The sequence below is a fragment of the Juglans regia genome, chromosome 1 (genome assembly GCF_001411555.2).
Source record: "Juglans regia cultivar Chandler chromosome 1, Walnut 2.0, whole genome shotgun sequence".
NCBI classification, from domain to species: Eukaryota; Viridiplantae; Streptophyta; class Magnoliopsida; order Fagales; family Juglandaceae; genus Juglans; species Juglans regia.
The window spans coordinates 6,151,944-6,203,654 of NC_049901.1; the positions used below are offsets into that span (position 1 = coordinate 6,151,944).

Sequence of the window (51,711 nt, forward strand, 5' to 3'; positions counted from 1 at the left end):
TAATAATGATTTTATCACTATTTTTTAACTGAATTTTATCACTACTCATTATTTTAATTTTTATCATCATTTTATTATTTTATAATATGATATTAGATGATTGAAAACTATATATTATATTTTATTTATAAATTAATCATCTAATGACATATCAATAAATGATAAAAATATGTTAAAAAAAAGAAAATGAATAGATTTGTTTTCTTTTTATTTTGAGGATATTTGCGTAAAGTTTAAGTTTTAAAGCAATAAATGGTTTTCTATTTTTATGAAGTGACATTGTCATGTTATTTGCTTATAAAGTAAATGATAAATTATCGCCATTGTGAATATATCGCCATTGTGATATAAATTAATTAAAGATTGTTAAAGATGGTTTGAATATTAATTTTAAATTTTTTTTTTTTTTTTTAAGTTTGTGTAAATTGTATTGATTTTTTTCTTTTATATTTTGATAATGATCAGATTAAAAAATGTATGCATTTGAAATTGAAAAATATTTTATGTTCAAATGATATTTGTAAATGAAATTATGATGAGTTTTAAGAATTCTAATAATTTAATGTCTCATCTTTATGTCCAAACGTGGTCTTAATATTTGCAATTGCAATAAATGGAAATGATGAACAAATTTGATTTGGATAAATCTTCCATGCCACTTTTTAAAGTAAAAATGTTGAGTATTTAATGAAAGCAAATGTAAACAATTCATACGTATGATAATCTAAACTCTATGGTGAGATCCAACATCAACATTGTGTCATATAACTTATCTTTTGAATATGTTAATGTCTATAATTTTTTTTTGTTTATGTCTATAATTGAATAATAGTATCAATGATGATGCAAGGAGGACGTAATGTAAATTGACATTATTTCCAATATATTTTTGGAGTAATTCGAGTATTTATAAGGGTGTAAACTCGGCGGTAAATTTGGGTACCCGTCTTTACCTAAATCTATATTAGATTTCATAATGTGCTACGGGTTTTTATCCGAATTAACCCGATTAAGATATCAAATTATCCGAATTGTAATCATATACATGAAAAACCCTTTTATAAAGGAGGACTATAAATATAAAACAATATTGTTTCGTTTATAAGATTAATTATTTTTAAAATGTGAAATTTAATTACGGATATTAATTAAATTATTAACCTGATAATCATATCTTCTTATATATCAAAGTGGCAATGCAGAAAGTAATAGTATTTTTCGTCTCGCATTTTTTTTCAATCTTGCCCTTCTTTTTTTAGTGTTTTTCTATTATATCCCCTTTTTTTGATATTTTGTTCGTGCTTTTACGGTTTTATCCTTTTTTTTGTTTGTATACCCATATTGTCCCTCAGTTTGTTTCTTTTTATTCGTGATTTTACGTTTTACCCCTCAGTTCCATTAACATTGGCTTCTCAACCATTTTTCCTTCTCGTTCAGACATAAAGGAAAAAAAAAATTCCTTTTAGAGGGTTGTAGATACAGAAAGAGTGGATCTCAGATCATACACAAACATTAAATTAAATCAAACTCAAAAAAATCTTCATTTTTCCTTCACGTTCAGACATAAAGAAAAAAAAAATCCTTTTAGAGAATTGTAGATCTCAGATCATACATATATATTAAATTAAATCAAACTCAAAAATATCTTCAAAAAAATATGTTCAGATCTAAAAAATAATAATAATTCGTTCCGAAAATCCAAACAAAATGCCTTCAAATCTCTATAAATTCAGTAAATAAATCATACCATCCAGATTTGTACAAAAAATTTATTACAAAAAATATGTTACGTGCCGTAGTTTGAGATCTTGTTGTAGGTTTATGAACGAGTAGATAACAAGGATCGTCCTTGCGGTTTCTACCTATGATGATAAATTTGTAGGATATTTCGAGAGATCCTAGGCCTCCTTAGATTGGTTTACTTCGAGGAAAACCACAACTCCAATTCAACTCTAGGTTGAGAGTTAGGGGTGGGCAGCGGGGCCGCTTCGCCTCCCCATGGCGGGTCGGGCAACCCCACTCTGCCTATGCGGGAGCGGGTGGCGGGAAGGACCCAACCCCGCCCCCGCCCCCATTTATATATATATTATATACATATATATAAACATAAATATATATTTATATTTTACAAATTGTGTATATATAAATATATATTACAATTTGTTAGATTTGTTCACAAAATATGAATTAGCAAATTTAAAAATTACATAATTTAAAAACTAATACACTACAATTTTATACAAAATATGCACTAGCAAATTTAAAAATTACGTAGTTTTTAAATTATAGTTATATTTACAAAATTTAAATTTATAATTTTGATCTAAAAATGTATTTTTAATTATTTTTACACTTATAAATAATTTTTAAATAAAATAAATATAATATTTTTTTTAAGTGAAAAGAAGCGGGGCAAATTGGGAATCCGCCCCGCACCCCGCCCCGTAGGGGGTGGGTAGCACCCCTATTGAGAGTAATAATCAAGTCATAATTTTATTCATAGTCTCAAGCTACTAAATAGTCAAACGACTCTTGATATGAAAGAAAATTTACACTTGTATAATTCTAGCACAAATTTATTGAAAGGAAATAACATTAGTTTTAATTGATCGATAGTAAGCATCAATCACTCACATCTCATGATGCTTGGTCCCCGACAACTCTTCTCTCCTTAAAAATCTCCTTGTCCTTAAGGAAAAAGCTCTTCAATTCTACCAGATTCTCCCATGTGGCCTCAGCAGGAGAGAGATTTTGTCAATGCACAAAAACCTCTATTTCTCCCATTTTTTGTGAGTTTCCAAAATGGCTTGAGGAAGTGGGTGGGGTGCATATTCCACTAGTAATTCGGGTAGAGTGAAAGATATTTTCTCTTGATTTCCAATCCTCATTTTTATGAGAGAAACATGGAAAACTAGATGTAATTTAGATTCTAGGGGTGACTCCAATTTTATATGCCACGGTGCTAATCTTGGATAGGATTTTAAATGGATTGAAAAATTTTAGACTAAGCTTGAGATTTTTCCGTTGAGCCAAGGAAAGCTGGCAATATGGGCACAATTTTAAGTAGCTCTCTCCATGACTTAAACTCGTGATGTAGTCACTGTTTTGATACAAATTGTTAAAAACTCAACCATTGATCAAAATGCCCTATAACTATTTGATATTAATTTGATTAAGCTCGTAGCTCTCAGGATCATAACAAAATACCACTCAAATTTTTCTCACACCATTACAAAAAATATCACTCGGATTTGTATAGAAATAAACATAATAAAAAAGGAAATCATACCCATTTTGTCCCTTCTCCAATATTCCTTCGATGAGCTGCCATGAAAATGCCCATTTACAACATTAACAATAAATAAATAAAACTCTGTTATGAAAAGATTAAAATAAAAAATAAGAAGAATTAGGAGAAGGAGGAAGAAAAGAGTCTCTGATTATTCAAATTTCAAGTCCTCAAACCAATGGTAGACCATGTGATAGACAAAATCAAAAGTGTCATGTTCTCCAAGACAACAAATTAATTTCTAACCACCCAACAGAGCCTTGCATAGGAAAAAATAAATAAAAACCCCAAAAACCACTCCACAAAACCACCATAGTCTCCCTTCCCACTAACCCGCCTTGTCGAAATCAATCACCGAAGACACTAAGGAGAAGTCAGAACACCACTCAGAAACTCATAAATAGTCGACTTTGACTTCGGCCAACCAACTCCACCACGCACGACGTCCCTTTCTTCTTCGTAAGACCTTGCCGATTCCACTCTTTCTTTTTTTCACTGTGTTTCCTTAATCAAATAATAAAAAAATGATATTTTTCCCACTAGAAAACTGTTGTCGCCATCAATCTCGACTCAGCCACTAGGAATTTGTCGTCCTCTACCCATTCTCGGCCAACCACCTACATCTGTCGTCACACCTTCATTTTCCTTTGGTGAGCTTTAAATCTCGCTGTTACACGATTTTCCATTCTCTAGTGAAGGTGTTTTGGTTATTTTAGTTTTAACTTTTTTATGCTTTATGTTTTGGATTTTCCCTTTTGATTTTTAGCTTTCCTAAAAGGTGCATGCATGATTTTTGTTATTACAAAAACACCCTTCGACCTATGGTCCTTAGAATTTCCTAGAAGCCTCTTGAAGAACCATCTTGAGTAATTATGTTTGTGCCCTTAGGCATACATGGCAGGTTGTATGTTTTAACCCTGGGTCATTTACATTGGTTGTGTTTAGATTTTAAATGGGACTTGTGTTTTTAAATTAGGTTGGGCCTGGATGTGTGTTCATAAAACCGCTATAAGATAGTTTACTGGGGCTTTGTTAATTGAATAAATATTTAGCCTATAGATATATTTTTTACAAAAAATATGCAATGGATTTAAAGTATATTTCAAAGCATAGTACTAAGCATTAAATTTATGATTAGCCTATAGCATTTGGAGTCTATTTGATTCCATTGTTTATCTTTTCAGATTTTTGATAAAATGATTGCGTTATACCTTAAATAGAAAATCAATGAATATGTTATGAACTTTAAATAATATTAGTATCTATTAATCTTAGTATAATCAAATATTTATTAGATTATTTCTATGAAATGATTTTAATTAATTAGAATACCACGAAACGCTTTCTTAGAAAGTAACAAACTGTGTTTAGTGTTTCATATAAATTTAGAAACACTTTATTATTTCCATGGTATGAATTTAGTGTTTCATATAAATCACAAACTGTGAAATGAAATTTGAGATGCAGAGCTACGAGGTAAATAATTTGCTTATCCACCAAACTTGTATGGACCTGCCACTTCTTTTAATCTTGTATTAGATTTATTTTAATTTGTATAAATCTATGACGTGTTTCATCTTTGTATGGATTTTAATTCTCATTTTGTTGTTCATTGTGGAGTGACCACTTTATCTATCTTGATTAAAGATAATTCAACTCATCTCAAATCAATCATTGATGAAACTTAGGTCGGGTAGCTCCTCACTATTATATAGTCGTACATCTAAAGGGACACGAATAAAAAATTCGAATAATGAATTCAATTTTCCAAATTCCGAATTGGACCGGAAAAAAACAGACGAACCCTATGCATTTGAGATTGAGAGCATGTACTTCCAATAAAATAATTTTATACAGCTTGATTTTATTTCAAATGATGCTATTATGTCTCATTTTGACCTCTCATGCATTTAATTTTTTTTCTTAATGGTTAAGGAATTGACTATTAGTGTATTAATATATTTTTTATTTTTAAAAAATGTTTGAAATAATAAAAAAAAATGAAAAATGCCAATATAGCTCTTTATTTAGCTAAGGAGACTATTATTGGATTAGCCAAATGCCAGTATAGCTCTTTATTTAGTTAAGGAGTCAATAAATTGGACTACATAGCTAAAAGAGCACTCTCAATGGATTAACCAAAACTAAATGACACTTTTAGCTAATGTGAGATGAAATTGACTTTGGTTATTCCAATCTCCACCTTAGAATAGCTATTTTTTCATTATATAAAAATAAAATAACATGAGATGAATTTGATTTTAACTATTCCATTCACATCAAATTCCTACCAGGGGTGTAAATTTAAACCAAAAAATCTGTCCAGACTGGTTGGACCGGTTTTGAACCGGTCCGGTCCGAGACCGGTTGATAAAAAAATATATACAAATTAATATTTTATATATAAGTTTTATACAAAATTAATATTATACAAAATATTTTATATATATATATAAGTTTTATATATAATGTATAATTATATGTGAAATTTCTATATATAATATATATAATTATATATCATATATGAAATAATTTCATATTATAATTTATAAATTATAATATAAAATGTTAATCTTAAATGTGCACATTTGTAATTTTTTTAATCATATGCTATTAATATAATTATATATAAGATAATACTATTATAAAATAAAAGTTTATTCTTAAAAATGAAAATTTAATTGATCATATATTATATAGTTATACTAATATATAGTTTATAACTAATACTATAACTATACTGATAGTCTAATATTAATACTATTATATAATCTAATAATTTATATAGCTGTGCTAATAAATAAGTTTATAACTAATACTAATAATCTAATATAGACTATAGTTATACTAATTTACTATAAGTTTATAATTAATACTAATAATCTATTATTAATATTATTATATAGTCTAATATAGACTATAGTTATAGTTATAATTAATATAGTTATACTAAATCATTAAAAGTTTATAACTGATACTAATATGTAATTTATAATTAATACTATATCGTTTATAACTAATACTAATAGTCTAATATTAATACTATTATAAAGTCTAATATATTAGACTGACTATAGTATATTAAATCATTTAAATATATTACAAATATATATAAAAAATTTAATTACCAATTTCTCAAACCATAAAAAAAAATTAATTATCATTTAAAAAAAACACATTGAAAATATTAACTCAATAGGAAACAGCGCCGTTTCCCCTATAACTAAACCCTAAAGTCTGCCTCGCTCATTATGTTTCTCTCATCCACTCACTCTCTCGTGACCTCATCTGCATCTCTGCCTTGCCCTTTTCACTCGCTCGTCTCTCGTCTCTCAACTCTCTCTTCTCTCAAGTCTCAACTCTCTTGATCTCACTCTGTCTCTCTGTCGAGTCTGCCCAGTGCCCCTTCAATGGTATTTTTTTTTTTTTGAAATTACATACTAGGTTTTTTGTGATTGGGTCTTGTGATATTAAGGTTTTTGTGATTGAGTTTTGTGATATTCGGATTTTTGTGATTGGATTTTGTGATATTAATGTTTTTGAATTTGAAATTTAAGATTTTTTGTGATTGTGTTTATCATTGTGCTTGTAATTTTAGGGTTTTGTGATTGAGTTTGTGAAATTACTTTGAAATTATGATAGATGATATTTGTGATATTATGATTTTTAGAATCCAAAATTTATTTTGATTGGGTTTTGTGAAATTATGTTTTGTGATTGAGTTTGTAAAATTACATTGATATTTCTACTTGAATAACATCTGTGTCTTGTTTAATGTTTATCAATTGGGGTTGAGGATTAGAATAAACTGTAAAGACTCAACAAAAATAAATAAAGATACAAATAAGGCTTACATTATTGCAATGCAGTTAGAATTTAGTGAGTTATTAAATAAAAATAAGGGTCAAGTCAAGTTAATATTCTATGATTTCAGTGTAGCAAAGTTTACTTATATTAATTATAGCAACTTTTAATTATTTATATTTCAGTGTAACAGATTTTTAATGATAAATTGTCAAACTTTCATTTAAAAAAAATCGAAAAATCGGACCGGAAACCGTTAAAATCGGAAGTACCAGTTTAGAAAGATAATCGATGCGTAATCGGTTTTGGAAAATGTAAAACCGGTACATAACAGTTTGGTCATAGATTTTGTCTAAAACTAGACCGAATTTTATTTTTTAATTATTAATTTATTTAATTTTATCATTCTACCTATATTATATGTGACTTAGTAATCATATTCTAATTAAATTAATGTTGTTTCATATGAAGTAGATAAGAAAGAAGAAAGATAAAAAATTGATGAGATATGTATTTGGTTTATCTACAATAATCTTCAAATTTGAAAAATATTTTGAAAGTTACTGTAGCTAAAGTCCAATTACTTGGAATTTAACTAATCTATTGTGATCATATTTTGTTCTCTAATAGCTAAATATTCAATGGATTTAGTTTCAAAATATTTTCTAAATTTTAATGTTATTGTAGATTGACCAAATACATATTTTGTCAATTATTTATTGTTCCTCTTTCTTATTTACTTCATATGAAATAACATTACTTTAATTAAAATATGATTACTAATTCACATATAATAGGTAGAATGATAAAATTAAATAAATGAATAATTAAAAAAATTAAATATTTTTTAAAGTAATATTATTTTATTACTATATAATGAATAAATGAACAATCTAATGTGAGAATTTGATGTGAATGAAATAGCTAAAATCGAATTCATCTCATATTATTTTATTGTTGTATAATGAAAAAATATATATTCCAATGTGGAGATTGGAATACCCAAAACTAAATTCATTTCATATTAGCTAAAAGTATCATTTAACTTTGGCCAATCCATTGATAGTGCTTTAATAAGCTAGATGATCTTAAGTTGGCTAAGTAGTCCAATTTATGGACTTTTTAGCTAAATAAAGAGCTATACTGGCATTTGGCTAATCTAATACCAGTGCCTTCTTAGCTAAATAAAGAGCTATACTTTATATTGAATCAGCCATCACACTTTCCAAATCTAATACTTTGCTATAGTAGCCAGTCATATATAAAATATGATTACCGAAGGTTATTGGAGATTATGAAAATAAAAATAAAAAAATATTTAAAAAATAAATAATAATTTATTATTATAGAGAGTGATGTTTAATCTAATATAGAGTTCGAGTTTTGAATGAATAGTTAAAAGTTAAAAAGTGATATATTAGCTAAGGAGTCATGCTACACAAGCCCCATACTTTGCACACTACTTAAAAGTATGTGATTTTTATTTTTTTATCTTTATATTTCATATTTTATAAAATACGAATATATAATAGTAAAATCATATATTTTTAAATAATATGTTAGAGTGTAGAGCTTATATTTAAAATTTTTCTTAGCTAAATTTCAACTTTTGGGATAACTAATCTAATGCCAAGGCATAGTGGCACTACTCATTTTTTATAAAAGAATTTTATAAACAACAGACTTAAGAGTGTAAATTTAAACTGGAAAATCAGTCCAGACTGGTTGGATTGGTTTTGAACCGGTCTGGTTCGAAACCGGTTATTGAATTATGCAAACCGGCCGGAACCGGTCCGATTATGGTTCTACAATTTTTGGGACCAGACCGGTTGGAGGAAAAAAATATAAAAATTAATATTTTATATATAAGTTTTATATATAATATATAATTATATGTGAAATTTTTATATATAATATATATAATTATATATCATATATGAAATAATTTCATATTATAATTTATAAATTATAACATAAAATGTTAAATTTAAATATGAATATTTATAATTTATTTGATCATATGTTATTAATATAATTATATATAAGATAATGTTATTATAATTTATAAAATAAAAATTTAATAAAATGAAAATTTAATTGATCATATGCTTTAAACATAAAATATATAGATTAAATTATATTATATATAGTTTAATATATTATATAGCTATACTAATATATAAGTTTATGACTAATACTAATATATAACTATACTAATAGTATAATATTAATACTATTATATAGTCTAATATATTATATAGCTATACTAATATATAAGTTTATAACTAATACTAATTTTTTACTAAAACAGATTTTTTTAATAATGTAGATTTTGTAATAGGAACAGATTTTTAGAACAGATTTTTTGAAGTAATTTTTTTATTAATATATTTTTATTTTTTAATGACAAATTTATATTTTAAAAAATCAGAAAATCGGATAAAAAATCGGTAAAATCAAAAATACCGATTTAAAAGAATAACCGGTATGTAATCAGTTTTAAAAATATAAAATCGATACATATCAATTCCATCCTAAATTTTATCCAAAATCCGACCAATGAAACCGGTTACACCCTAAACGGACTCCCCGTCGTTGCAGTCCATCCGAAACTGACCTGTAAAAAGAAAAGCAGTGCTTCTGTGGGGGAGAGGGAGAGGGAAAACAGATATTTACCGAGAGACGAAACCCTAGCTTCGGGCTCCTAAAATTCCAGTCAGAAGTAAAGAGTGTTTAGGTGATTGCCGTTGTGGACGATGGATGCGCAAGCGAGGAAAAAGGCCTTGTTTCGTGCTAAATTGAACGCACAGAAGAAAGACAAACGCATAGATTCACCTCTCGTAAGGTAAGTTGCCTCCCTTCTTTGTTTTCTTTACATCTTGTTGACATTAAATAAATTCCGCGAGCATATTATATCAGTTAAACCGTTTGAAAATTTCGAATTAGTGTGCTTACAGATATAGAACTGAAAAGGGTAGTGGTACAGTATTTTTTGTGTTATTCTTAGTTATTATCTCAGGCCGAGAGAAAATCCGGATGCTCTTTATGATGCTATTACAGAATAGGAGGCTTGTGAAACTGTTTATGAGATTGCCAAATTCTCATGCTGATTGCGTGGGCATGTTAATTACGATGTTAATGTAATTTTTTGGAATGCATTTCTTTCTGTTCAATTTTCCATTAAGATTATGTATAATGGATTTTGGAATCTAAATTTGGGATTGAATATGATTTGAGTAAAAACTCCGCTCCATTCATGAAGAAGTTTTTGACTGCATTGGTTTTTGTCTTTTTGTTTAATGTATACAGGTACAATGAACTCGAGCAGCCTGTCTGTAGGGTTTGTGACATTGTTTTGAAATCTGAATCCCTTTGGGATGCACACCAAGCTTCTCGTAAACATCATGAGGTGATGTTTTTACTAAACCCCGATATAATGTGCGAAACCAGGACACACACCCACACATCACTGGCCTTCAATGATTTCCAAGCATTCAGTTGCAAGGACTTCTCCATTTTGGGGGTAGAACTTGCAGTAATAATGTTTGTGCTAGTTCCTCTACGCTTTTTGGCTTCAATTTCTGAAAAGAGATTCCAGGGAATTCAATTTACTAGAAATGGAAGGCACTAGCTGATTTTGGTTTCCTCTTCTTTCCATTAACTAGGGATGAAGAGGAAGGACACTGTATTTATGGTTGTTGGAGGGTTCAATGCCTCATAATATACTTGTAAAGGTATTCCAGAGTGATTTAAGCCCTCCTCTTATGGCCAATGTTTGTCACTAAAGATATCTTTTCGCGAGTTTCCAGTAGTTAACGCTTTACCAAAAATTTATCCATAAAAAAACTGTGGGAACATTGGTCCAGCAGGTAAAGGGTGGCCTTAAATACACTTGTAACGGTTTCGCTTGTTATAATGATTATATGTGGTGGGTTTTTTTGTTCCCTATGTTTTTACTGACCTGAATGAGTTTTTACTAATGGGATGCTTATTCTGGGACAGGCAATAAATAGTATCAAAGCCAGTGCAGCCGGACTAACCCGGGTTAGCAATGCGAAATCTGAGCCCCATAAGGAGTTGTCTAAAGTTAAACCTCCTGAACAGTCTACAGAGTTGCATATTGTTAAACCTGAACGCTCAATGGAAGTGCCCAAACGTCAGTCATCAGCTGTGCTTCCTCCAGATTTTTTTGATAACAGTGAGGCAAAAAGGCTAAAAACTGGTGAGAACTTGGATGTGGAAGAGGTGCATAGTATTTAACCTTAGATATGTATGAAGTTAGTATTTTATCATTGACATTTAGAAAGTTTGAATCAAGTCCCTGAGATATATGAAAGGTTATAATTAAGTCCTTTTATAATCATTTAGAAACTGAAACAGAAATTGTTGATACAGCTGCGTTTTTTCACTGATGTGTTGTATACTTGTTTCTAATTGCACGTGTTTTGGTTGTAAAATAATGAAAAGAATCTCTCTCTCTCTCTCTGTGAAATTCAACTCCAATTTGGTGGTGACTCTTACTACACCATCTTATCTATAAAAAAAAAAAAAACTCTTGCTGCACCAGATTTCTATACCTGCATACTTTGTTATTCATTACTTTGTTATTCATTTCTTCCACAAACAGTCTGGTACAGAGTGCTTGAATGGTGATAATGTCAAGCTTTTGAGGGTGGTGATAAATTTAAGCTTTTGATGATGATTAGATAGTGGTTGAATGGTGATAAATCAAGTTTTTGAGAATAATCAATTCAATGGCATCTTCTGGTTTGCTGCCATGATGTAAATGTAGACCAGGTGCTCACCTTCAGAAGGCATGTCAACAGTAGACCAACACTAGTGTGCCCAATGAAAAGCTCTCTGCCTTTATCAAAATCTCCAGTGATTTCATTTTTCGTGAGCTCTCTTGTACAGCCCTCTCATTTGAAACCTTTGTTCTTCAAGTTAAAAATTAGTTTGAATTGACGAGGAGTTGATGCTTGAGGTATGAGAAACATTGGGATGGGTAGGGTTTAGTTTCCCTTTATTATTTTCAACTAAAAGAAAAAAAAGCAAAGAAAAGAAAAGGTAGAAATTTTGGACTGTGGAGATGACAAATGTCATGTAGATATGTATATACATGTCGATGTAATGAAATGTTTCATGTCAGTGAAAAATAGCCCAGGTCTGTGATTTGCTTCATGGTTTTTAAACATTGCAACGTTTTTAATATCTCAGAGACTTGGCGGAAACTTTTAATTTTGGGTACCAAGTAGGAAATTTACTAATACTTAAGACCAAAATAGGTATTTGCTTCATTGTCTATACTTCACGACCAAAATAGGTATTTGCCCCATTATTTACTATCATAGCTGATCTTTATACGTGACATAAAACCAGTCCTACATGTATATGTTACTAGTAACAAAATCTGTTTGTTTGGACTTATTGATGCACTTTAGGAAAGGATTCTGTCAAGTCACTGGAGCCTGATTTATCCAAAAAGATGGTGACTTCTGCTCAACCAGAGGAGATAAATTTGGCTATTGAAATAGATAAATTGCCTAGTGCTAATGTTGCACAGGATATAAGTGTACAGTCTGCTGGGGAGCATACAACATCAGTAGAGATTGCTGGTTTGGAAATCAAGCAAGTAAAAGGAGCTTTACCTGAAGGCTTCTTTGATAACAAGGAAGCTGACTTACGTGCACGTGGCATAAAGTTAGTTAAGCCAGATATCAAGTAAGTTCCTAGATCTACGTTATCTCTGCATCTTCACGCTCCTATATCTCCAACTCAAATGTGAAGACAATTGTGCTTTTTCTCCCTTTGTTGGAAAACTTTCCTTTTTGCTCTGTTCTACATTAGGAATGCATTATTCTCTTCACAGTTTGTACTTAGTTTTGTTTGATGTATTTTAAATTTTGGTTCTCTATCAAATTGCAACAAAATTAAGTCGTTGTTTCAGTGACAAGTTCCGTAATACAATGACTTCCTAGTGATTGCCCCATGATATTATCGGAAGGAAATAATTACTTGAGCGCATATGACTTCATCATCATTTTCATGTTTTCCCCTTCCCCTTAGTGAAAAGTTCCATAGGACAATGACTTCCTGTAAACATCATCATTGTCTTCATGGATTCTGCTGCTTGCATGGCATAAATTTGTGTTTACTACTATGAGGTTCTCTTTCTGTTGATCGCTGTGATTGGTGAAGGTTTTGATCTAAATAACTGTGATAGCTGTGTATGATTAGAAATGAACTTCCTAAAAGATGTCATAATGAATTATGAAATTCATAGAGATGGCATGAATGAAAACGAGCATGAGAGGGAGAGAAATGTATCTATTGTATATGGTTATTTAGGTAGTTTACATTTTTTTCATGAGATTATATATGATTAGATCATATCCAACGCTGCCACTGACTGCAAAAGAGAAAGTGGACTTAAATTGTGTGGTTCTACAATATCTACGGTAGGATTGATATAATAAAAACTATTATAGTTTGATGACAGTCCTACCAGTCCTACAAGGAATTTAAGAAGTGCAAGGAATAATCTTATTTGAAAGTTCTTATATTTTTTGTAAATGGAACGGATTATAACATTGAAATATATTATTTGATTGTTTCTAGAGATGAGTACAAGGAATTTGAAAAGTTGATCCAAGAAGACTTGCAGGAGGTGGATGACCGTTTTGAAGAAGAGGAGGTGAGGGTTATAAATTATAATTGCTAGCCTTCTAATTTGCGTGAGATCTCTTCACGCTACAAACATTAAATCATTGTCTTGGTTCCAATTGTTACTGCAGATTGATGCTGCTGAAATGATAGAAGAGGCTGAATCTGTTGAGCAGAAGTAAGTTCGGCTGTGTAAATACTCAGTTAGATTTTCACATGCTGTTTATCCAGCCTTTTTATGCTTAATGATCTCATTCCATTTCCTGCAGGGCCTATCGAGAGAAAGTTGAAATGCTGAGGAAGAAGAAATTGGAACTGCAGGTTGCTAGGTCTTCCAAACATGGTAAAGCTTCTGAGGTTGTTGGCAAGGAATCCAACCATGATGAATCATCCAGTGATGATGACAGTGATGAGAATTTTGCAGTTGATTGGAGAGCTCAACACTTGTGAACAACATTTTTTCCGTGTCACCGAACATAAAACTTTATTTTTTAATACATTTTAGCGCCTTTCGTAGAGGAGTCAAACTATAAACTATTGTAAATATTCCTTTGAAAAGGTGTAATTTATTGTTTGAAAATTTCCGCTGAATTTAGCTAGATGACTCATGCATAGTCAGAGGTCTGTTTTACCACTCGATTTTTTTTTTTTGTTTGTTTGTTTAAAGTGGGTGGCTCCTCTAGGTTTCAGCTAGAGCATTCTCATTGAAATAGTTAAATTAAAGTACATTTTTTTATGAATGTAAGATAAATTTAACTTTTAGCTATTCCATTTATATAAATCTCTACATTGGAATAGTCATTTTTTTATTATATGACAATAAAATAATATAAGATGAATTTAATTTTGACTATTCACATCAAATCTCCAAATTAGATTATCCATTTATTCATTATATAGTAATGAGTAATTAATAATTTTAAAAATTTTTTAATTATGAATTTATTTTATTTTATTATATTTTACTATTCATAATATTATATATTAATTTGTAATTGTATTTTAATTATATTTTTTCAATTGTCATTTAAAATGGAGAGAAATAATTAATATTAAAAGGAGAGAGAAAGAAATAATATAAAAAGGATTTGATGAATGAATAGTGTGTTTCAAATTTAGAAATTAATTTGGATATTACTGTAGCTATATTCTAAATATTTAGAATATAGCTAATTCAATGTGAACAATTTATTGATCTAAGGCCTCGTTTGTTTTCAAAAAACATCTCATATAATCATTATAATTTTTTTAACTTTTAATACAAAATAAAATAAAAAATTTAACTTTTTTAAATTTTAAAATAAAATTAATATTAAAAAAATATATTTTAACAATACTTTATTCAATTTCAATTTCAATTTCAATTTCATCTCTATCTCTAAAAATAAACTAGTCCTAAATTTCAACTTTTGAATAGCCTTTGGCAGCAAAAAACCTTGAGACGCATGACAAGTCAAAAAAAGATTTTTTTAATAAAATGAAAAAAAATGATGGTCCAGCTGGGGTCAATCCAACGGGTCGTGGTGGATCCAGAATGGCACCGGTCCGTTATCCTTCCACTGCCAGGAGCGGGAGGTAGTCGCTGCTCTGTGGAACCAGCCTCACGCTGTGCCCTCCACTCTAGGAACCACGTCACCCAGGCTTCCGCCCAAATCACATGGCCCAGCTCTCGGCTTGGAACGGGCGGGCCAGTAGTTAGCCATTAGGATCCGACCGGTTGGATTAGGCCAGCGTCCCATCACTTTGATGCCCCTACTCAGGTTACAGGCTCGCGTTACCGAGCCCAGCGAGCTTTCCTTTCCTGTTATGAGATTATAAAGTATTGAATGTCTTTGCTTCTTATCAATGTGGGATTGCGCTCTTCATTTGTTCTCACTTCTCATGTTGGGGAACGCGTAAAACCCCTAATAAAAGAGCGCCCTTGACGAAGCCAGGTATCGAAACCAACTCCTCCAAGGTAGTTTTTTATTCCTGAAACAGGCAGCGTTCCCTTTCCAACTCCCAACTCGGGTAATTCTACATACAATCGTGAAGTGCGTAACCGTTGCGTAATCACTTTGAAAAAGAGTGGGGTCTACTATTAAAAAATTAATTTTTTTCATGTAGGTCCCATGTTTTATTCATTTTTTTTAAAGCGATTACGCGACGGTTACGCAATTCACGGTTGTATGTATCTTTTCTCTATTTTTTATCGCTATATAATATATATATTATATATATATATGCATATGTACTGAATCGTCATTAGAAACACTTAGCTTCGGACTCCAGATAATTTTCTTAATGGGGAACTGTACATAAATAAGCATTAGGGGCGAGGAATCCCCCCCAGTCCCTACCCCAAAAGATTGAATAAAGAATTTATTACTCTTTCGGTAAGTAAATTGGGTTTATTGAGAATCAACTGGGGGGCTCCAACGATCACTCGATAATAATCGTAGCGGTATAGGGCTATGAGAGTATTGGCATTAGTTTATGTATATATAAAATTATATTTGTATAATATGACCTTAAAATCTTCTACATTGACTTATGCATATATAAATATTTAGCTACCTATGAACAGTTCTTATCCAAATTTAGATAATCACTATTCATCTTACAAATCATATTTTAATCATTATTTATCTCTCCTCTCACTCTCACAATTATTTTTTTTTCTCCCTCATTCAACAACACAACAAATCTTCACTTATACATTCATTTTATTATTATAATATATTATATATATATTTTCATTTTATTATATTTTTAATATAATATATAATATATAAAAATTTTATATTTTTTATTATTATATTTGTATTATTAATGTCAAATGTATGTAGTGGATGCTAATTGTAAAATATATATAAAAAAATTGATTTTAACAAAAAATTAATAATAATAAAATAATATTTTACTATTATTTTATCTCAAATATATATAAGTCAATATAAAAATTTTATTTAAATGATAAAATAAATATATAAAAGAGATAATTTTACATATATACATAGATAAATACTAATTGTCTGACAAAAGGAAAGTAAACCCCATCTTTGTAGGAGCTCACAGATCTAAACTCCAAGTTTTATTTTATTTAAGGGTAATTCTATGTATCAGCCTACACACTTCACACACCATGCATTTAATTTTTTTTTTTTAAACCTCAAACACTAAATGTGTTGAGTGTGTGATAAATAGTAGGCTGATGCAAATATTTTTCCTTTATTTAATGGCATTATTAGTAGGGAGGGTGACTTGGATTCCTCAATATCTGAGTTTGCAGAGATTGGATTTGGATCTGCATAAGTTTGGATATGCAGTTTCCCATCTTGAATATATTAGAGCATTAGAATTGGTTTTATTAAAATTATTTTCAAAATTTAATAAAAAATATATATTTTTTATAAATTTAAAATCTTTCTATCCATAATTTCATATTGGATTAATTATTAGATTCATCAAAATATAATATTATATTATTTTTTTAATAATAATATTTTTATTTATTTTTCATATTTTACAATTATACTAACCATATGTACATTAATGGTTTAGGTTGATACTTAAATTATTATTTTCCAACTAATTTTTTTTCTCATCCTAATTACTCAACAAATATATTTCACAAACTAATTTTCAAATGCAAACTAATAGTTGCTGTATTTTGTAATAAAATAATAAGATAGACTTATGAATAGTGAGTCTTTAAATATAAAGATAAAAATGAATTTATTGTAGCTCAAAGTTTGAGTTTTGAGCTTTACATAATCCAATACCAGCGTTTTAACTTCCAACCCATTCAAATTTTAGACATTTCTTCATTTTACTGGCAATGCTCTTAAAGAGTCTCATGTAAATAATATATATGGAAAGTTGATATATGGTAGCGGCTATAGTAGTAGGTGTTCTAAACTTCAGGGTGGAAGGGGTGGGGGGAAATGGCATAACTGAGGAAAGATCAGAAAAATGGAGGAAAGGATAGGGAAATGAAGGAGAGAAGGGAGAGCTTGTTTATGCAAACGACAACAACCTATGGGTGATAACAACATGGTGGGTCCCGTCCCGCACCATGCAGGGGTTGGAGTTTTTCCCCCGAGAGGTAGGGGCGGGAGAAAAAATCTCATCCGCCCCGTCCCCCGCCTAAGCCAACACATTATGTTTTAAAAAAAAATTTTTGGTCCAAAAATATTTTTTTAAACCAAAATTATAATATAATTTAAATAATAAATTAAAATTTATAAATATAGAAAAGAACTTAAACTCATTAGAGTTAGATTTTGGATTGTGCCAAAATCTCTCATTACTTAAGGATGACTATTATATTGCCTTGATCTTTTATATAAAGGTTGACCTAGAAGGTCAAGGCAATTCAATTATTTGAATATAATTTTAAATTTTTAATAAGTTGTATATATTTATATACAATATATTTATTTATATATATATATATATATATAAATAATATATGTGGAGTAGAGCAGAGTGGGAGGTGGGCGGAGCGGGGCCCCGCTGCCCACCCCTACAACAACCCGCATGGTGTTAATCACTTGGCCAAATCACACAGTACTGCTGCTATCTCTATCTGAGTTTGCTTGCACATGTTATATGCAACTTACAGGGTTTATTTAAACCATCCATAACAAATCCCACGAGCAACATTAAGCATGACAATACTTCTTAGTGGACAGGAATACCAGCAACCTATAGATCATTTTGTGTCCAAAGTAAAATGGCTTAAAATATGGAACACTCCGATCTGTTCTGTGACACGGCAGATTTCCATTTCATATGAAGTGTATGTGGTGCATATTTCCCGCCGTATTTTAGTAATAGAAGTAGTGCAGCCTCCACCATGACCAAATAATAGTACTGGTGCCTCTCATGTCAACTACACGGTTCCTATATAATAAATAGTTTCTATAAATAAGTGCATTGTCTTATTGCAATAAGCAGTCAGAATAAAGTTGTCTTATGTGGCCCAGTTTTTATATGCAGGAGCCTTTGACAGTACTGATTCTAGTGGAAGAGGCACTAATCCATTAATTTAGAGAAAACTCTCGCGAGGCTGACGAATCAAAGGAGTAATAGCCTCTGTTCAATCAAGCACCCTGAAAATGAACATGCCACACTGGCATTGATGTACCTAACTCTCCACCTCCTCTTCACTTTCCACTTCGATTAATTCAATAATTGGATCTCATTTTGTTTTGGCAACTACATTAATGCATATGGTTTAATTAATTAATGTACGTGTTCCCATGTCTAGCTTTTAAATTTGCATTGCAAACATTTGGTTTGAGTTTTTCTTAAGAGAGAAAATAGCTTTTAAACTGTATTCAATAAATATACATAATATTTGCAGTTATAAAGTGCATAAGTACTGCCGTACACTCATTTTCAAAAGTGAATAAATATATGACTAATATGAAAAAATTAATTTTTTAATAGTGGACCACATTCTTTTTCAAAAGAAAAATGTTACTTTCATCTCCACATCACATACCAACATGTGATTTGTTATTTTTGTCATTTTATATAAACATACATATTTACACTTCAATATGTGTGTATTTAAATGAGTTGTGCTATACAGAAGTTTCACACCCCTACACATCACTTAAAAATATGTGATTTTACTTTTTTATCCTCATATTTCATATTGAATTGAAATATGAATTACGAGGATAAAAAAGTAAAATCATATATTTTTTAAGTGGTGTGCAATGTGTGAGGTTTGTATCTATAATTTTTCGTATTTAAATAGAAGGAAAAAATTGACAAATTATATGTTGGTGTGTGGCGTAAGGGATGATAAGTATAATTTTACTTTTCAAAAAGAGTATGCGGTGCTTGGACAACCCAAGACTATATCTAGCATTATTGTTGAAGAAACACTAATCATATCTCCCCTGCTTAAACTAATTACAGCTAAACATTAAAATTCCTCATATATATGAACACGTTGGATTCTTTGATCTTAAAAAAAGAAGAAAAAAAAGGAAACCGTAAGCAGCCCCCAAAATGAATGATTCGAGACCGAAGCAACCTCCATAAATTACAATCCATATATATCTACTTAACCGAATCAGGTACATGATTTCCTAGCCTCTTGCGGGTTCCAAGCCATCAAGACCACCATAAATATAACAACCGGACTCAATGATAAAAACAAGTTTCTGTCACCCGTTTATAATGTTTTAATAAATTAAACCACACACCACCCTAGACAATATATTATATATTCCTCACATTCATTGCATTGATGAGTATTTTATAACTTTCAATTTTGGGTACGAGAGAGATATTCGGAAATGGAAAATATTATCAATTCCTTATAAATTTACACAGTCACACGTGCTTATATATCAGTTGGTCAACGTGACGAAAATTTTAAAATTTAAATTAAAAAATAAATTATAAATAAAATAATACCGTTACTTAATATTACACGTAAAATTATACGTACTTATAACACGACTCTTCGAAAAATGATTTTTCTTGTTTTTAATTTTCTGTCTGAAATTCTATCGTCTTCGATTACGATAATTGATGTATCATATTTTAATATTTATTTTCATCAAAGAAGACTAATATAGTAATATTAAAAAAAAAAATCAATTTAGAAACTAATAATGTGGATAGATCATGTTGACGGAGGCCACTGGTGAGCCCACCATCTGCCTTCTGATCTTCTCATTCTTTCTGTCGCTTTATTTTCCTACTAAATTTCAAACCAGTTATTGTGGACCTCAGGATCTCCGGGAAAAGCCGAGCAGCAATATTTGTTCCAAACGGGAAGCCGCTTTAGACGTCGCTGGACGCTCCCAAGTCCCATTTCCCTCGTGATCCCTATTTCTTTTTTTGCTTTGTCATTTCTCCAAAAGGTATACATACGCACGGTTAAGACTGCTCCATCCCTCCAATTTCATTTTCTTTTTTTCGTTTGGATAATGTGAGAGATTTATATATAGTTCCTTGGTCCTAATCTAACTAGTATTTAATATTCGAAGATGTAGTAGTAGGTCATCAATGCGCTGATTTCTTGCTTGTGCAGGGATTTTCGACCGCATGCTGTTCATGAGAGAACCGTTCGTACAGGGTCCTGGTTAAAATCGGATTCGGGCTTTACCGGATATGCCGGGGAGAGCGGCGAAGAAGGAGGAAGCGGAGGAGGAGGAGGTGCAGGTGGAGGAACGGGTGGAGGAGAATGGGGAGAAGTACGAATTGGAGGAGCTGAGGGACCGGATCAACTCGTCGCGTGCAAGTCGGTTCAAACTGATCACGAACGAGTTGGGGCTCGAGTCAACTCGCCGCATATTCAGTCGCGACAGCCTTTTCCACGGCATCCGAGACCTCTCTCGAGGTTTTTTCATCCGCCCCGATAACCGGTACAGCCTCCACTTCCCTCTCTATTTCTCTCTCGCTTTCATTTTTATTTTCTACAAAGAAGAAGGTACCGGATGAGCCCTACCCGAAGATTTGGCCGGGGAATGAGCGTTGAGCAGGTCGTTGTCATTTGGTTTTGACTTCAAAATCTGAAGAATCGAACGGCGGTAGGTTCGACGGGTGGATGAGGTGGATTTGTCTTTGAAACTGAATAATATTTGGGTCGTGGTCATGGTGTAACTTGTAAGCCTATAAGGCTTAGTTGTCGCTGGTGGACCCCTTCTTTTGATGAGGACCCGTTGACAGGGACTGGTGCCTTCAAGGATCGCAGTCTGTCATGCAATTAGCATCGGCCGTCTTCCCCGTGTGTCCAAACTTCAAACTGTTTAGTATGGGCTGCCCGTCGAAAACATGGGCCTAAGGCCCTTAAATAATTTGTTTATTTGCTCCTCGTACAGTTTTGTTAGTTCATGGGCGATGAACTAACAAAAACGGAGAGCTAAAAGTTGAAAGTCTAGATTGAAATCCATAATAAAATATAAATAAAGTTTGAAATCAATCCCTCTGGTGATATTCAACGTGGTAAATAATGAAATAGTGAACACCTAAGCAAAAAATTGAAAAAAAAAAAGAGAATACAAGAGAACACTTTAAGGCATTTGCAAGACTTTCTTAAGAGAGACTTTCTATTATGTTGTTTTATATAACGATTTTTTTTTTCTTTTTCTGATAATTGTATGGTTTTTGAGTTGGCCTTGTTATAAATTGGGCTAAGCTAATCATGGCGAAATCCAGTTTGTAACCGGGTTGGTCGTGTGAAGGTCGGAAAGGCGTATCGAATGAAGACAATTGAGTAGCTGTTGGCCACCTCTTTTCTGTTCATCCAACTCTATAAGTTCTCAAATATTTCATTTTCATTCTACAAAATCATTATCTTTTTCTTAGCTAACAAAACGTAGTTGTAAGAGACTGGAAGATGACCCGATATCATCTATAGCCCATATACTTTATAATGTATTTCGGTTCTGTATCACCCATACCACTCCGGTCCAAATAAGTCATCATTGCTTCACTGTTTGGCGAATAAAGCAAAGTTCCTTTTGTTTTTTGCATTTAATAAAGCGAAGTTCTATTACGTCTGTCATGCTACGTTTGTGTGTTTCATAATGTGGGCATTAACGCATTTGTATAGTTAATGAAAAGAAAAGAAAACTGAGCATATATCGAAGTTAAATGCAGGTGGTATCGGGCATGGACAAAGTTCATACTGGTATGGGCACTGTATTCATCATTTTTCACACCCATGGAGTTTGGGTTCTTTCGGGGGTTGCACGATGATCTTTTTATACTGGACATTGTTGGGCAGATGGCTTTCCTTGTCGATATTGTTTTACAGTTCTTTGTGGCCTACAGAGACATCCAGACGTACCGAATGGTCTATAAGCGCACCCCAATAGCGATCAGGTCAGTTCTCTTCCCTCCACGATTCCCTCGGTTCTCAGACAATAGGGACCGACTTTAAAACTTTATGATCCGTTTTTTTTTAATAACATTATGATCCGTTTTTAATCTATTTAAAAGTTGCACAACTCTTCACCATTTATAGCGGTGGAAGAGTTTTAATGAAATTAAATGCTCTCTCTCTCTTTCGGGAGGACCGTAAAAATGCTGAGCTAATGAACTCTGAAGTTGTTCATTCACATTGGAAAGTTTGAAAAGTGAGTCCTCATCCTTGCACTCTGGCTAACATGGCCTGACTGTAGTGGGAATACAACGATATGATAGATGGGATTATATGATCATAATTATGTTTTAGATTTACTAATGAATACATTTGGCTTCTGTTAAGAGCTGTGATATTGTTTTCGTTGTTTAAATTCTTGGTTGCAGGTACTTGAAATCTAGTTTTAGCATTGATCTCCTTGGTTGTATGCCTTGGGACATTATCTACAAGGTATCCCTCTCTCTATCTGTACTCTTATCACTTCTTTTTTCTTGCTTTTAGTACTTGTTATAAATTCTACATATTCAAGACATTATTATGTTTTCTTTGTCCTCTGGTTTATATCTGCCATGTTTCAACCATCATCTTATTAAAGTTTATATTTTGTTTTGTTTTTCTATTTACTTTTGAAAGCACATGCGCGTGGAAGAGTATCTGACACTACCGCAATGAACTTCCACAGTTATTCTTTCTTTTTTCCTTGGTTTCTTTCGAAGCCCTTAATTTTTATTTTTTTAACCTTTCAACGTTCCTACTTTAATTTGTATTGTGGAGTTCGGAAAGATCAATTGACTATTCTCATAACATTCTAAGCATGAAAATATTGATAGTTGCGGGCATTATAATGTGACCTGTCCACTCCGTTAATGGTGATGGAAATGAGATGATTACTGGTTTTTTTCCCTAATTTTACATAGGTTGGATTTCAACAAACGACTTCATCTGTGCTAATTAACTGCAATGTAAATCTTAATGGATTAATAACTTGGACTGAAAAAATATTCATAAATCTTATTCTCGCTAGTGTTTACTTATAAGTAAGAACCATATTTGCTCTATAGTAAAATAAAACATAAATTTAGTCAAATGCAATGTGGAGGGGATAAAATATCTCAGACCCATATTGGGTTTCCAAGCCCAGTCCAATGTGAGGGGAATCATTAGAAAGGAAGAAAGAGAGAAGGAAGGAGGAGACAACGAGCTGAGGAAGGAAAATGGTGTCAGGAGGAAAAGTAGAGATGTGACGTAAATGAGAGAAGATGTGACATAAAGCAAGGGAGGAGCAGAGGATAAAAGGGGCTTCCAGATAACTTTTAGGGGGACTCTTGCTTCGACTTCTTTTTGTTCAATTTCTTTAACCTCACGACGAGAGCTCTAGTGACGGGATCTCCACTAGAAGATAGAGTTTAGATCTCTATTGTACACCGAGGACAAACCATGAGAGATTGTAAAATACGCATATTATAATGGATTTGTCCTCCAAACGACCCGTGGACATAGGCCTAGTGCCGAACCACGTAAATTTGTGTCCCATTCTCTTATTTCCTTGCATTTATTTTCTGCTCACTGCCATATATGTATGCACCGACGCCGTACAAATGCACCGGACCACCGTTGAGGGCTACGTATAGCACCGATCGATGGCCTAATAGTCTCAGCGGGCCGAGAAGGAATATTTCTCCCCTTCGGCCTATTGCGCTATTTTTAGGCATTAACATTATGTTTTCTTGCACAAAGGGGTATTGGCTTTTGGTCTGGTAACCATGTTTGCTATGCATTGGGGTTTTGTGACTTCCCCTGTCAACACTTCCAGTGGGATATGTCGTTATATTCCTGTTGGCAGAGCCTCCTAAATAAGGCAGAGCACTAAGGTGTTCCAATAAGTTTGAAATAAGAAACTGAGAGTAGGATCTGTGATTCGAGCAAGTTTGCAGCATATTTGAAGAAAATTCAAAGTTCTAAAGCTTCCCCATATATACTTCTAAAGAAATCTTTATGTTCGGATGGCTGCGTACAACAATTTATCCAGTTTTCTAGATTTCATGGATTATGTTTTACAAAATATTTTTTTAAGTTGCTCTTTCTGTAATCATTTTGAGAAATCTGTTCTGAACAGGCTTGTGGAAGAAGGGAGGAAGTGAGGTACCTTCTATGGATCAGGTTAAGTCGGGTCCGTAAAGTCACTGTATTTTTTCAAAACATGGAGAAAGATATACGTATCAATTACATGTTTACCAGGATTATAAAACTTCTTGCCGTTGAACTCTATTGCACACATACAGCAGCCTGCATCTTTTATTATCTGGCCACCACTCTGCCTCCTTCTGAAGAGGGCTACACATGGATTGGAAGTTTAAAGTTGGGTGACTATAGTTATTCACAATTCAGAGAGATTGACCTTTGGAAGCGCTACACAACGTCATTATATTTTGCAATTGTTACCATGGCCACGGTTGGTAAGTTACTTTTTTTCACTTCTATGTCAATGAATAAAACCAAAAAAGTGATAGTGTTTTGTGACATTTGCCATATCATGAGTTGCATAGTTCTACTATAGAAAACTGATAAAATGCTGTGGGGTTCGCAAATTTGCATATTTAATGAACTTCCTGCAAAATTATTGCGGACTAACCTAAAGATCATTTTTTTATAAGTAAAAGATTAACCAAAATATTACAAGTATTAATTTTCTGTCTTTTTTTTTTGTGTTCATCAAATGATGTTACATTGGCTACTACTGTAGAAGGAGGCATGAAAGTTTTGACTGTGCACTAAATATATATATATATATATGTATATTTTGTGTGTTACTCGAATACGTATGAACTTCTACTTTACAATGAAGCATCATGCTCCATTTTTTTTTGTAGCCTTAGTTTAAAGGCAATTTACGGAGGGAATGGTCAGTACAAAAACGAAATTTTTTGATGCCTATGATTCGAGTCAAAAGATTCATATGTAAAAGTAATAAAGAATGCCATGACAGTAACAATAAAGCAGTTCATTATATTACAGCCATTTACTCATTTGGATATTAAATATAGGAGTAAAACGGATAAAACTTGCACGTCATATATGATAAATGCACCTATAATTTTTTATTTTTTATTTTTTACATTTTAATTAAGAGTTTTACCAGTTTGATTTCCAATCAAGGAACAAATTCATTTTGGCCACTTAGTTATTTTCAGCTTGATAAGAAGCAGTTTTCCTTTGGTGCTTTAAGGGCAGTTAATTGAAGTTTATTGGAAATTTTATACAAATTGAAACTTCGCAAACTTTCCCATTGTGCTTATAGTAATGCCTCTTTCTATTGCAGGTTATGGAGATATTCATGCAGTCAATATGAGGGAAATGATATTCATCATGATATATGTTTCTTTTGACATGGTTCTTGGCGCTTATTTGATTGGTAACATGACAGCATTGATTGTAAAAGGATCAAAGACAGAAAAGTTCAGGGACAAAATGACAGATATCATCAAATATATGAACAGAAATGGACTTGGTAGGGACATCCGTAGTCAAATCAAGGGCCACTTGCGCCTACAGTATGAGAGTAGCTACACTGAAGCTGCTGTTCTTCAGGACATCCCCATGTCTATCCGAGCAAAGGTAAAGTAGAACGAAAGATGACTTTTTGAACCTCAAAATTTTCACCCATTTTGATGAATATAAACACTAGAATAGCTATCAACTCTTTTTATCTGCTGATTATTGGCAATGCTTTCCTGTCAGACTTTTTCACTGTTCCTATTGTGTAGTATTCATTTTTTTGGGTTATGTTTTCAGTCTTCTATATTTACCCAAGACCGATACTATTTTGATGGCATTTGTTTATGTGATGTACCAGTTAACTGATTAGTAGTTTGACTCAGTCAGCAACTGCATCTTTTACGTACCCATTGTCTTAAAACTTGCAGACTGTGCAGCACTGGTACTTTTAAGGGAGCCGTAATTTTATACTCTTCGATATGCACCTGATACTCCTCAAACGTGTCTATCAGGAAAATGTTAATTTTATAATTCTGAAAAATATCAGATATTTCTTGGACTACTTACATTTACACATAGTAAACACATTCAGCTGAATTAGAAAAAAACTAATATACTTAAAATGTATTGATGAAAGTTCCTTCTCTAATTGTAAGGGTAACATCAAATTGCGTTGAATTAGATATCACGCTCCACCACTTTTGTGGGGCAATATGTGTGTGTATTGAAGATTAACATATGTAGGGGTGTGTGTGTGTGTGTGTGTCTATGCATGTATGTATGTGCACCTGGATTCTAGATCTATGGAAAACTAAAATTAAAGGAACTGCTAGCTTCCTATTGCAAAGAAACATTAAGTGAAATTTGATAGTACCTAGAATATCCTACATGTCTCAAACTGGTCTTGATGTTGATGTTGAACCTCTTATATCCCACATCGGTTGGTTGATTGAATTAATTGCTCTGTCAAACAGTTTTGATTTACTCAAAATGGATCAACTCTTCCTTGCAGATTTCCCAAACTTTATACTTGCCATACATTGAAAAGGTTCCTCTCTTTAAGGGGTGCTCTTCAGAATTTATCAACCAGATTGTAAGTCATTTTCTTGCCATTGTACAAATCTTTATATATTATACTGACTCATTTTCACTATTTGCCCTAGACGATGGACTTTGTTTGCCATTAATAATATAAATCAGATTTAGATACTAGGATATCATTGAAAAGTTCATTTTTCTTCGGGGTCATTTGTAATTCTTTTGGGCACCAACTTCTATTGCTATTTAGCACAGACTGACATCAAACCTGGGTGGGACAGGAAATAGCAACTTCTTTGAAGCATGAGATGAACACAGCACGGGCTTGAAGTTTGTGTGTGTCTGTGTTTGAGAACATGTTTCATTTCTTGATGTCAGAAGTCACATATTTCAACATAGGTACCGAAATGTGGATAGAGGGATGTCAATGTAGCGCTCTAGCATAGATATGGTGTTATAAAGGCTACCTCAAATTTAGTTAGCTTGACATTAATGGCGGTGAAAATTGGGAGCGTGAGTGAAGATCACAAGTATTGGTGTTTAATGCTGCATAATCTTGGGAGTATTTCCTTTACTACATTGAAATCCTTGGCTTCATGTGATTCAGAATTTTTTTCATTTGATGTTGCAGGTTATTAGACTCCATGAGGAGTTTTTTCTCCCAGGAGAAGTGATAATGGAACAAGGAAATGTGGTAGATCAACTGTATTTTGTCTGTCATGGTGTGCTGGTATGATTCTGTATTCTGTAGTCATTACTTTCAGTCATTTCGTTTGATGAACATTATGGTTTTCTTTCTTTTTTCCCTCGTAATATTTCTTAGATATATCTATTATACTAAAGTCTGCATATATATATTTTTTTGATAAGTTACTAAAGTCTGCATATATGCTTAAGCATTTTAATAGATTGTCATCTCTAGTCTGTTTTACAAATAAAAAAAGTGGTCATCTCTAGTCTCTAGATCATTGTAGATTATTTGCCTATATAGTTTCAATATGATGCACAAAGCTTTTAGTTTGCACTAGGTCTTGGAATGTTACAAGCATTCATTATACATACATCCACTGAATTGTTCACTGGGTCAGCTTCTTTCATTTGTTTTTTTTTTAAAATCAATTCATTATGCTCACATATATTGTTATGTTCCACTAAGTTGTTTCTGAGAAGGTCGGGATATAAATTCTGACGTTTTCAACCTGCATAGATTTAAAATACCAACATAACTATTCCTGTACAGGAGGAGGCAGGCAGAGGTGAAGATGGATTAGAAGAGACTATTTCATTACTAGAACCTAACAGCTCGTTTGGAGTAATTTCTATTCTTTGCAACATTCCTCAACCCTATACAGTTCGGGTTTGTGAACTTTGCAGGCTTCTACGGCTTGATAAACAGTCTTTTACAAATGTACTAGATATATACTTTTATGATGGTCGGAAAATCTTGAACAACCTTCTGGAGGTAATTAACTCTTGCATTCCACACTCTATCTTAATTCCTGAAATTTCTGCCAGCGGCAGCAGAGTTTAGAATTGAATATAGAAAGATTTTAATACCAGTCTTCCCAATTCATGAAGAGGTTTTTTTATTTTTTATTTATTTTTATTCTTTGTATAAACTTAATCTTGATTTTCTAGCGTTTCAATAAGATGCTTAGTAGACGATAATTTACAGGGAAGCGATAGTAATCGAATTAAGCAATTGGAGTCGGATATCACATTTCATATTGGAAAACAAGAAGCCGAGCTTGCTTTGAAGGTGAATAGTGCTGCTTATCATGGAGATCTGTATCAGCTAAAAGGTTTTATACGAACTGGAGGTGATCCCAACAAGACAGATTATGATGGAAGGTCACCCTTGGTATGGAACTACTTAATAATGCTTCAGACTTGTCTTATACTTCAGTTTACTCTTTTGTTTCACCTTGTTCTCTAAGATTTATCGTATATCAAACTATCCTGGAATGGGAAACTGTTTCTTAGTTTAAATTGAATGATTTATATACTGGATATGGAATGCCGTTTGCCCAATTGTTTTTATCAATCTTGCTAACTTCTTGGTTTCAAAGCAATCTCTTAGCTGTGCATCAATTAGCCGGTTAGTTCTCTAGGTCAGATCCATGGCTGAAATTGCATTTGGAATGCATGGATCTGCATCTGTTTAGAATTCTTTATCCAAAAGCAAATCCCAAATCCAAGGCTTTTCTCTTGAGTTTGCCATTATGTTTTGTTAAACCTTCAAAGTTGATATTCCCTTTTCTCCTTATGAGTTCTGACTAGCCGCATTTCAGAGAAGGACCCCTTTTGTTCTAAGACGTTGCAGCAATTTCCCACTGATAGCAGATGCCTCAACATATATAAGTCTTTGACCCTAGGTTATCTATTGAATTCAGTCCATAAGTCAAAAAGCAAAGATTTTTTCTGCATTTCCCTAGAGGAATGTGTGCATTTGAGATGGAATTAGCTAAAAGACAAGTACCGTGAATTTTTAGTTTCCAAATGAAGAGCAGTGTTTTCCTTCTGCAATTCTTAATTGCAGCAGCTCTGATTTTGTAGATTGGAGCCTCCTCGTAAGTAATCTCATCTAGCTCGAATTGGGGACACTGATCTTTGCTTTGCACAAAATCATGCGGTTGAAATTATTAAATCCAAAGTTTGGGCACCCACCTTATAGTTTACGTTGTTATCTTGCAACATTAGTTTAAAGAAAGGGTGAGTGTCCCATCTCTTTCACTATTAAGGAACATTCTGATAAGTTTATAAATTATGCATTTTGTATGTAAGCACACTCTTGCACGTATTGAAAGATGCTTGTATATATGTTGTGGGGTGATGGTAAATTGGTGCGTATACAAGTATGCAATTAGAGAAGTGCGCTGCAATTGTATAGCTGTACTGAAGTTTATATCTGGGATAGATACATGGAATCACGGTGATAGGAGCAACTTAAGTTGGAAAAGTTTTTGGATCATCAAAGAAACTTATATCATAAAAAATTGAGGAGAAAGAAAGCAGTGCTCAAGTCTGACGGGCCTTCAATTTTTTTTTTTTATAATTTTTTTTTTGTTAAGTCTTTTTTTTTTGACGGGCCTTTGATTTGAACAGCATCTTGCAGCATCAAGAGGACATGAAGATGTCACACTTTTCCTTATTCAGGAAGGAGTGGATATCAATATTAGAGGTAGTTTTCTAGTATGGTAAACTATAATATATCTATGCAGCTATGCTTTGTATAAGTTTTACTCTGTTAACGGTGTCATAGTATCACATGGCTTATATTTGTTTTGTGTAGATTATTTTGGGAATACGCCTTTACTTGAGGCCATCAAGAATGGGCATGATCGAATTGCTTCTTTACTATCTAAAGAAGGGGCCACCTTGGAGATTGACAATCCTGGTAGTTTTCTTTGTACGGCTGTTGCAAAGGGGGATTCAGATTTTCTTAAAAGGGTTCTGTCCTATGGAATAGATCCAAATTCCAGAGACTATGATCATCGAACCGCACTTCATGTAGCTGCCTCTGAAGGATTATATTTGATGGCACAGTTGCTTTTGGAAGCCGGAGCCAGTGTCTTCCCAAAGGACAGGTGCAATTCAAATATTCATCTTTCTTTTTGGTTTTATCCTCGAGGACACTTGCAAGTTCAAGAGTTCAGCTAATGAGCCTACTTGCAGTTCTTACAAAAACCGGTGCCACACTAGATATGGATGAATCCTTCCAGTAGATCACTTTATACCTTGTAATTCTTGCTTGCCATCCAAAAACCTATTAGAGTAGTTTATTTGACTTTGAGGGTTTTAATGATGTCTAGGAAGAAGTTCCATTCATTCTTTTCCCCAAGCATAGCCAGATTTTCACATTGCCTAAACTCTTTGTAGCTGTACCATTTGCACCCTTTTACCCTTAGCCGTCATTGCAAAAAAATGTACTTCACCTAAGGAAAGTGGAGCGACGAAAAAAATTGGAATTAATTAAAACAAAGGTAGGGTTTTTTCTCAAAGAAGTAGAGCTGCTTGATCCTTCAATGCATGGCTGTCGTTGTAGTTTTCATCCTTTCGCAGCGTTTGTGGTGCCATATTTTCTTTCCTTTTAAAAAAAGAGGAATAAGAAATATTTTCATCCACAGTTGATTAGCTTATGTTAGGCTATAAATTAAATTAGTTTATGTTAGAATATAAATTAAATGATCAAATCATATCAGTTTAAATTATTAGGTTAATTGGTAATTAAACATGGTATCAAGCATAGGTCTTGAGTTCAAACACTAACTTTGCATTTCATCTCCCATTTCAATTAAATAGTCAACTTGTTTGGCCAACTTAAGTTAGGGAGAGTCTGAACCACACACGAGGGAAAGTGTTAGCATATAACTAATTGTTTAAATTCACTATTTCTTACCAGCTTAAGCTTTTAAAATTATAGGTAATTTAACCGTCTATTTTACTATTTTAAACGTTTTATCATATTTTTGGCCATTTGTCCTCTGTAGGTGGGGAAACACCCCAATTAGTGAAGGCCGAATGTGTGGAAACAAGAAATTGATTCGTCTACTGGAAGATGCAAGGTCGGCTCAGTTGTCAGAATTTCCCTATTGCTCTCAAGAAATCCCAGGTATTGGAAATCTCTTTGATTAGCTTTTACTAAGCTAACAGGTGGGCTTATTAAAGAAAGGAAAAAAAAAATACGCTAACAGGTTAGATCAACTAGAATATTTAACAAGAACGAAGGTCAGCTGCTTGTTTTATTCGGGTAAGTAAAAAGAAGATAAAAGCTTGAAAGAAACTCCAAATGCAGGAATGTACAAACTGGAATCTGCTCTCAATTTACTAATTCCAGGTTGCCAAGAGTGTGTTGGGTTGGGTTAGATAAAAGGAGGTGTTATGCCTATCAGAAATACCTGGCATGGGACCTAGACTTGGACTCTGAGCAGAAACTGTCTCTCAGATTCTGTGTTGAATGTCATTGATTGCCTTGTTTCGCCCATCCCAGATCTGAACTTATGAGGGAGAAAGTCGTTATTACACTGAGACACCAGAATATGTTCAAACCTTGTTTATACATGTCTGATACTGCAGAGGGCTATCAAATGAAGAAAATAGATACGTGTTTTCATCAAATTAGGGTTTGATCTTAGCCTTATGCTCCCTTTAGATCTCAGATTTAAATCTGAGAGATTTTCCCTTTTATTATTCGAGGTGGACCCATTCCCGAATAAGTCGGGATTTCTGTTTCGAACATCGGTGCCAACAAAAAAAAGTTTGATTTTATGCCCCCCCCTTTTTTCTGTCCTTTCCTTTTAAAGCTTGGGATTCGCTCTCACCCATGCCTCAGTGCTTAAAGTGGAGTTAAAATGGATAATTCTGTTTTCCAATAAGAGGAAGGACATCATTGTGGTTCATCTTTGTTTCAATTATTTGGGTAAATGAAAGGTAATTGATTGTTAAATAGGTATCTAAAAAGAGAGCTTTGGGAGGTGAGAGCTGTCACGCGAGAATCTCTCTTTGATTTATATTTTCTGTGATCCATAGAAGTTTACCTTTGATACATTTGTTTTACCTTTTAAACTAAACCATAATTTAATAGTGACATGCTGAATTTCACTGTCATTGCCACCCACACCATCGATCTTTTTTATTTTCCTTTTCCATGCTATATTAGATTGTCGTCAAACAACCTGTGTAATCATAGTTTGAATACTAAGTTGATATCATCTTATCTTTTTTTTATTTTTTATTTTACTTACTTTTCCTAGTTAAGAGCTTTTTTAAGTAGTCTTTTCTTTGTGCTACTTCGGCAGAGAAACTAGGAGTAAATAACTGAATTTCTGTTGCCATTTACAGATAAAGTGCACCCCAAAAAATGCACGGTATTCCCCTTCCACCCGTGGGATCCCAAAGAACATAGACAACATGGCATCATGTTGTGGGTCCCGCATACAATTGAAGAGCTTATCAAAGCAGCATCAGAGCAGCTAGACATTTCAAGTTGTTCTTGTATATTATCAGAAGACGGAGGTAAAATTATTGATGTAGATATGATTAATGATGACCAGAAGCTGTATATCGTCAGTGGAACACATTAATATTTGAAAAACGCTTGTTGCAAGCACCTGGTACAAACGGCGTGTAAATGTGACTGACATGGAGACACTTGTTGAGAGAGACCGAACTGATGAGAGAGAGAGATGAGAAGAGCTGAGAAGAGACAGAGAGACAGAGTTGATGGAGCTGATGAGAGAGAAAGACCGAGCTTATGAGAGAGAGACCGAGCTGATGAGAGATGAAGAATTCATTTTAAATCTGATGTGGCATGGATGACTGCACGCCGGTTGTATAGTCCAACTGTATATAGAAGAACTGTTAATATTTTGCTAGTTTTAAATGAGAAAAGTGTTACAACCACAAGAGATATCTCAAAATTAATTATACAAAATGGCATAGCTTCATATGATACAAAATGACATACATTGTACATATGTTCAACCAAATTTTATGTGATAATAAACTTTAGTGAGGTTATTTTGCCGAAGGAAAAATTACATTTTTTGTCCTGAATGTGTATAGCACATTTACATTAAGGGTCAAGGCCCCCCCACATTAGGTTTTATTGGGTGGAACTAGAATTTATAATCTCTCAAATGAGTTTCACTTGTAACAATGAATGGTCTTTTTAGATGATAAGATCATATATTTTGGGCTTTCTTTGAATGATTACATGTTGTATTCTCCAATTGCATGTTAGGGTTTCGAATAAAAAATTTTCAGAGATCGATTTTGTCCTATGTAGGGCTCTGAATAAAAAAAATATTACCCAACAAGCTATACGATATCAATTTGGTTAAAGTCGACTTCGACTTGGTCTGTTAATTGAATAAATCATTTGTGAACGTAAATTGTAATTGAAACGGCACAACTTGTATAGGCTGATATATACAAGTAAGAATAAATCATGCTCATAATAGATAATACGACATGTTATTTAAATCAAACATAATTATTTAAAGATGCACAATAAATTATATAAAGATATTTATATAAATTCTAATTTGTTAGTCAAGATTTGTAGATAAAGTTATAAGATATAGGGCCTCTTTGGGATTGCATTAAAAGTTTTAAAAAGTACTTAAATATCCTTAAAAGTTTTTTAATGGAAAAATTAGGTTATTTAAGATATTGATGTACATTTTAGTCTCAAATAAGTTAAAAAATATGTTTGAAGAAAATGATGTTTTTCCTCAAAAGTATTTTTTTGAATAATGCGGAATGTAGTTCCAATTTTAAAAAGAGTGTCAAAAGGCGAAAATACTCGTACAAGTTTAAAATAGTTATCACTTTCAAGGAGATGGTAATAATTTTTAAAAAAATAAGTGATCTTTATGTCATTTCTATCTCATAAAATACTTTTTTTAATTTATTTCCAAACAAATGTAACATGTTTGAAATTGCTTTAAATATATAGTAATCAAACATTAAATAACTTTTTAATAGTAGAACTTATATTACTTAACTATAAACTATAAGCCTTAAGGAAAAACTTTTTTTTTTTTTTTGAAATCGAAACATTTCTTCTTCTATTCATCAAAAGTTGACAATACAATCTTGTCCTGGAGTATAAGACTGAAAAGGCCCTCTGGACCATCTTCTATCCATACTACCTCCTCATTTACATTGTATGCATAATTTGCTAAAAAATGTGCTATCTTGTTTGCTTCTCTATACGTGTGTGTAATTGACCACATAGGTCTATGTACTAACAGTTCTCTGCAGTCTGCTATCACTTGACCATTCCACTCCCAGTTTTCATCTGCACAATTTACAGCCTTAACAACCTCCAGAGCATCCCCTTCAAACATAGCCTCCCCAATGTTGAGTTTTGAGCACAGCTTCAAAGCTCTCCACAAAGCTTCTGTTTCAGCAACCACAGAAGAATTAACATGTATTTTTTTCAGACAAAGAGACACTAGAACATCCCCTGCTGCATCTCTTATAATCACACCAGCACCCATCATCTTGTTTTTCTTGTCATAAGCTGTATCCCAATTCACTTTTATTACTCTTTCCCTTGGTGCCTTCCATTTAGCAAGCTCTCTGTCTCCTCTACTGTTATTAGCAATTCTGCTGCTACTCGTTTCTCTACTGATTCCTTGAGCACTTAGATACTCTCCTCCATGCTATGTTTGGCTTGGATAAAAATAGCTTTTGGGCTAGAAAAGCCATTTTCAAAAACAAACTTATTTCTCCTCAACCACATGTTTCGGAACACAATAGATATAAGGCCCAACTCTTCTTCATTCAATCTCTCTGCCATCTTCCTCCATACTACCCCAAAATCCTCTTCTCCATAAACCCATTTCTGCAAAGAGGAGGTGAGTAAGTCTAACACCACCTCTAGCCACTCCTACTCCCCTTAACTCACCCCTTTCTTCAGCCCCATTAATGAGATTACGCAGCCCTTCAGCACATAAAAAGAAGAGGGAGAGGGAGAGGGGATCCCCCTGCCTCAAACCTCTTGTTGATTTAATCACTTTCCCTGCCTCCCCATTAACCAATACAACATATGAAACCGTGGTAACACACTCCATTACCCTTTTCAGAAAGGGCCACTCCACCCTGTCATAAGCTTTGGAAATATCTAATTTCAGTGCCATGTTGCCTTCCTTACCCTTATGCCTAGTTTTCATAGTGTGCAAGGTCTCATAGGCCGCAATTATGTTATCTACAATCAGTCTTCCCGGTACAAAAGCACTTTGATGCTTTGAGATTACTGCATTCAACACCTTCTTCAATCTGTTTGCAATAGTTTTAGCAATCAATTTATATAACACATTGCATAGGCTTATAGGCCTGTAATCCCCCACCTTCATTGGCTGTTCAACCTTTGGAATCAATGCCACATACGTGAAATTTACAGATTCTACCATCTTACCACCATTTAAGACACTCAAAGATGCCTCACAAACCTTCTCCCCCACTGTGCTCCAAAAAGATTGGTAAAAACGTGCACTAAACCTATCGGGTCCAGGAGACTTGTAGGGCCCCATCTGTTTTAAAGCAGCTTCCACCTCTTCTCTAGTGAAACTCTTCTCTAGATCTTCCACCATGCTACTTGTAACCCTTGATCCCATTGAGTGCAAACATTCCTCAATCACTTTTCTAGAAGGTTGGCCTGACATATATACTTCAGCAAAATGCCCTCTAAAAGCCTCAGAAATCCCCTCTTGATCTTCTTTTACTTCAGATTGGGCATCCACAACAGACAAAATCTGATTTTTCTTCTTCCTTTGACTAGCACACGCGTGGAAAAACTTTGTATTTTTATCACCTAAACAATACCAGTTTCTTTTTGCCCTTTGCTTCCACCTTATATCCTCCTGCTCCAACAACTTTCCTACTTCCAATTGTATCTCGTGTAACTCAACAGTATTTTGTGGCCTTTCCCTTTCATGTAACTTTTTAATCTTTTCAGTTAGCCACTCTATATTTGCATTTCTTTCCTTATCAATCTTCCTGAAACCATTTGCCAACCTGCCGCTGCACCTCCTTAGAAGCTTCTGCACCTCCTTCATAGGTTCAAGAGTCACCTGTTTTTCAGACCAAACCTGTGCCACTACCCTTTCACATTCATCCTCCTTCAGCCAACTTGCCTCAAATCTGAACATATACTTCATTTTCTTCCTCAACTTCTTTGGCCTTGTTACAGATAGAACCACTGGTTTATGATCCGAACATCTAGCAACCATACTCTCCACCCAAACATCTTGGAACATGGTCCTCCAATCACCATTTACTACAAATCTATCAAGTCTTTCTTTAGTGAAAGTATGATCAGAGTGACCATTACTCCACGTGAAAGGATTCCCCACACACCCGACATCAAACAGTCCATTCCTCTCTAAAGCTTCTCTGAATTGCACCATCTGACTTTCAGCTCTCAGACATCCTCCAACCTTCTCATTTTGAGTCAGAATTTCATTAAAATCCCCTGCTACACACCATGAAAACCCCTCTGATGGCTTTAGTCTAGATAAAAGTTCCCACGAAAATCTCCTTTTTCCCACCTCTGGATGCCCATAAAACCCAGTAAACCCCCAGACTTTACCATCCTCTTCATGAATTATTGCACTCACATGCCATTGAGAATAGCTAATTATTTCCACCTCATTCTTAATTTTCCAAAACAGCACTAAACCCCCTAATTTTCCAAAACAACACTAAACCCCCTTTCCTTCCTACAGGATCCACCACGAAGCATCCCTCCATTCTCATTCTATTTTTTAACACTTCTACTCTGCTAGCCTTTATCATAGTTTCTATAAGGAAAACAACTTTGGGAGACTTATCCTTAACCAAACTGTTAAGGTCCTGAACTGTCCGAGGGTTCCAGCCCTCGGTAGTTCCAACATAATAGATTCATAGCTGTTGGCGGGGTTGCACCATAGCCTCCGCCAAAACATCATCCATCAAGTGCTCCTCCATTCCCAAATCTGACTTCAACTTCTTTTCTCTTCCACTAGCAACACTCACCCCCTCCTTCCCACCATCAAAACTTCTTTTCAAACAATTAACAGAATAAGAGATCTCACTTGAAATACCTTTACCACGAGTCATCCTCTTCCATCCCCTCCCCTTTTGTGTGATGACCTGCTTTGAAGAGTCAAAATTATCCTCATCATTCTCAACCAAATGACTTTCTTGAGACACCACGGCTCCCTTACCCTCACATAGGGTGATTGGCCTAGTTTCTTCTTTTCCCTCTCCAGGATTCTCCGGACCAACATTCCTATTCCATTAAGTAATTATATCTCCTCCTATTTCTTCCACTCTACCCCCCTCCCCCCTCAGTTCACTCCCCTCATCCCTCACATTAAAACCCCCCTCCTCAGCACATTGGCTCTATTTTTTAAGATCCATTTCCCTCATCTCCTTATTTTTTATTATTGCAGGAGCTCTCAGCCAGGATCCAAACTGAAAAGACCCTCCCGAATCTTTCTCCCCTTTACATCCTGTTTACATCCAAACTGAAAAGGAAAAGCTAGATGACCTCATGAGTTTGCCCCCTCAATCTTACTGCTCATGCATTTTATTTTATTAATTTTTAATTTTTACTTATTGATCGAGAAAATAACTATTAGTAAAATTATATATATATTTTTTAATGATTAAAAATGTCAAAAAAATACTTAAAAGAGCAAAAATAGAACACAAAATTTATAACCAGCGGTAAACGCTGGACGACCCTCTAGCATGATCCAAACCTTAAAGCTATAAGCTATATTTCTCACCACAATCACAACATATCATCCCAAACATGCACATAATACAACTAAACAATCACAGCTTAATACTTATTATTCATTCGAACTGAACTTGTCGACACCCTTATTTGTATACAATCATGTCATCAATCATCCCTTCAAACACATTTTTTTTTTTTTTTTGATATGCTATGTAAGTAGGTTTCCATCGATTTCCTCACTCAAGTAGAAAAAATTATGATATATGAAGATCAAATCAAATTGCTCGGCCAAGCTAGATTAAAATGTCAACATGGACCATCTTCATGTAAACTCTTAAGGTTCTATTTATTCACAAGTTTATGACATCCCTTTAGAGAATATAAATGACTGTCAAACGTTGACTGACCCGAAACTGAAACATGGTAGCACAACTATAATACGAGTATCTATTAATACAAATACATCACAGTAAATATATAGTACTCTACCAACAACGAGGAAGAATTAAGTGGTAACTGTCCATAACTGGGTTTGACCTCATGGATCAAAGTCATATGCCATAACTTAAGGCAGACGATCGAACCTCAAAATTAACCCTATCATGTATTAACACTGCTTGAATCGAAGTTGTAGTTATTGGAACAGAACAGATATTGGGTTTAACCTGCTCAAGTAACACTCGGACAACGAAAAGTAGCATATTTAGATGATCCTGATTGTCAACTCATCTAATTAGCTCCGCGTATGTGCTGAAGTTGACGAAAATGCTTCTGGGCAGCTGCATTACTTGCAGTGCCGACATCTATTGACGCGTTTTCCCCAGGATCTGCAGCAGAGTCCGACGGAGAAGACGAAAGAAGTTGAAAGAGAGTACCCAGAACACAACCCAAAACGGGAAGAGAGGAGCATATGATTGCGGCCTGGCTGATTATTTTCATGGATTCTGCAGTTTTGGTGATCAATTAGCAATAATTAATAATTGCTGGTTATGCTCACGAACTTGATTATATAGCACAGAAGTGGTGGAGAATATTTAGTTCAGGACTATTAGCGTGGTGATCAAGTCAAGCTGTGAAATGTCAAGCCTGCTCAATTTGACTCCTGGTCCCCTGGTCCCACACATATGATGCCCCAAGAGAAAACCTCCACTGATTCACTGAACCCTAAATACTATGAAGTTTCCCCTGGACGATGACGTGGGGATTATCCACGCGTTACTTGTCCCGTTGTTAATCTTATGTAAGTTAATTCAATTTAATTTTAAGTTAAATTTAATATTTAAATATTTAATTATTAAATTATTAAATTCATATTAATTTAAAATTTTTTTACACATAAAATTTATAATTTTTTTAATTTTTTATAAATATATTTAAACTCATCTTATCATCTAAATATATTTAAACTCAGTTTAAGTAGATTTCACAAAACTCATTCTACTATCTTAACTTACTACTATTCATAAAGAGTTTAACTCAACTCAACTCAACATACAAATACAACTTAAGTTTTATGTGATAAAATTTTGATGATCCTATAAATAGTAAAATAAAAAAAAAAATATTTTTAAATAGTAATAAAATATTTTAAAAAGAGTTGTATTTTCAAACATATTCTTAATGGGAGCAAATGTTGACAGGAGAAAGATTGTGTAACAAATATTGATTAAGGGATTGTAATTCCTCATCTCTCCTGTCCAAGCCTAGATCTCTTAAGATGGTGATTTAATAGATGTATCGCATTTTAAGCCGCGTTTGATTTGCGTAATTAGTTTACATCTAAATTAGTCAAGGCCAACCGCAGACAAAATTATAACTGATTTTAACTGTGAGGAATGATTTGTATAAATTTTAAATAGATAAATCTCATATAAATTTTTATAAAAAGTAAATTTCACTTTAAAAAGATATAAAAAAAATTATTTTTTATTAACGAGACTTATTTTTTTATAAAAAAATTTATATAAAATTTATCTATTTAAAATTTATATTTAACATTACTCACCTAGGAAGGTGAGCTCACACTTGTTAGTTTCTCAACTTTCGCATCCACGTGCGAGAGAAATATCTATATCAATTTTGGCGCTTCTCTTAACTACCTCCTGCTGTTGGAGCTCAACTGAAGAGAGTCGTTAGATGGCTCAGAAATCAGAATTGAAAAGGAAAACACCAAATGACTACGATGCCCGCTTCCCGCCTCGAACACCCATTGTGGCATCGCAAATATAAATCTCCAAAGGGAGGGTATTTCAGGGCGAATGTGCAGGAACTGGATCACAGAAGAGAAAAGAAAGAGAGCCTCTGTAACAAACATACGTATATAAGCAGAGCCTTCAAACCTTCCAAACCGATTTTACTTAGTTAACACTTAGAACAGTGAACAGAGACTCTCTCTCTCTCTCTCTCTGTGTGAGATCGGTTTTTCTTGTATCCTTCACAAGAGCGCTTCAAGAAACGAAGTCTTGCTTGAGAAAGGATCGACACCGATTAGCTTTCGAAGCCATGTCGATCTCGATTCTCGAGGCCTGCAAGAAGAGGAAGCGTAGGCCAAAGCTTTACGGGTTTCAGAACTTCGGAGATCCTGGTTGCCCCATCGACCCCAAGGGCGCGTTCCGCGACAATATCCGGCTCTTTCTTCAAGAATGCGCCGATCTTCATGAAAACGACATCCACGCCATGCCCACCTGGTGTACCCTCCTCGTGCACGAGACCAGGAAATTCGTTGTCCCTCTCTACACCTTTGAAGAGGACGTCAAGTGCTCTCCGAGGCCGCCCTACTGTGATCACTGTCGATGCGCAGGTTAGGCTTGATCATTTTCCGCAACAATTATGAATTTTTCTCTTTATTTTCTCAGATGACTTTCTGTAATATGCTTTGGGGTTTTGGTCTTGGGAATTGGGGTTTTCCTTTTAGCTGTTCCTTTGCCACTTTCTTGGGGTTTTCTTATAGTAATTCGGTTGAACGAATCGGATTGTGTCCCATACCAAATAATTCGGTGTTTTGGTTTTGGACATATATAGAAATTTTCGGCTAATGAGTCACCGTTCTGTATCTTTTTGTTCCTTAGTTTGGAAGTCTTTTTTATTGCCTGAAAAAAGAACCCGAAAATACTGATTAGGTTGTTTTCATGCTGATGTAAGAATTAGAGCTTCTGAGTCTCTCTTGGATTTGTTCTTCAGGTTGGAGTAATCATTTTGTATCGAAACGAAAGTATCATTTGATAATTCCAGCGGATGAAGATTGGAATAAGCCTCTGGATGATGACCTCATTGATCTCCAGAACCATCTGTTGCATGGTCTGATACACTGCAATGGGTTTGGTCATTTGATCTGCATTAATGGAATTGAAGGAGGTTCTAAGTATCTGTGTGGCAGAGAAATCATGGATTTGTGGGACCGAATTTGCACAAATCTTGGAACCCGGTAACCAAAAGCACCATGATCATCGCTTTGTTTTGCATTTATAATTGTTAAAGACTCTGAATTTGAGGTTGTTTATTTATTCTCTTGCAGGAAAATAACAGTTGAGGATGTATCAAAGAAGAGGTCGATGGATCTTAGGTTACTCTATGGTGTTGCTTATGGACACTCTTGGTTCGGTAGATGGGGGTACAGATTCTGCCGAGGAAGCTTTGGAGTGGCAGAGCACAATTATGATAGAGCCATTGAAGTTCTTAGCTCATTGGAACTTGACAAGACCATCCAAGATTTTAGTACCATGGAAAAACGCAGAGAAATCAAGCAACTAATTCTTCACTACAGATATATGAGCGAAACCCAGCTGGTAACAATCAAAGATCTTCTGAGGTTTATGCTGACAATCAAGTCTCGTGCCCCTCTACAAATAAACAAACCTGCTGCTGCTCCTCCAACTTCCAATTCAAAACCTTCAATCCGGAACAAGCCTTTGGTGAAGGAAAAATCATTGAAGTATAGAAGTTTCACTGCACTTGCCAATATGGATAGCAGATGGCCTGCAAGGAGACTAGAATATGCTGCAGAAGTGATTGTAAATGCATTAAAAGTGAAGAAAGAAGGCAAATTCTGCCATGGTGGGATGACTAGGCAAGATCTGAGAGATGCAGCCCGGCTTCACATTGGTGACACTGGTCTGCTGGATTATGTGCTAAAATCAATGAACAATGTTGTTGTGGGAAATCACATTGTGTGTCGTACTGTTAACCCAACAACTCGGATTTTGGAATACTCAATCAATGAGCTTGGAAATGAGGCCATCTCTGAACCAGAGATAGAATTACTTCCAAAGCCCCTTCCAGCATCGACTCTAGTTCCAGGCTTTGATGTACACAGTGATTTGGTTGCTGTATATAAGAACCTACTACTGGATTACAAAAAGTTAAATTTGGTCGAATTAGCAACTCAGGTAGTTCTGGACAGCAAGCATTTTGTGAAGGAGTGGCCATTTACTGATGAAGCAGATCAGTATCTGAGATTTATTTGCCGACTGTTGCCAAGTTTTTACGATATAGAAACTGAATTAAATGGGAAGTTTCCACCTGGGGAAATCGTTGTAGTTCCACTGCATGCAACAGTTGGAGAGTTGAAGCAAGCGGTGGAGAATGCACTGAGGGACACGTACTGTATAACTGAAGGATTTTTGGTGATAGAGATAAAAGAGCTGGAGGAATTGGAGGACGGGGAAGTGCTGTTTGGAGCGGTAGAGTCGGGTGTGGAACTGTGTGTGAGAGGGAGAGGGATAGATTTGGAGAATCGTTTGAGATACCAAAGTGGGGCTGACACTTGGATGGTGAGATGCGAATGTGGGGCTCGAGATGATGATGGGGAGAGGATGGTGGCATGCGACCTTTGTGAGGTGTGGCAGCACACTCGCTGCTGTGGCATTGAGGACACTGAGGCTGTTCCACCGCTGTTCGTGTGCTCAGGGTGCTGTGTCTCACTTGGGACACTAAAAACTGAAGCTTCCTGTGCTTTTGAGTGTTCTGATACTTTGCTCATGTCTACAGACACTTTTGGACTCGAGCTTGGGTATTAAGCTTGGTGCTGTGAAATGCCGTGATCATGACTCATGATGATTGGTTGCTATATCTTTCTAATTGTCACATGATTAGAGCTAGTAAAAACAGCACCAAGAAGGCGAGAATTGCCCTTTCTCGCTGTTTCCGATCTCGAAGGTTTTTAACACCTTTTTTTTCCCATCTCAAAGGTCTTTTAACACCTTTTCTTTCCCATCCAAGGCAAGAATAGCTTGTTCTTTCCTTTGTTCATATAGGAATATGACATCAATAAAATTACATGATACCAAGTGCAGGATAGTAAAATTTTGTTTACGCCTCCAATTAACTTGCATAAATGTATGTAATCTTTCAAGTGTCCATGAAGTTCTTTTTGTTTTGTTTTGCTTTATTTACTGTGCTAGTGACCGAGTTTGAGTATACACAAGTCTTTTCCCTGGCATTGAATATAGATGACTTGTAAGATGGCTTTTATTATTATTATTATTTTGGCCAGCAAACAGTTTTTGAAGATTCACCGATACAATCAGCATCATCATGATCAGTAGCATGGCAAAAGATTGAAAGAGTCTTGTTTGCTTTTGAAGATGAGTTGACTTAGCCCAGGTGTAACGCCCCAATGGAAAGTCCAAATCACATGGCCTATACTCTAAAAAGACTAGTTAAGGATACAATTGGAGCTCCATTGAAACCTTATAAAGAACAAGAATCTCTCATTTCCAAGTAATGTGAGATCCCATACACCACCTACACTTATCCATATCATATGGGGTATCACAATCTACCCCTCTTAAATTCCCAACGTCCTCGTCGGGCCTGTTCATTGTAGGTGGCACGGCTCAAGTCCCACATTTCTGGTTGAGATAATCTTTGATACCATTTGTAACGCCCCAATGGAAAGCTCAAACTACATGGCCTATACTCCAAAAGGACTAGTCAATGATACAATTGAAACCTTATAAAGAGCAAGAATCTCTCATTCTCAAGTAATGTGGGATCCCATACACCACCTACATTTATCCATATCATATGGGGCATCACACCAGGCTATAACAAATATGGCCTGTAGCGGCCAACTTATTTTCGGCAAGATAAAGTTTGTGGTAAAAAGTGACATTTTTCTGCAAAAATCGAAAATTTTCTGCAAAAATATCGATCATTCCGCAGAAAAAAAACTAATTTAACATGACAAGCTAGCTGCTAGCCCCACCCTAACAAAACTAATTCCTTTTGTAAGTATTTTTAGGCCTAAATTGCTCTGTCTACTTCTATAGTGAACCAGTATTGCTAGAGGCAGTCCTTATATTACGTGGATCTAATCTAATCTAAGAGCTCATTTCATGGATCTCTAGCATTAATTCGAGATCGACTTACTCCATGGAAATAATCAGAGGAGAAAGAAACTCATGTGAGATGGAAAAAGATCAATCGGAAATTTGTGGAGTGAGAGAAAGGCAAAAAAAGATCATTCAGAGTAAAGTAGCGACTTCAAGTTCCTAAAAGTAAAGTGACATCTTGCGATGCACAATTTGTCGTCGCGATAATGATATTCATAGTGGCTTTTAGTTGTAGCAATTGTCTTGTCTTTTCTACGGCAGTATAACTTCGCTACAATAGATAAAATGGCGACGCAGGCAATTTTAGATAACTGTTTAAATTGCGGCTCTCCATTTTGTGACAAAAACATGCGGCTATCCGATTTTGGGTGGAAATACAGTACATCTTTTGCATCTATTTTGGGTGGAAAGAGTAATGCTACAGTTACCACTCATTTTTATCCTTTTCTCTTTCCGCTCTACGTGGCATGCCACGTGTTTCATAATTTTTTTATAAAAAAAAGGGCAAAGCTTGTCTTTCCCGCCCAACATCCCCCCTCCTCTGCTCCTCATTTCCTCTTCAGAAGTCGAAAATTTCCAACTCCCAACAAAAGCCTGCCTTCATTTCCTCTGACTCCTCTGTCAGACGTCCACTAGCATCTAGTCTGCACGGCAAGAGATACATTTTCGGTGCCATCTTCCGACTCTCCTTCGTCTGACCTCCAATCCGAGAGATACATTTCCCTAATTTTCTTCATCTTTTGGGATTTGTGATTGACTGAGCGGGCATTCAGCCATGGCCATAACCTTTAGTACTCTTAGCTAATTAGTGTTAGTGTTATGTGATATTGAGACAAACTCTAGTTTATTTTGAATGAAAAACCTATGATGCATGTGATATAGAACATGGTGGAGTTCGTTTATTCATGCTTAATCCCTCAAGCAGCAAAAGTCCAAGGAATTTGTTCTTACTTTAACATGTAAAAAGACACTGATCTTTTTTAATGCATTTTAACCAAGTGATCAAGAACTCTTTGGTCCCTATTTACTTCCACTGAATAAGTAAGACCTTTTAAATGCAATGTTCTGTCACAGTCCCATAGATCATGGAGAAATCATTTAAGAAAAAGAGAAAGTGCAAAAGCTAGGTTGAATGTTTGGATCATTTAAGTTCTGAAACCAACTTTATTAAAAATACAAGTGTAAGGGTCAAATTTTGGTCTTTTAAGCAATGTTCTTTCCAATAGGAGTAAAGAAATGGCAACGAATCATTAAGAGGAAAAAGACAATAAATTTCTCAGGTTGTAGTCGCAACAACAATAATTTGTAGGGATATTATGATCCCCTTGCTCTATCTCTCTCTTTAGTAAAACAAAGGGAATTTTTTTGTTGATCCCACACTGGGTTTCTCTAGCTTGAAGGCTTGACTTGAAGATGAAATGTGAAGACGAAGATGAAATGAAATGGGTTTCTGTGGCTTGAAGACAACGAAGCTTGAAGATGAAATGCGAAGACGAAAACGAAATGAAATGAGTTAGTCAATTGTTTTGCTGAAATCAAGTTAAAATTGAAAGATGGAACACATAGCACATTGTGCAATACCAAGGTGTTGGTGAGTTTGACAGTGCTTATGTGAGAAACATGTGTTGTGGTACCATTGGGAAGTCTTACCACAAAGGAAACATTGGAAGTAATGGCTAAGAGAAATGATGTGCTACAGACCATGTGGTTTGTAGCACCAATGTCAATTATCCATGGTGTTTGATGTGCTTTGTTGTGTGCTTGAGTAGATGAAGTGAGGCAAAAATGAATACCATTCATGAGAGAAGGAGAAGAACAATCTGTTTGGACAGTGTTAACTGAGTGGCTGGCAATGGAGGCCTCCTTTGACTGCAATAGAGACAATAGTTGCTGATATTGGTCCTTTGTAAATGTCAGTTTCTCATCTGCAGATGCTGCTGGTTCAATTGAGGTGAAATGAGTAGATGAAAAATTTGGAGAGTTATTCTTAGCTTGCAATTTATGCCCAAGTGGATACCCATGAAGTTTATAGCATTTATCTACCATGTGACCCGTTAAGTGACAATAAGTGCAAAGAGGAGGTTGTGCATTGCCTGCTTTGAAACAGTTTTCAAGAATATGGCCTTGTATTTTGCAATGTGTGCAAAATGGTCTATCATGTTTGTATGAGTTGGGTGGTTTGAAAGGTGTTTTGGATGGGATGTATGGCTGCCTAACAGCAAGTGCCATAGAGTCAGGGAAAGGCAAAACAGAAAACATGTGATTCTGCATTTCTTGTTGCTAAATCACGGAGAAAATTTTGTTGATGGGAGGCAATGGTTCTAACAACATGATTTGGTCACGAGTGACATGATAAGACTCATTAAGACCCATGAGGAATTGTATGACACAATCCCTTTTATATCTATCAAGGAGAACAATGAGCTTTCCACAAGTGTAATCAGGCAAATGATCATATATGTGGAGTTCATCCCATAATGTCTTAAGTTTGCCAAAATAAATACTCACATAATCAATTTCTTGGTTCAAACTTGTCAAGGCCTTTTTCAATTGAAAAATACGATGGCCATTTTGTTGAGTAAATCTATCCTTTAGCTCAATCCAAGTCTATCTAGCATCATCAACAAGTGCAATGCTAGATTTCAGAGAGGAGCTAATTGAATTTTGAAGCCAAGAAACAACAAGGTCATTACAATGTTCCCATGCATCATGTAGAGGGTAAGCGGGATCTTGTGGTTTTAACAAAGTGCCATTGATAAAACCAAGTTTATTTTTGGCTCGAAGAGCTCTGCACATAGCTCTGGACCAAGTGGTATAGTTTTTTGTGGTGAGGTGGTCAGGAACCAAAGGAATAGAAGGGTTGTCCCCATGGTTAAGTCTATAAGGGTTGATGATGTTGGTGAAGTCTGTAAATAAGGTGTTTGAGTCGTCAGCCATGGAGAAAAAAAATTCACTCTTATGGCTCTGGTACCATGTAAGAATAAAAAGAAAAGCAAAAGGAAGAAGAAAAAGAAGAAGACAAGGAAGGATTGCCAAGAGTGAAAAGTTGATGAAAAATGCTACAATCTTTCATTCATGCCATGTGCTCTTTACAAGGTATTGCTATCTATATATAGCAAGTAATCTAGCAGACTAGGAATAATAATATTTGTACAATTTATTGACTAATCTTGTAAATACAGAAAAATACATGACACCTCATCCATTTGAGGGACTTTCTAGTAATTTACTTACAAAGGAATCTTCACTTGTTGGTGTTGAATGTAATATTGGTTGCTGCAGCAAATCTGGTGCAGTGTTGTTACCACGAGTGAGGGGATTATTCTGATCCTGCAGCTCCAAGGTAGTGGAAGGTGGTGATGCATGCTGCTCCAATAAAGAATGGGAGCCTCTGAGAAATGCTGATGTACAGAGGCACAACCCCTCTCGAGGCAATGAAATTGTTGAATGGACCTTTAAAGTTTATGGAGGTCATAACAATGGTTATATTCATCACCATCATTCTCACTGCAAATGTAGCCATTCCACCTCCAATGTCGAGCTCGATACGTATCGTGCCGAGCTTCTTCATTGCCAATACTTCGTCGATACTAAAGTCAAGTCTGCCATTACCTTTAGACGAGATCCAATGGTTTTTCTCAAGTCCTTGAAGATCGAAACAGTCTTTGCAATCGTTGAAGCCCTTCTCCCTATGTTTCCGGTTAACGAGGCAGTTGTAGTTCTTGCAATTATAAGCCGTCCATACAACGGAGCTGTCGGGCAGTGTGGTCCACAAACTGGTCGAAAAAAGGTAGGGTTCAACGTATTTCAGAGAGGCGGCAGGGCGACAACGATGTCGAGGGAGTGGCTCACAGCCTTTGAGAAGGAGCTTTTGGGCATGGAGCTCGTCGTCAGGACATGAGCCATTCACTTCGTAAGCCATGAAGCGAAGTCCAGGGTGCAAGCTTGGCTAGCTGGGGGGTAAATGGTGTCGGAATCAAAGTTGAGATTGTAGCCAAGTGGAAGCATCTATCCGGATGTGAAAGCAAGGAATTCCGGCGGGAGCTCCATAGCAGAAACTTCAAAGGCATCGGCTGTTTTAGAAGAGTACTGATCAATATCCGTGGTGGCTGAGTTGGAGGAGGTGGGGTTGAAAGGGTAAGAGGCCGAGGAGTAGAAGATAGAGGAAATGAGCAAGCTGAGAACATTTGTCGACAATAGGACAAAAAGGAAGAATAGATTGGTGTGGAGAGATTTGGGTTTATGAGAAGAATCCATGGATTTTTGTTTCTGTGTGATTAGGGTTGCTTAGAATTGAAGCTAGACATGATTGAGTAGGAAGTGGGTGTGTCTACGCCTTAAAAAAAACTATGAAATAAATGGAATCATAGTACTTGATCTTCTTTTTTATTTTAGGGTCTTTTAATACAACAATCTACATATATATATATATATACATACACACACACACACACACACACACTTAATATATAAATCCAAGTCCGTCGTGCACACAACATATATATTACTTATATATTGGATCCAAACAAAAAAATTAGAAATGCAGGCATGCAGAGACCAATTAACCATCCCATCCCATTGTGGATCTAACCTAATGATCTTTCTTATCTATCGTTTGTGTAAGGTATTCATCCGTCATAAATGAGGGTTAATCAATAAAATTAGAGTATTGTCCTATTCTTTAAAAAAACCTATGTTATCCAACTATTTTTTAAATATTTTTTTGAAATATAAACGATGTAATACTCTTATCCTATCACAAAATATCTTGCGATCTAAATACGTAATATTTGTCTAAAAAATTGAAAGAAAAAACCAGGATGCTCATGATTGCATGCATGTTTATGATGGCTTGTGCAATTTGCTTCTTACCTAGATTCGCAAGTTAAGCTTGTAAAATCGAGTAATGTTATATACAGTTGTAGAGTGAGTAAGCGCCGCACAATTGTTTTGAAAAAGAGTGGAGTCAATTATTAAAAAATTAGTTTTTTTTTTCATGTGGGTCTTGTATATTTTACTCATTTTTTTTCAAAGGGATTGTGCGACGCTTGTGCACTCTATGAATGCAAATATTATTTCTCTTGCTGAGGTTGTTGGAATCGGGATGGAAATATATTAAAGGGAATGGGTTTATTGGATGTACGCACAATATTTGAGTAAAAGGTGGCTCTACAGCCACCGCTCCCAGTCCCGCTAGGAGCCACACATAGTGTAAAATGTAGTGTTTTTTTATTTTATTTTTTTATATATGTATTTTTTTAACACTATAAAATATTTTTTTTAAAAAAATAAAAAAATTATAATATCATTAAAAAACACTTACTTAATCACTAAGTAAAAAAAATATAGCGAGATTGGGAGCAGTGAGAGTAGCATTATTCTTTGAGTAAAATCACATGCTCACACATCCGTGATTTATGCTAATTTAAATATTCTATGCTTATTCAATGAGGTTTGAAAGTTTTAACGCGTCTTCTACAACTTTGAGATCTCAAAGTTTCCATTTCTCCAATTTCCAACAACACGCAGGTTTGATCGAGCCTCATGTTGATCATCAGCTTCGTCTTAATTTGGAAATTTCCAGGGGCTGTTCTTGCTGTTTCTCATTAATTTTTTTTTAATTTCAGATTTCAAAGTTCGTTGACATGACCCAAGCACAATTTCAACATGAACAACAATACTGAATCGAACTGTCAAATACTGCAAGTAGATATATCATGCCTAGCTACCTAGCGATCAATATCAAATATATACGTTACGAAAAAGATTTCTCTAAGTTAATTAATGTCTAAATTTAAAAGTTTTAAAAAGAAAAGAAATAAACACACATTACAAGAAAAATCGGTTGTTGCTACTAGTTTTTGTTGCTGCAAACGAATTTTTGACGTAACAGACTCTGTATTACTATAGCAGTATTTTTGTTGTGGTGGGTCATATATTCATGGTTAAAGATACTAATTACGGCGATTTCGACTCGTCGCAACTTATGTTTTCGGAAACAAGAATTGAAATACACTTATGGACCTGTTGCAGCGACATTTTCCTCACTGCATTAAACAATAAAATCTAAAATCTACTGAAATGCCCTCTACGTCTCGACTCTCTCAGCAAAAATGGGTTTTTTTCTATGAGAAAAAACTCTCTTAGCAAACGATAACAAATTTGTGATATTTTTCCTGTCTTCTTGGCGACCCTTGACCTCGAAGACTGACACCGTCCACCTCTTGCATGTCATCATTCCACGCTTGGCCAGTAAGTCATCTCCTCTCTCTCTCTTTATCTTTGGCTGTCTTCTCTCTCTCTCTCTCTTCCTCCACAATGATTACCAACCGATTTAGGTCTACAAAATATCGGGAAGGGGTACATCAATTCATTACGCTAGCTCAAGCTCATGCAACAACAAACAAAAATGCATATTACCGACCGATTTAGGTCCAAAAAGATTAACAGCTAGAGACACTCAAGGAGATCTTTAGCTGGATGGGTTTCTAAACTGGGAGTTTTTTAAAATCTTGTTAAGTATTAATAACTTTTGGTGGCAAGCACATATTTTGTTACATAGTTGTCAAGGGAAAAGGGTGCAGGTTTTTGAAGTTTGTTGCAAAATGGCATCACAACAGAGTCAACGAAAATATTTGTTGCAAAATGGTGTTGTGTCTCTATTTTGTTAAAGGTTTGTTTAAAATACACTATGCAAGTAGGCTTTAAAATCCCTTCCAACTGCATGTCTTGTCTGCAATGGTTAAGAGAGTTTAATAATTCATTATGTTTGTGATAATGACGACCTGCAACTTGAGAGAAGCTAGTTTACTAGGTAAAAAGAAAATTCTCTTTAGGCATTTCTATAATAATGGAGTATAGGTGACGGATATATGTTAACTATGCATGTAATTGTTTTGACTATGGAATTTGGAGAAAATTATTTGGTGTGATCAGAATGTATGATTTGAACATATCTTCTACGGGATGAATTTCT

General features: G+C 34.5%; 4 protein-coding genes and 1 pseudogene across 7 annotated transcripts; 3 read left to right on the forward strand and 2 right to left on the reverse strand.

Annotated features, from left to right (window-relative positions):
- Positions 1 to 9,629: 9,629 nt before the first annotated feature.
- LOC108988013 (zinc finger protein 830) lies at positions 9,630 to 14,390 on the forward strand. The gene is made up of 7 exons (XM_018961095.2): positions 9,630 to 9,938; positions 10,403 to 10,502; positions 11,096 to 11,315; positions 12,535 to 12,814; positions 13,712 to 13,787; positions 13,888 to 13,934; positions 14,026 to 14,390. The coding sequence occupies exons 1-7, from the start codon at positions 9,850 to 9,852 to the stop codon at positions 14,204 to 14,206; spliced, it is 993 nt and encodes a 330-aa protein (XP_018816640.1). The 5' UTR covers positions 9,630 to 9,849; the 3' UTR covers positions 14,207 to 14,390.
- A 6,086-nt stretch (positions 14,391 to 20,476) lies between these two features.
- Positions 20,477 to 33,718, forward strand: LOC108988009 (potassium channel SKOR). Of its 4 annotated transcripts, XM_035689355.1 has the most exons (15): positions 20,477 to 20,628; positions 20,799 to 21,132; positions 22,370 to 22,400; positions 22,497 to 22,594; positions 23,021 to 23,084; positions 24,751 to 25,090; positions 25,954 to 26,249; positions 27,142 to 27,222; positions 27,799 to 27,897; positions 28,408 to 28,629; positions 28,843 to 29,028; positions 30,273 to 30,348; positions 30,460 to 30,754; positions 31,658 to 31,779; positions 33,009 to 33,718. In XM_035689355.1, the coding sequence occupies exons 2-15, from the start codon at positions 20,879 to 20,881 to the stop codon at positions 33,248 to 33,250; spliced, it is 2,406 nt and encodes an 801-aa protein (XP_035545248.1). In that variant the 5' UTR covers positions 20,477 to 20,628; positions 20,799 to 20,878; the 3' UTR covers positions 33,251 to 33,718. The 4 variants fall into 4 exon arrangements, with proteins under 4 accessions (XP_035545248.1, XP_018816632.1, XP_018816634.1 ...); XM_018961087.2 differs by having other exon boundaries at positions 22,370 to 22,594; XM_035689349.1 differs by lacking the exon at positions 20,477 to 20,628 and having other exon boundaries at positions 20,707 to 21,132; positions 22,370 to 22,594.
- Positions 33,719 to 34,738: 1,020 nt separating this feature from the next.
- On the reverse strand, positions 34,739 to 35,173 carry LOC108987991. Its single transcript, XM_018961071.1, has one exon. The coding sequence runs from the start codon at positions 35,171 to 35,173 to the stop codon at positions 34,739 to 34,741; it is 435 nt and encodes a 144-aa protein (XP_018816616.1).
- Positions 35,174 to 40,905: 5,732 nt separating this feature from the next.
- LOC108987963 (PHD finger protein MALE MEIOCYTE DEATH 1) lies at positions 40,906 to 43,455 on the forward strand. Its single transcript, XM_018961045.2, has 3 exons — positions 40,906 to 41,203; positions 41,584 to 41,827; positions 41,918 to 43,455. Exons 1-3 carry the CDS (start codon positions 40,906 to 40,908, stop codon positions 43,416 to 43,418), a joined length of 2,043 nt encoding a protein of 680 aa, XP_018816590.1. The 3' UTR covers positions 43,419 to 43,455.
- A 4,599-nt stretch (positions 43,456 to 48,054) lies between these two features.
- Positions 48,055 to 48,992, reverse strand: LOC108987990 (annotated as a pseudogene).
- Positions 48,993 to 51,711: the final 2,719 nt, after the last annotated feature.

What these genes read in the sequence shown, in the direction of transcription:
- LOC108988013 (XM_018961095.2), top strand. Translation starts at nt 9,850, where the DNA reads ATGGATGCGCAAGCGAGGAAAAAGGCCTTGTTTCGTGCTAAATTGAAC. An exon ending in GGCAAAAAGGCTAAAAACTG is followed by an intron (nt 11,316 to 12,534) that starts GTGAGAACTTGG and finishes GATGCACTTTAG; the next exon opens with GAAAGGATTCTGTCAAGTCA. An exon ending in ACCGTTTTGAAGAAGAGGAG is followed by an intron (nt 13,788 to 13,887) that starts GTGAGGGTTATA and finishes TTGTTACTGCAG; the next exon opens with ATTGATGCTGCTGAAATGAT.
- LOC108988009 (XM_018961087.2), top strand. Translation starts at nt 20,879, where the DNA reads ATGCCGGGGAGAGCGGCGAAGAAGGAGGAAGCGGAGGAGGAGGAGGTG. An exon ending in AGTGGATATCAATATTAGAG is followed by an intron (nt 30,349 to 30,459) that starts GTAGTTTTCTAG and finishes TGTTTTGTGTAG; the next exon opens with ATTATTTTGGGAATACGCCT. An exon ending in AGTGTCTTCCCAAAGGACAG is followed by an intron (nt 30,755 to 31,657) that starts GTGCAATTCAAA and finishes TGTCCTCTGTAG; the next exon opens with GTGGGGAAACACCCCAATTA.
- LOC108987991 (XM_018961071.1), bottom strand. Translation starts at nt 35,173, where the DNA reads ATGGGTGCTGGTGTGATTATAAGAGATGCAGCAGGGGATGTTCTAGTG.
- LOC108987963 (XM_018961045.2), top strand. Translation starts at nt 40,906, where the DNA reads ATGTCGATCTCGATTCTCGAGGCCTGCAAGAAGAGGAAGCGTAGGCCA. An exon ending in TGATCACTGTCGATGCGCAG is followed by an intron (nt 41,204 to 41,583) that starts GTTAGGCTTGAT and finishes TTTGTTCTTCAG; the next exon opens with GTTGGAGTAATCATTTTGTA. An exon ending in TGCACAAATCTTGGAACCCG is followed by an intron (nt 41,828 to 41,917) that starts GTAACCAAAAGC and finishes ATTCTCTTGCAG; the next exon opens with GAAAATAACAGTTGAGGATG.